Source organism: Somniosus microcephalus, chromosome 8 (assembly GCF_052327205.1).
Source record: "Somniosus microcephalus isolate GS21.2 chromosome 8, FLI_Smic_1.0, whole genome shotgun sequence".
Classification (NCBI taxonomy): Eukaryota; Metazoa; Chordata; class Chondrichthyes; order Squaliformes; family Somniosidae; genus Somniosus; species Somniosus microcephalus.
Genome location: NC_140994.1, coordinates 210,950,039 through 211,022,127, shown reverse-complemented (window position 1 = coordinate 211,022,127; position 72,089 = coordinate 210,950,039). Strand labels below are relative to the sequence as shown.

Genomic DNA, 72,089 nt, shown 5'->3' with positions numbered 1-72,089 from the left:
ACTGGATGGAGGGGATTCCCAGGCAGTAATCTAATTGAGAGGCACAGATGACATCAGCACTATGACATTATTAGTTGATTCCTTAGATTGAATTACTGCTGGTAATTCTCTGACAAATATATAGCATTGTTCATATATTTATTATATACATTTTTTAAATGTTTCATAAATAAAAAAGGGAAAGTCAGGATGGGAATAGGGCCACTAAGGAATGGACAGATAGAGATGGCAGAAGTATTAAATAATTACTTTGCTTCAGTATTTACCAGGGAGACAGAACAGATGGACATGGCATTGGATGATGAGATTAGAAATGAAATAACTGCAATTAAAATAAAAAGAGAAATATTAAATAAACTAATCAAACTCAAAGGAGGATAAAACCCCGGTCCAGATGGATTACATCCGCGCATTTTAAAAGAATCTAGGAAAGAGATAGCAGAGGCATTACAACACATATTTAATAATTCGTTAGAACAAGGTGTAGTGCCAGAGGATTGGTGGATAGCTAACGTAACACCTATATTTAAGAAGGGAGATAGAACATGTCCAGGGAACTATAGACCAGTCGGCTTAACATCGGTGGTAGGAAAAATAATGGAATCCCTACTAAGGGAGAAAATAGAAGAACATCTAGAAACCAAAAATTAATAATAAATAGTCAGCATGGACTTCAAAAGGGAAAGTCTTGCTTGGCCAACCTCATTGAATTTTAACAGAGAGAGTAGACAAGGGTTATGCAGTAGATGTAATTTATCTAGATTTTCAGAAGGTCTTTGACAAGGTACCACATAATCGACTAATGAATAAGGTCAGAGCATGCAGAGTCAGGGGACAAGTAGCAGAATGAAATACTAGCTAGCTTCAAGACAAAAAGCAGAGAGTAGGGTTAAAGGGTAGCTATTCACAGTGGCAGCTGGTGAGAAGTGGTGTTCCACAAGGATCAGTGCTGGGACCACTGTTGTTCACAATTTACATTAACGATTTAGACTTTGGAATCAAAAACACAATTTCTAAATTTGCAGATGACACCAAATTGGGGGGGAAGCCAATACTGAGGAGGACTGCAACAAATTACAAGAAGACATTAATAAACTTGCAGAATGGGCATATAATTGGCAAATGAAATTCAACACAGATAAATGTGAGGTATTTCATTTTGGTAAGAAAAATAGGGAGGTCACTTATTACTTGGAAAATACAAATCTAAGTGGGGTAGAAGAGCAAAGGGATCTCAGAGTACAAATACACAAATCACTAAAAATATAGCGGCACAGGTTAACAAGGCCATAAAAGAAGCAAACCAAGTACTGGGGGTTTTTTCTAGAGGGATTGAATTGAAAAGTAGAGAAGTTATACTAAACTTGTATCAAACGTTAGTTAGACCACATTTGGAGTATTTCATATAATTCTGGTCACCATATTATAAAAAGGATATAGAGGCACTGGAGAGGGTGCAGAGAATATTTACAAGGATGATACCAGAAATGCGAGGGTATACCTATCTGGAAGGGATGAACAAGCTGGGTCTCTTTTCTCTTGAAAAAAGAGAAGGCTGAGCTGAGGGGTGACTAATAGAGGTCTTTAAAATTATGAAAGGTTTTGATAGAGTAGAGAGAGAGAGTGTTTCCACTTGTGGGGAAGGGCAAAACTAGAGGTCATCAATATAAGATAGTCACCAAGAAATCAAACAGGGAATTCAGAAGAAACTTTTTTACCCAAAGAGTGGTGAGAATGTGGAACTTGCTACCATATGGAGTGGTTGAAGTGAATAGTATCGATGCATTTAAGGGGAGGCTAGATAAGCATATGAAGGAGAAGGGAATAGAGGGTTATGCTGATAGAGTTAGATGAGGAAAGATGGGAGGGGGTTCGAGTGGAGCATAAATGCCGGCATGGACTGGTTGGGCCGAATGGCCTCTTTCTGTGCCGTATATTCTATGTAATCCTATGTAGTTTGGCCCACATCACATTGGATTCCTCGGTCTGCTCTTTCTACCGCTTTCACTACACCCGTGTGTGATGTGACTGAATCATTAAAACATTACGCTCGGATAGCATCTCTGGACGGGTACTCAAGGAATGTGCTGATCAGCTGGCTGATGTCTTCACCGCCATCTTCAATCTGTCATTGGCCCAGGCAGTAGTCCCTACATGCTTCAAGACCGCTACCATTATTCCTGTGCCAAAACAAACGGCTGTGACGTGCCTGAACGACTATCGACCTGTCGCACTCACACCCATCATAATGAAGTGTTTTGAGAGACTGGTCCTGGCTCACATCAAAGCCAGTGTTCCCACCTCTCTTGACCAACACCAGTTTGCCTATCGTGCAAACAGATCAACGGAGGATGCAATCACAACTGCTCTACACTCGGCACTGAATCACTTAGATGGTAAAGAGACCTACATCAGAATGCTGTTCATAGACTACAGCTCAGCATTCAACACTATCGTCCCCAGCAAGCTGGCCACCAAACTCCAAACTCTTGGCCTGAACACTTCCCTCTGCAACTGGACCCTGGACTTCCTAACAAACAGACCCCAGTCTGTCAAATTAGGTAACCACACCTCCGCCCCCCTGACCCTGAACACGGGGGCCCCACAAGGATGTGTGCTGAGCCCCCTCCTCTACTCCCTCTTCACCCACGACTGTGTGGCTGTTCATGGTTCCAACACCATCATCAAGTTTGCGGATGATACCATGGTAGTAGGCCAGATCACCAACAACGATGAGTCAGCCTACAGGGAGGAGGTCCAGCATCTCGGGAAGTGGTGCGCCGATAACAACCTGGCCCTTAACATCAAGAAAACCAAAGAAATCATTGTGGACTTCAGGAAGTCTAAAGGCGGAAGTCACGCCCCCATCCACATCAATGGGGCTGTGGTGGAAAGGGTGGACAGCTTTAAGTTCCTCGGAGTCCACATCACGGAAGACCTCTCCTGGTCCCTCAATACCTCCTCTCTGGTGAAGAAGGCCCAGCAGCGCCTATATTTCCTAAGGAGGCTGAAGGGATGTAACCTGTCACCCCTGATCCTCTCTAACTTTTACCGCTGCACAATAGAGAGCATCCTGACAAACTGTATCACAGTATGGTATGGCAGCTGTAGCTACTATGACCGAAAGCCCTGCAGCGGGTAGTCAAAACTGCCCAACGCATTACCGGCACCCGGCTACCGACCATAGAGCACATATACCAGAAACGCTGTTTACGGAGGTCACGGTCCATCATCAAAGACCCTACCCACCCCAGCCACAGTCTGTTCGCCCTCCTGCCATCTGGGAGACGCTACAGATGCATTCGCACCCGTACGACCAGATTTAGGAACAGCTTCTTTCCCAGGGCTGTCATCCTACTGAACTCCACAAATAAACTCTAAAGCCTGCACATCTGCCAATGCACTTTATTATGGTTATGTTTATGTTAATGAATTACAAGCCAAATGTATGTTGAATGTTTAAATGTCTTAATCTAAATGTACACTCTCGGGAGCCGCAAGCCTACATTTCGTTGTACTGCACTGTGCACTAACAATGACAATAAAAGTTGATTTGATTTGATTTGATTTGATTTTTGCTTGGGCATCAGATAAGTATACTGTTTTGTGCCATTTCTGTGGATAACTAGAGTTGGTAATTGGTTGGGACGCCATATTCTGATTGGTGGAATGTGGCAAATGGTGGTCCCCAGGATTCTGCACTGGAGTCTCTGCTTTTCACCATATGTATCAATGACTTGGACGAAGGAATAGAGAGTAGTATACTCAAGTTGGGAGGCACAGTAAGTTGTTTAGATGGGAGCAGGAAATTACAAAAGGACATAGACAGACTAAGTGAGTGGGCAAAAGAGTGGCATATGAAGTTTAATGTGAGGAATTGTGAGATCATCCACCTTGATCCAAGAAGGACAAATCGGAATATTTCCTTAATGGTGAGAGACTAGGGCCTAGAAATTCAGTATAGCCACTTTTGTGGCGGTAAAGTCGGGCGGCCGCTAAAGTTTGCGCCCGCCGGAAAGTGGAGGCCACTTCGCCGATATTCAGTAGCTTTGGCCAAGGAGTTTGCTCGAGCGCTAAAACTGGCGTTGCACGGCTATCTTTAGGCGCTAAGCCGGCGGTGCAGACTGATACCGCCGAGGCCGGGCGCAGCGCAGGTGCGGTCATGTTTTGATTGACAGCAGACACCCTGGCACCGGCCAGCTCTTAAAGGGGGAAGGGTCGACTTGGTCTGCTGCCACGCCCTGGATACTGCAGCCCTCCAGCTAGGCCTAAACGCTGCTGCTGGAGAGAAATAGCGCCAGGAAGGATGCAGAGGGCCCGTGAGCGAGCGCAGCGCTTCTCTGCCCATGATTTAAAGGTGCTGGTTAGGGCTTTGGAGAAGAGAAGCCATATCTTGTTCCCGGACAGTGGCAAGAAGCCTCCCAAGAGGGTGTACAGGAGAGCCTGGAGGGATATCGCCCAGAGGGTCACAGCCACCTGCGATGTCCCCAGGACTGGTGTCCAATGCCGGAAAAAGTTTAACGACCTCACTCGGATTGTCAGGGTGAGTACCCTTTCCAGTGTCCTCCTCATCCTTGCATGTGCACCTCACATTATGGGCAAAGGGGCCTCAAAGGCCTAATGGCCAGCCCTCATCCAGCAGCTATGGCACTGGCATGAACATCAATTGCACTTTCTGCACTTTACACACTGGCCAAGCTATTCGACCATGGGAGGCAGTGCACACAACAACAGGGCACCACACTGGCCAAGCTATTCGACCATGGGAGGCAGTGCACACAACAACAGGGCACCACACTGTACTTAGAGGCCGTCCTTTCTCTTGCAGGCCAAGCTGGCCCAGAATCTGAAGAGCCGGACTGTCACCGGGGGAGGCCGTGCCCAGTTCCAGCAGCTCAGTGACCTGGAGGAGCGCATGGGTCGACTCATGGGTGCCCGGGTGATTGGCCCCGTTGCAATTGGAGATGCCGACCCTGTGCTGGGCCCCAATGGTAAGGACATGACCGTTTGGACCTCTCTCGTTCCCCTTGCGCTTCAGATCTACATCCTTTGCCACTGTCCGACCAATGCGCAGAATGCCACCACTCATGCCTCCCTCGCTGACACCCTGTCCTCACTCTCAAGCTACTCTTGTGCCTTCCTGCTTTCAGCTGGTGAGGAGGAGGTCCCTGAAGCTGCGAGTGTCAGTCCCTCGGAAGAGGAGGACGAGGAGGAGCAAGAGGAAGGCGGCACATCGGGGGATGGCAATGGAGGGGACACGTCTTCCCTGGAGGAGAGCCAGGGGGAAGTGTTGCAGGGGGGTGTAGCTCCTGTGCCCAGTGGCGTCCAGCCACGCGGGAAGGGTCGGGCAGCACGGCTGCCTTCTCCCCAGAGGGGGGAAGTGTTGCAGGGGAGTGTAGCTCCTGGGCCCAGTGGCGTCCAGCCACGCGGGAAGGGTCGGGCAGCATGGCTGCCTTCTCCCCAGAGGGGGGAAGTGTTGCAGGGGAGTGTAGCTCCTGGGCCCAGTGGCGTCCAGCCACGCGGGAAGGGTCGGGCAGCACGGCTGCCTTCTCCCCAGAGGGGGGAAGTGTTGCAGGGGAGTGTAGTTGCTGGGCCCAGTGGCGTCCAGCCACGCGGGAAGGGTCGGCCAGCTCGGCGGCCTTCTCCCCAGAGGGAGAGTCCGGCCTCCAGTCCGGAGACGGTCCTCGCCCAGGAGGTGCGCCTCCTTGATCAAATGTCCGCGGACTCGGATCGTCGGCACACCGAGTTCATGGGGGTTGTGGCACGGTTGCCTGAGGCCATCGAGTCCCTGGCTCATAGTGTGTCCGATTTCGGGGCCTCACAGGCCAGGGGTTTCGAACAACTCGCGGCAGCACAGGCCAGGGGTCTCGAACAATTCGGGGCATCACAGGACGCGAGTCGGGCCGAATTGAGGGCAGCACAGGTCGCGAGTCGGGACGAATTCAGGGCAGCACAGGACGCGAGTCGGGACGAATTCAGGGCAGCACAGGCAGCGAGTGGACAGTTGATCAGTGGTGCCGTGCAGTCACTGGCTGGTCTGATGCGGGCACAGACCAGGGCAGTACGGGCACTCACTGCTGCCACACTCGCTGTGTCAGGCAGGCATCGCCAGGGCACCCGCCGCGCTGCAGCAGCACAGCGGTCTGGCCTTCACCAGATTGCTGCGCTTGCTGCAGTGCCAGCCCGTCCGAGTGCCAGTGTCTCAGGCGAGCAGCGAGCGCCTGGCATCAGCCAGCTTGCCCCCATTGCTGCAGCCGCCACTGCCACTCCCCCAGCGAAGCTGCGACGAGCTGCTGGAGGGACTGATGCTGCCCAGCCACAGCTGCAGCAGTCAGCAGCCGGCCCCTCGAGGGCCAGAGCTCGTCTAGGCCGACCCCCAAGGGCATCTGCCGTCACGCAATGTGCCCCTCAGGAGCCTTCCCCCAGCCTTGCAGCACCCACAGGGCCCAGGTTGAGGCGGAGCAGCAGGTCGGCCAGGGGCCGGAAAAGCCTGGACAAGGACTCGCCCTCTCGGCACACAAAGTAGAGTGTGTTGGCAAATGTTTTTTTATATGGGGATGGTTGTCTTGTCTATGGGGGGGGTTCTTTTGGTAAGGCCGAGGATGAAGGCCATTTGGATGGACAAGTTTTGTTATTCCTCCCCAGGTTGTGGGAGTGAGATTTGTATTTGAGTGTTTTTTGGGGTGTTGTCTGTTTTTCGGTTTCATGTGGGAAGGGCCCTGAGTTTGTTCAATAAAGCTTTTTCTTTATTCAGCTTGTCCATGTGTGATGTTTCAAGTGGTTGTTGCGTTAACCGGCTGAGGGCTTGCGGAGCGGCTGCATTCATGTGCGTTCATTGCCGCAAGCCATTCCCTGACAGGGGGCCTAGAAGTGTCGTTCAATAAACCGCCGACGGACGGCCCTTGGACCTTGTGGCTCCCTCCTGGGCTGGTACTCCTCCTCCTCCTCCTCCTCCTCCTCATGGTCCTCCTGCTCGTCCTCCTGAGGTGGTGGTCCAACGTGAGGCGGCAGTGCCTGAGTCCTGCGGATAGCCAGGTTGTGCAGCATGCAGCAAACGACGACGAACTGGGAGACTCTATCCGGCGAATACTGCAGAGATCCGCCGGAGCGATCCAGGCAGCGGAACCGTTGCTTGAGGACGCCAATCGTTTGCTCTATGATGTTCCTTGTGGCTTGATGGCTTTCGTTGTATGCCTCCTCAGCAGGGGTCCTGGGCGCGCGGAGCGGGGTCATGAGCCATGTACACAAAGGATAGCCTTTGTCCCCGATAAGCCATCCTCTTGGGGGAGGCTGTGCCTGGAACATGTCAGCCACAGTAGTCTGTCGCAGGATAAATGCATCGTGGCTGCTGCCTGGAAAGCGGGCATTGACAGCTAGGATGCGCTGCCTGTGGTCACACACCAGCTGTACATTGAGGGAATGGTAGCCCTTCCGGTTGCGGTAATCCTCGGCATTGTCGATAGGTGCCCGCAAAGCCACATGCGTGCAGTCAATGGCGCCCTGCACCATGGGGATGTCGGCGATCCTCGCAAATCTGACTGCACGCTGCTCCTGCCTCTCTAGGGTCATGGGGAAGGAGATGAATTGGTGTCTCCTTGTGAAAAGGGCATCGGTGACCTGCCGGATGCAGCGATGCACGGCGAACTGGGAGATGTTAGCTATGTCCCCAGCAGCGGCTTGGAAGGAGCCGCTTGCATAAAAGTTCAGAGCCACCGTGACTTTCACTTCCACCGATAGAGACGTCCTGCACATCAGCTGTGGACGCAGATCTCTGTGAAGCAGCTGGCAGATCTCTGCAACCACCTCCCTTCTGAAGCGCAGCCTCTTAACACACTGCGCGGCAGTCATGGTGAGATAGGACACCTGCTGGCGGTATTCCCTGAGTGGGTATGGCCTATGTTGCCGACGCCTGATGCCCCCTCTGCGTCTAGGCATGGCTGCCCCTCTCACACAGCATCTGCGAGCCCTTCGCACATAATGCTGGAACTGAGGGTTGGAACCCCATGCAGCCCCCATAATATACTTGCAAACAGTGAAATCACAATGAGTCAAATTTCCAAGTTCTGGCCAGAAGCCAAAAATACCTCTCCTATGTTGGGCCAAATCGGTAAGGTGTCTTCCTTGGTCTCTGTCCAGAAATCCGTTGCACTAAAGTCATTGCAGCAAAATGGCTGGCCTTTATAGTTCAGTCTAAGTGCCCTTTAATTAGCGCTCCCCGAGGCCCGCAGGGCCTCTGCTGCGTTCCACTTCACAGTTCTTAACACCGCCACGCCCACATTGGGCGGGCGCGACTGAAGTTCCGGTTTGGGGCGCACAAAGGGCGTTGCATGACGAAATGACGTCATAAGTTGCGCGCGCAGCTGAGCACGCGCAAACACTTTGCGCCGGCGCTAAATGTCTACTGAAGTTGGGCGTAGGCGCAAATCGTTCTGCGCCCGGCTGCTAAGTGCCTAGCGCTCGAGATCTACTCCTCCTAAGGCGCTAACGGCTGGCGAACGCAACTGAATTTCTAGGCCTAGGAGCTGTGGCGTAGCAAAGAGATTTGGGTGTTCATGTACATAAATCACTAAAAGCTAGTGCACAGCTTAAAAAAAAGTAATCAAAAAGGTTGAGGGGTGATCTTATCGAGGCGTTTAAAATGATAAAGGGATTCAGTAGGGTAGATACAGAGAAACTATTTCCTCTGGTGGGAATCCAGTAAAATGGGGCTTAATCTTAAAATTTGTGCTAGGCTAGTTCGGAGCAAAATCAGGATGTACTTTTTCACACAAAAGGTAGTGGAAATCTGGAACTCTTTCCCCCAAAAACCTGAGGATGCCGGGTCAATTGAAATTCTCAACACTGAGATTGATAGATATTAGTTAGGTAAGGGTATCAAGGGATTTGGAACAAAGGCAGGTAAATGGAGTTGTGGTACAAATCAATCATGATCCAATAGGATGACAGAGCAGGCTCGAGGGGCTGAATGGCCCATTCGTATTCCTGTGTTCCATAATGCTTTCTTACTTGCCTTCTCAATTGTGCTATTCTCACAAAGTTTGCACTGTGACTATAGCTCAGAATTTTCTGAGAACATAACGGCGAGTTTAATGTGCACACTGTTATTAGTGTGTAAATAACCCAAGAATTTGTGGCGAGGATGAGATACCCCGTGAGTTGCGAATCGCCACAAATTGCTGGACAATTTGCACCATTTAGCTACGTAGAAACGCGAGCTTGCCATCAACCTCCACAAGAGCTTCAAGAAATTGCTGCATTTACGCAATAAGTACTAATTAAACACTCTTTATTTCTCTTTCTGCACCTAATTTGACTAATTCACCTTATTTCCTTCTCTGTGGTTCCTCTGTTTATTTTGCTATCCTTAAATCTCATTGGTTAAGGACTGTTGGTCCTGTCGTTCACCAAGGTCCCAGATGGCCCCTAAACCTCATCATGCCATTATCAGCTCACACTTCCAGTAACTTGTGGTGCAAAACAATTTTGCGCTGAAGGGCAAAGAAAAAAATCTAACTAACAGCAAATTCTGGGCCATTATATCTGCGTATCTTTACCTTATATTTGACCTGTGCTATCGTTGATCAGGAATTACCTAGTAACGATAGCACAGAGGCAATGTTACTCTACACCTAACCTATGCTACATCTCTTCTGGGAGTGCTTGCTGCTGGCACTCAGTGTCCAAAGCAGAAAAGCACCTTGAATCCAACCCAGAGTGATGAAATGCTTCTCTCTCAGCTAACTGTATAAGGCTTCTGTGCGAAATGTGTTTAGACAGTCTCAATCCAGTTCTTAGACAGCATGGGCACACAGATCAAAACAGCCCCCAATTTAGATTTAACTCAAATTCAATTTGGCAATTTCATTCAGTGTTGTGGGGAACAGAAAAATGCTGCAGTGATGCGTTTTACACCCAGCTGCTAAGTCGAGCTGAGTGGCAGATCTTCAGTTTTCAGCCCCTTCATGGAAAGAAAGGTTGAACTTACATTTGTATAGCACCTTTCACGATCTCAGGGCGTTTCAAAGCACTTTACAGCCATTTAAGTACTTTTGAAATGTAATCACTGTTGTAATGTTGGAAAAAGTGGCAGCCAATTTGCACACATCAAGGCCTCACAAAAAACAGTGAGATAATAAACAGATAATCTGTCTTAGTGATAGTCTTTGGGGGATAAATGTTGGCCAAGTTACTGGGAGGACTCCCCTGCCCTTCTTCGAAAAGTGCCATGGGCTCTTTTACACCACACAAGTTGGCAGGCAGGGCCTCAGTTTAAAAAGAACAAAGAACTTACATTTATATAGCGCCCTTTACAACTGCAGGTTCCCCAAAGTGCATTGCAGCCAATGAATTACTTTGGAAGTATAGTCACTGTTGTAATGTAGGAAAATTTGCACACAGCAAAGTCCCACAAAGAGCTCACACTTCCGATGATCTGTTTTTAGTGATGTTGGTGAGGGATAAATACTGGCCAGGACACTGGGAGAACTCCCCTGCTGTTCTTCGAATAGTGCCCTGGGGTCTTTTACATGTGCTTGAGAGGGCAGACGGGGCCTCGGTTTAACATCTCATCTGAAAGATGGTACCTCCGACAGTGTAGCAAATCTCAGTACTGCACTTATGTGCTCAAATCTCTGGAGTGGGATTTGAACCCACATCCTTCTGACTCAGGCGAGAGTGCAGAAAACAAGGTGAACACAGAGAGACTTCTAAGAATGGAGAAAGTAAATAAAATAACTTTAAGGGAACAAAGTGCATTTTAAAATGAACATCGGCCCTTTAATAGGCGCATTGTTGGGCAGACCCAGTGGAGCTGTGTAAAATTAGTTGCACAATAACATTAGCAACACAAGCACAACATTGCACAGCTTATTTGTACCATCATTATGGCATGCCAAAACCAAAACCAGTATCTCTTTAAGCAATTCAGATGGATGCCACTCCCCTTTAATAAGGAAATCAGAATTGCATTGTGCAGTGTGGAGGTTACTGTTTTTAAAAAAAGATTCTGACCCTTGTTACTAGTATTTACACAAAAAGGTTTAATTCAGTCTGAAATCAATAGTTAAAGTGCATTCCAAATTACTGCTTGCTCCTTTAAAGCCCTTGGCTGACTTTATTTAAAGTACTCTTTTTTTTGTGGTTGATGTCATTTTATGTGCTTTTCTCCCTTGCTGCTTTTGACAAGCCACAGAAAACATAAACAGAGTATGCAGTAAATCAATTATCATCCATCATGGTATTTGCTTTCTCAATCATATTGCTAGAGGATTTAGCTGAGACTGACCCATGATATCATGATTGACGTGGCTGGTTACAACCCACCCACAAGTACAGTCAACCTTGTCTGTCATCTGTGTTTTGCAGCCATTCTGAAGGAGGGAGAGCACCACCTAGTGCATTTTACATTGCCTGTTAATGACTCATGTTTCTTGGCCTCGGTGAAAAAGCCTCTACGCTACCAACGAGACAGTAACAGTAAAAGTCAACTGTGTGTAAGGCTCTTGCTTTTCTTTAATGGAGAAACCTAAGTGAAAGTGCTAAGTCTATGGTACAAGACACCACCAAGATTCAAAACAGTAAGAGAGATGAAGTAAATCAGGAAGTACTGATTAGGAAGGAAATGGTGATTGCTGCAAATGTATCAGTCTGATTTGTAACAGTTGAGGCTTCATCAACCTTGTAAATACAGATGTGCATAATTCTGCAATGGATGACACAATGGGATCAGTCATTATATCATTTTCTAATTCTAATATGACATATGAACAAAATGAAGTGCTGCAAAGGTTTATAAAACAACACACAAGGAAAGTGTGTATTCACAGCTGTTTATAAGGGTATATGTTATGAATAGTTATGAATATGCACTCTTGACGCAAAGTCTCACATGGCCATTCGGGTAGAAAATTGTAGGGACTGTTCCTGTGATATGTGCTCCTAGTAGGTGATACTCCGCACCAGAAGCATATATTCAGAAAATGGACAGTATCTATATATAAAAATGGGATGATTATGTGCACTACCTGTTGGTAACATCATATTTCCTATGTCAGACATTGGCATCACATTCAGTCACACTTGGCCATCATACTTTTTGACTCACTTCCACCTTGGTAACACACTTTTAGATTCATTCAATTTTCATCTTCAACAAATCACATTCAGTAACTAAGAAATGTAACCAGAATCTACCAATAAAGCAAAACAGAGCTGAAACAAATTAAATCACTCAAACATGTTTTACAAATCGTTTTGGCCACATCCAATCATAATTGGGTGAAACTAGAACTAGGGGGCATAATCTTAAAATAAGGGGCTGCTCTTTCAAAACTGAGATGAGGAGAAACTTCTTCACTCAGAGGGTGGTAGGTTTGTGGAATTTGCTGCCCCAGAAAGCTGTGGAAGCTACATCATTAAATAAATTTAAAACAGAAATAGATAGTTTCCTAGAAGTAAAGGGAATTAAGGGTTACAGGGAGCGGGCAGGAAATTGGACGCGAGTCTAGGTTCGGAATGGTCATGGCCCTGTGGGTAGTGGAGTGGGCCCAGGGGCCGTGTAGCCTGGTTCTGCTCCTACTGTGTTCTAATTCTGTGTTAGATTTCAGGAGATGGTTTTATTCCTGTTCCTGGCTGGGGTGGAGATCGCCTTTACAGAAGGTAAGTACTGTAGAAAATATAGGGACAGAGTGATCGCCTGGAAGAATTTCGATCGCCTAGATGGGTCGGAAAGGAATTTCCCAGATTTTTTTCTCCCAAATTGGCCATTGGGTCTTTATCTGGTTTTTCGCTTCTCCCGGGAGATCACATGGGTTCGGGTGGATGCACAGTGATAGAAGATTTGAGGTTAGGATCAGATCAGCCATGATCTTATTGAATGGTGGAGCAGGCTTGAGGGGCCGATTGGCCTACTCCTGCTCCTATTTCTTATGTTCTTATGTAATTCTACAACTACAAATCTGGCCAAAAATCAACCAATAAATAACAGAAACTGAATAAAAATCGCTCAAAATACTTGTTGAAAATCTTTTCATGGCATTTTTTCCCTTCATAATATAATGGAGTGTAAAAATTTGCAAAAAATATAACTTGCAAATAAAATTGTCAATGCTGCCATAAATTAATACATTTTTGCCCCATCAGGTCTAACCTTTATCAGGGCCTAGTGGCTCAAGTTGGTTCAGGCCTGCACAGACCCCAGTGTATTCTTGGGCCATCAGGCAACTTCCAACCTATATTCCTGCCCTCTCCTATATTTCTGTCTTTTCTGTGTCAGTCATAGTACTACTAGCTCATGTCAGAAGGCCACAGATTCAAAGCCCACTGCAGAGATTTGAGCATATAATCTAGGCTGACACTTCAGTGCAGTGAGGGAGCACTGCACTGGAAGTCCTGTCTTTCGGATGAGACGCTGAACTGCCCTCTCAGATGGATGCAGAAGATCCCAAGGTACAATTCAAAGAAGAATAGGGGAATTCTTTGTGTGTCTTGGCCAACAAGTATCCTTCAACCAACACCACCAAAAGTAGATTATCTTGTCATTTATCCCATCGCTGTTTGTGGGACCTTGCTGTGTGCAAGTTGGTTCCCATTTTTCCCTGCATTACAATGCCAGAACTTCAAAAGTACTTAATTAGCTGTGAAGTGCTTTGGGTATCCTAAGGGTGTGAAAGATGCTTTATAAATAAAAGGTCCTTTCTTTTCCTCCTGCAGTGGTTCCTGGTCCATCGTTGCCAGTTTAAAGCTTGGTTGCTGCACAGCGGCTCTGAGCCTTCCTACCTCAATGCTGCCAGACCTGCTGTAGTGCTCCCAAACCCCACCCCTCAGTACTGCAGGTGCAGCAACCCCACCTCTGTGCTGCTAGATGCCACGCCGGTTTGCAGTACTCCAATGTCCCCAGCCAGTGTTGCTGGCCCCTGTGCTGTCAGACTCTGTGACCTGTCCCCACTGTCATCAGACCCCATGGCATCAGATCTGATCCCCACCACTGCCCTGTTCTGCCAGACCTAGGATGTTCCCAGTGTTGCTGTTCCCCAACTACAGAACACCCCACCTCAGTGCTGCCATAACAGGGAATCTTCTCCAGTGCTGTCATAGCCTGGGTCCCCTTCCCTGACAGATCCTGAAACCCAGGACCACTCCTTCAGTACTGCCAAACACCAGCACTTTTCCATCTGCTACTCCCAGGTCCCCTCCCTACACTGCAAAACCTCAGGACCCCCAAGAAGTCCAGAACCAATTCTACCAAAGTCGGGGATCCGCCAGTGCTGATAGATCCCACAACCACGCCCCTTCCTCCGTAATGTGAAATGATAGCTACCTTCCTTGAACCTAGTACATCTTACCTACCTGTGCTGTAAGAACGGCAAAAGATGAAAATTGACCACTTACCTTTGTGCCGAGAACCCAGTGATTCCAGGCAGGTTCGGGCGGGAGACTGATGGAAAGCATGCAGATGAGGGTCGTGAGTTAAAATCTGCGGAGGGCAGGAGGGTTTCCCCTCCATGTCGCCGCCAATGTACTGATCCCGCTCTGATAAAATTGACTCCTAAGTATGAATTTTTTAGCCACTCTGTAGAAGCTGGGCAGAACACAGCTGCAATGATCTTTATTTTTTTTCAGCTGTGAAGCACCTAACAAGCTGCTCAATTGTTTTAAAGCCTGAAAAACTCAGTACTCCAGTTGTGCATTAGGTAGATTAACTTGTAAATCTTGGGTTGGAACAGCGCGAGACACTGCTTTGCAAATGAACAAACAGTGTAATTACAGCGTTATGTCGGTGCAATGTACCAATTTCAATGAGTCAAGAACAGATTCAAACTTCACACAAAAGATCTTGTCAATTTATACTGCAGAAATGTATTTATATCATAGAATTAAAGACATTCTCCTAAATTCTTTAGTTGATTTGTTAGTGGTTCTCCTGTTTATGCCCCCTTGTTCTGGACTTATCCAGAAATGGTAAATTTCTCCATGTCCACCCTATCAAACCCCTTTGCAATTTTAAAGACTTCGATTAGTTCACCCATCTTTTTTCCAAAAGAGCCCCAGCTTGCTCAATCTTTCCTGATAGTTGCAACCTCTCAATTCTAGTAACATCCTTGTAAATCTTCTCTGCATTTTCTCCAGTGCTTCAATATCCTTTCTGTAGTATGAAGACCAGAACTGCACACAATACACCAAGTGTGGCCTATCTCTCTAATCTCTTTCAGCCCCACAACCACCAACCCCAGATATCTGCGCTCCTCTAATTCTGCCCTCTTGAGCATCCCTGATTATAATCGCTCAACCATTGGTGGCTGTGCCTTCAGTTGCCGAGGTCCTAAGCTCTGGAATTCCCTGCCTTAACCTCTTCCCCTCCTCTCTTTCCTCCTTTAAGACACTCCTTAAAACCTACATCTTTGACCAAGCTTTTGTTCACCTGCCCTAATATCTCATGTGGCTGTGTCAAGTTTTTTGTCTTTTAATACTCCTGTGAAGTACCTTGTGACGTTTTACTACGTTAAAGGTGCTATACCAGTACAAGTTATTGTTGTAACCAAGATTCTACTTAAATTTAACATTACCTCTGCTTTTTGTATTCTATTCCTCTAGAAATGAACTCCATTACTTTGTTTGCACTATTTATGGCCTTCTTAACTTGCTTTGCTACCTTTAATGATTCATATATCTGTATTCCCAGATCTCTTTTCTTCTCTACCCCTATTCGTTTCTTAACTTCCACCAAAATGAACAATCTCACACTTAGCAATATTGAATTTAATTTTCCATTTATCTGCCCACTCTCTTGATTTACATTTAGTTATAGGATTACTCTTGGTTGTAATCTAATCTCGTCTGAAATACACATCAAGCTCTGGCAGTTTTCCTGGAGACAGACTATTAATGGAACATATTTCCATAAAACAAAACATCCTGCAGCTCACCTGCAAAAACGTAAATATTACATACACCAAACTAAGGGACTGCCAGATAAAGCTCCCCCTGGTGGAGGTGGTTGTTAGCTTCTTCTTACATTAACCTGTTTGTAACTGAAAATTCCTAAGAGCGGTTGCATGATTATAACGTGGTTCCACATTAAGTAAAGACCAAGGTCGCAGGTTCAATATCTGTATTACACTGATTTAACTGATCTCAGCTGGAGTGTCAATAGGATGACTGCAAATGGCCTCGGCCTTCCTGGGTTGGAGAGGTGAATAAAATCCCCAACTCCTGGTTGCTATCCAATAAACACTGCTGGAAAGTGTGTGCCTGTTGATGTCAGGCGAGAACAGAATCAAATTTGGCTGTGATGGCTTCCACAACTGAATAGCTTTGCAACAGTTACTGTCTAAGCTCACGCATTATAAAGGGTTACTTGTGTGAGATACAAATGCTCTGCAGTCCCATCATTAGGTTGTGTGTCTGTATCTACACCAACCGCACACCAATTTTTAAATTTGAAGTTATACTACACAAAGTTGTAGCATTTTCTTCGTTGTCACCTTGTCCGATTAAACCTGTTGTGAAAATATATATATATTTAAAAAAACTGTTATTACATTTATGTAGCATGCAGTGATGCAATGCCATGTATTACTGCCACTCAGTAGGAGACTTGCTTCTTCAATATTGTTTTGAGGTTGCCACCAATACAACTTGGAATGTTTCCACATTGATCTCTGCCTTATCTCTACTTGCCACCTTCCAGCTGAAACTTCAAGAAAATGCAAGCGCCAACATTTTGGAATGCAGCACACGAATCCCTCGCATACTGTGCCACTTGAGAATGCATTTTACTTCTACCAGTTCTTGAGCCCTCCCACTCCTCCAGGTGGTGACTCAATAACTGCACCTAGTAGCCATTCTTCAAGTGTGTTTTGGTCAGTGTTGGCAGGCTATTCAACCATGAAGAGGCATTAGAAAGTGCATTTTAAACAAGGTTTAATTACACTAGGCAGAGATGAGAGTCATTCATTTTTTGTTCGTGTTACTATCAAGCACTGTTTTGTGTTAGCTGTCGGAGGGCTAGTTGGTGTTGTCATACTGAATAACTTCTACTGTAAAACAGGACAATGATGCCTTTATAAGTTAATTTCCAAACTGCTATTAGGGCAAGGAGAGTTGATCATATCTTACATTTCTAGTTTGGTCTCTCTTGGCAAACTGAAAAAACCCCATTAACAGCAGTAGGCTTTCAAAAGATTCTTCCAACACTACAGACTTTTTAAGTGACATTCTTACACCACAGAAAGAACTCAGAACATAGGAAATAACCACAACTAGAAATCAATTCCATAATTAAACAAATCCTGACAAGTTTCTTAAGGAAAATGCTAGTGGGATTATTTCATGCATGTATAATTTATTGGTGTATTCCATATTATTCTATGAGGAGGATATAATTTAAAGCTTTAAATAAAAATTAGCTGTGCTTACATTCTGCACAGTACTCATTAGAAGAATAACACAGAAATAGATAAGGAATGAGCATTTGTTTCTTCTATTTCTCAAGCAAGGAACAAATTGGTTACAGTCTAATTTAATACAGGGTGCTCAGGGATACTCCTGAAAATGTTAAGGCATCATGCAGTAAGTATCAATAAATTGAGATTTTTCTAAAAATATTTGTCTTCTTCAGATACTAAAAGGATAGGTGGTTACATGTTCTAAATTTATTGAACCGAACAATTTCAAAAATAGTACATAAAAATTTTTACATGATCATTAAATACCGCTCACATGTACGTTGCTTTCCTGTTAAAAAGTGCATTCAGATGCTATTTTTGTCTAAGTACACTCTCTGTCCAAAACTGTACAGATTGATGGTTTGGTTAATGTTATAAATCAAAATAAGGAAACAAGTATCTTATCCACTGAAATTAGAGTGTTACCATATTGTAGCTTCAAACATACAAATTGTTTAAGAACTTTTTTTTGAGGCCTCATACATACAGATGATTTTTTTCTTTTTAGCACAGCCAATGCTATTGTTATTCTTCTAGAAAAACATCAAACTTTTATAACCAAACATATACCCAGAAAATGTCTATTAGGTTCAAGTTGTTGTATGTTGGTAGATGAGTCTTCAGCCTTTGACAGATCTCCTTCCCAAAGTCAGCTTCAGTCTATGTACTGAGCTAGCCAGCGGAAACCTTCTCCATAACCTTGTCTCTTTAGGACACTGCACATGAAGACTTCTAGTGGTCGTGCATTAAGCTCTTTCATGGAAATATTTCCCTGTTTTGGCCAGGTGGGTAGTGAGAGAAAGAAGAAAATAAGTTTAATTGATTCGAATATCATTCACAGACTTTCATTAATGTAGATTTAAATGCAGTGAGGATAAATCATGGAAGCTGTAACACAAATTCATCTGTATACAAAAATGACCAATGGTCCCTTAGAGGCTGAGACAGAAGAAATTATTATGGGGAATAAGGAAGTGGCAGAAACGTTAAACAAATATTTTGTAACTGTCTTCACAGTAGAAGACCACAAAAAGCATACCAAAAATGGTGGGGATCCAAGGGTCTAATGAGGGTGAGGAACTTAACGTAATTAATATAAGTTGAGAAAAAGTACTGGAGAAACTAATGGGACTAAAAGCCGACAAATCTCTTGGACCTGACGGCCTACATCCTAGGGTTCTACAAGAGGTGGCTGCAGAGATAGTGGATGCAAAATTCACTAGATTCTAGAACAGTCCCAGCAGATTGGAAGGTAGCAAATGTAATACCGCTATTCAGGAAAGGAGGGAAGAGAGAAAACAAGGAACTACAGGCCAGTTAGCCTGACATCAGTCGTCAGGAAAATGTTGGACTCCATCGTTAAGGAAGTGGTATCAGGGCACTTAGAAAATCATAACATGATTAGGCAGAGTCAACATGGTTTTATGAAAGGGAAATCGTGTTTGATAAATTTCTTGAGTTTTTTGAGGATGTAACTAGCAGGGCAGATATAACAGGGAACCAGTCGATGTAGTATATTTGGATTTCCAAAAGGCATTCGATAAGGTGCCACATAAAAGGTTATTACACAAGATAAGGGCTCATGGGGTGGGGGTAATATAGTAGCATGGATATAAGATTGGTTAACGGACAGAAAACAGAGTAGGGATAAAGGGTCTTTTTCAGGTAGTGGGGGTGCTGCAAGGATCAGTGTTGGGGCCTCAGCTATTTACAATCTATATTAATGACCTAGATGAAGGGACCGAGTCTAATGTATCCAAGTTTGCTGACAATACAAAGCTAGGTGGGACAGTAAGCTGTGAGGAGAACAGAGTCTGCAAAGGGATATAGATAGACTAAGTGAGTGGGGAGTAAGGTGGCAGATGGAGTATAATGTAGGGAAATGTGAGGTTATTCACTTTGGTAGGAAGAATAGAAAAACAGAATATTTTTTAAATGGTGAGAAACTTTTAAATGTTGGTGTTCAGAGAGATTTGGGTGTCCTCATGCAAGAAACACAGAAAGCTAGCATGCGAGGACAGCAAGCAATAAGGAAAGCAAATAGCATGTTGGCCTTTATTGCAAGGGGGTTGGAGTATAAGAGTAAGGAAGTCTTGCTACAACTGTACAGGGCCTTGGTGAAACCACACCTGGAGTACTGTGCACAGTTTTGGTCACCTTATCTGAAGAAGGATAAGTGCAAAGATTCACTAGATTGATTCTTGGATGAGAGAGCTGTCCTATGATGAGAGATTGTGTCGAAAGGGCCTATACTCTCTGGAGTTTAGAAGAATGAGAGGTAATCTCATTGAAATATACAAGATTCTGAAGGGGACTGACAGGGTAGGTGCCGAGAGGTTGTTTCCCCCTGGCTGGAGTGTCTAGAGCTAGGGGGCAGGATAAGGAGTAAGCCATTTAAGACTCAGATGAGGAGGACTTTCTTCACTCAGAGGGTTGTGAATCTTTGGAACTCTCTGCCCCAGAGGGCTGTGGATGCTGAGTCGGAGTATATTCAAGGCTGAGATAGATAGATTTTTGGATTCCAGAGGAATCAAGGGATATGGAGATCAGGCAGGAAAGTGGAGTTGAGGTCGATGACCAGCCATGATCTTATTGAATAGCGGAGCTGGTTCGAGGGGCCGTATGACCTACTCCTGCTCCTATTTCTTATGTTCTTATAAAGTTACTTTGTTTCCCCGCCCCCCCCACGAAGTTGATATCTACCCAAACATGAAACGTCTTGAACAACTACTTGCATTTATATAGCACCTTTATCATGGTAAAACATCCTAATGCACTTCATATAAAATAAAACTTGACAGAGCTACACAAGGAGATATTAGGACAGATGACTAAAAGTATGGTCAAAGAGGTAGGTTTTACAGAGTATCTTAAAGGAGAGGGGTGGAGCGGTTTATAGAGGGAATTTCCAGCGCTTAGAGTCTAGACAGCTTAAGGCATGGTTGCCAATGATGAGGCAAACAAAATCAGAGATACACAAGAGGCTAGAATTGAATGAACGCAGGGTTCTCGGAGGGTTGTAGGGCTGGAGGAGGTTACAGAGATAGGGAGAGGCAAGGCCCTGGAAGGATTTGAACACAAGGATGAGAATTTTAAATTTGTGGCGTTGCTGGAACGGGAGTGGTTGCTGATGCGGAACCTGAATAGAATATCTAGCACAAAACCTCATTCAGATGATGTGTCAAAATTGCTAGAGTATTGAAGAATGACTTTAAAAAGGCATTAAATGAAATGCTGCAAAGGAAGAGATGGACTGAGATAGCAGACAGTAACTGTCCACAGAGAAAATACTCTTCCTTTATGGAGTGCTAATCAAATGGCCGACTGACAAGGGCAAATAACAATGAACATACAATGCAAGAGATATACTTTATTACAACACATGGACCATCAAGGTATAGTAGAAGCTTCTCTTCCTCCAATCTGCCATGTTCCCAATTTTATCCGAGTTGTGACAGGGAGCCACTCAGCAGAGGACTGGTGCTTACCCCACAGAGAGGTAGTGACTAAAAAAAGTAGGAGTTTTGGGTCAATCTGCTCTTGCACTGGCAGAATCCTCAGACCAGGTAGAGTCAGGAAGAATAATTAGAGGATAAACATTTAAAAATAAAACAAAACACAAAAGCACCTCCTACCCCATTTGCTTTGCAGGCTTCACTCCAATGGCAAAAGAACTGGAGACAACCTGTAAACGAAGTGGCACTAGTGCCATCAGACGCATTAATACCCTTTTTAGGAGTGTTTTTGATGAGTCTCAGATGCTTGAGTACCAGTGGCGTCTGCCATCTTAGGTCTGGCTGCAGGCGAGCCCATATGCATCTTCCCTCGACATTGGAATCAACAAAGTCTTGAATGTGACTGTCTCGAGTAAACGGACCTTCGACCCCAATATCCTAACTGACTATCGCCCCATCTCCAGCCTCCCTTTCTTTTCTAAGGTTCTTGGTTTTGTTGTCACCTCCCAGATACATGTCCATCTCTCCCACTACTCCCTGTTTAAATCCTTGAAATCAGGTTTCCACACTTCCCATAGCACGAAAACAGCCCTAACCAAAGTCACAATCAACATTCTCTAACTGGTGCATTATCCCTTTGTTCTCTTTGCAGCCTTCATCGTGGTTAATTACACTATCCTCCTCCATTGCCTCTCCTTTGTTGTCCAGATCAGTGGGACTACCCTCACATGGTTCCACTCTTGCCTATCCAATTGTAGCCAGAGCATCTCTAGCATCTCTCTTCCTACCCAGTCACCTTGATAATCCCGCAACAATCATCCTTCACCTGCTCCTCCTCTTCATCTATATGCTGCCCCTTATTGACATCACCTGAAGACGTGGGGTTAGCTTTCATATGTACACTGAAGACACCCAGCATTAACTCTCTCAACCCATCAATTACCTTTGTGCTATCAGACTGTTTGTCCAACATCCAGTCTTGGATGAGGGGTAATTTCTCCAGCTAAGTAACTTGAAGAGCATCACAACCTCCTTATCCTCACCACTGACACCACGCCGCCACCCCCCCCTCCCAGGCCACAGTCTCATGGTGAATCAATCTGTTCGCAATCTTGAAGCTCTGTTCAAATCCAAACTGAGCTTGTGATCCCGTATCATCTCCACCACAAAAACTGCCTACTTCCATCTCTGCCCATTTTAGCCCACCTGTTGCTGGAACCCTTGTTCATATCTTGGTCACCTCCAAACTGAACTATTCCAATTCTCTCTTGGCTGGCCTCCCTTCTTCCACCCTCTTCAATTCATTCAAAATTCTTCCGCCTGCATCTTATCCCGCACCGTCCCACTCACCCACGACCTCTGTCCTCGCTGATCTACACTGGCTCCTGGTTGTTGGTAAAAAGACGGGTGTTTTCTTTTTACTGGAGTAGTATCAAAATAAGTCAATGCTGTGAGGTTTAATACCTTTATTTCTTCCCCTTTATTTCTTCCTTCAGCAGAGCAAGCAATTTACAAGCAGACAGGTTTACAATAGAGTACAATGCTGGTCCACCAACATCTCAAATTTAAAATTCTCATCCTTCTGCTTAAATCCCTTCATGGTCTCGCTCCCCCCTATCTCCTCCAGCACTATAATCCCTTCTGAACTCTCCATTCTTCTTATTCCAGTTTTTTATGCATTATCGGTTACTCCATCCCACCCTCTTCAACCGTCTAGACCCCATGCTCTAGAATTGCCTCTGCTTCCCCATCTTCCTTTCCTCTCAAGACCCTCCTTAAAATCCACCATACCTAATCCTTCATTATTTGGCTTGATATCCATTGTCTTTTTTGTCTTGCGCCTCTGTAAGCACCTTGTGATGTTTTTCTTATTTAAAGGTTCAACATAAATGCAAGCTGTTGTCATTGCATACGCAAACATTTCTGTTATTACTGACTCTGCCATGTAGCATAAACAGGAAGGGAACTGCTTCCATAATATTAATGGGCATAACTGTTTGAGTGGATTTTGTTCAGAAAATCAGAGCTGTATCACTCCAAATGTTCACTTAACCAGTTGTAAGAATGAGTCTTACCTTTCCTGTTGTTTGCCCGTACAGCCCGAACAACTCTCTGAACTTCTCTTCACTGATTGCTTCAGGTCGGTCAATTTTGTTACCAAGGATGAGAATAGGCACATTTCCAACAGTTTCATCTGTCATTAGTGCCTGCAGGACAGAGAATGACAAATTATTGACTAGATCCATCCACGCCCCCCCCCCCCCCCAAACATTTACCGTGACACAATTATTTCCCCCATTTTTCTTCTTGAAATTTACTTCACCCATTTTAATCGCTTCAGTTAGGAAGTGAAATCTTCTTTAAAGACATTTAAATGAATGCCATTAGTCTAGCTCCTTAATGTATCTATCTCTAGGAATTTTAGCTGAGGCTGGAATTTCATCTTACATCTTCAAGTCAGAACCTAATCACTAATGTCTGGTAAGTAGATTCCATTACACGTGCAACTTCTTTCACTGTACGTTATACATTGGTGTTTACACTATAAATGCGGGAGAAAGATTTTACAGCTGCTTATTTATTCAAATATGTGACTAATTATATTTTACTACTGAACAGTTCTCATTTTCTGAACTTAGATATTTAAGGATCTGTGATGGGTTGAAATCTATATATCAAAAATCTTGTGTGCAAGCAGTTCTGGTTGCCACAATTTTTGGTAATGTACCGGCCATCAACACTGAAACTGCCTATGTAAACAGTTATAATTGATCACTCAATAGAACCCTGAAATACAAGGGCCTCAGTTATTTCTTCTCTCATTTAACTCAAGATCTTTGGATGTACCCAGTCAGCAATGTGGTTGACTCTTAACTGCCCTCTGAAATGGCCTAGCAAGTCACTCAGTTGTAACAAACCGCTACGAAACACAATAATAAGAATGAAACCAGACGGACCACCCAACATCGACCTCGGCTACGGACATGGCAACGGCACACCCAGCCCAGTCGACCCTGTCCCACCGGCAGGACAGACCCACCAGGAGTGGTGGCACAGTGGTATTCAGTTGGGAAGGAGTGGCCCTGGGAGTCCTCAACATTGACTCTGTACCCCATGAAGTCTCATGGCTTCAGGTCAAGTAGGTGGTAATCCTGCTGATTACCACCTACCGCCCTCCTTCAGCTGATGTATCAGTACTCCGTCATGTTGAACACCACTTGGAAGAAGCACTGAGTAGCAGCAATGGCACAGAATGGGGGACTTCAATGTCCATCACCAAGAGTGGCTCGGTAGCACCACTACTGACTGAGCTGGCCGAGTCCTGAAGGACATAACTGCCAGTCTAGGCCTGCGACAGGTGGCGAGAGAACCAACACGAGGGGAAAAACCTACTTGACCTCATCCTCACCAATCTACTTGTTGCAGATGCATCTGTCCATGACAGTATTGGTAGCAGTGACCACCACACAGTCATTGTGGAGACGAAATCCCATCTTCACACTGAGGACACCCTCCATCGTGTTGTGCAGCACTACCACCGTGCTAAATGGGATAGATTCAGAACAGATCCTGTCTTAGAAGTATATCGCCGATCCTTCATCATCGCTGGGTCAAAATCCTGGAACTCCCTACCTAACAGCACTGTGGGAGTACCTTCACCACATGGACTGCAGCGGTTCAAGAAGGCAGCTCACCATCACCTTCTCAAGGGCAATTAATGCTGGCCTTGCCAGCGATGCCCATATCACAAAACAAATTTTTAAAAAAATCTTGGCACTTTGTCTTATTTTAACTTAACTAATTTCTCTAATAATTTTCTTTTATTTATTATATCCCTCATCTTGCTTTTAACCAATTCAGGATTAATCTCGTCGAATATCCTTGTTTTATAAACACCGATATGAAGTATTTACTAAGTATCCCTGCCAATCTCTGTTTATCGCTACAAAATCACTATCTTCTCCTCTCGGGCTCCCACCTCACATTTAATAATTCTCGTTTTACTGATATATTTATAGGATACTTTTCTGTTCTTCATAAAAAAGGGTCGAGATTCTCCCCTTGCTTTCCTCATCTCTCTCTTTACCTCATTTGTTAATTTTGCTGATCATTTTGATTATTCTATACAAATTGGACATGCCCTCTTCAACTTTAGTTTCCTTATTCATCCTGAAACTTGAACGTCGCATTTTTAATGGAATATAAAAATGCCATTCTGCACCATTGCAATTTCCATTTAAAAAAATCCCTTTGTTAATTTAGTCCTATGTATTAATTTTAGTCTTTCAATCTCACCTCAGCTGGCTCACACCTCATCTTTCTACAATTTGCTCTATTCCAATCTTGTACCCTTGTTTTTGAACTAATTTGTATCCTTTCTATTTGTACTTTGTTGTCATTGCTCCCAAGGTGCTCACCCACATATAACTTAGCCACATGATCAATTTTGTTACTTAGATCTAGTAACACTGTTCCCCTTCTAAGCATATGAATATACTGCCTGAGAAAGGAGTCCTGCACAGATTTTAGAAATTCCATTCCCTTTTCTCGGTTTACTCTCTGCTTGTTCCAATCAATGAGTGGTTAATTAAAATCTCCTAGAACAATCATTTTGTTATTCCGACTCATCACCCGCACAGAATCATAGAATGGCTACAGCACGGGAGGCTGCCATTCGGCCCATCGAGCCCGTGCCGGCTCTCTGCAAGAGCACTTCAGCTAGTCCCACACCCCTGCCCTTTCCCCGTAGCCCTGAAATTTTTTCCTTCAGGTACTTATCCAATTCCCCTTTGAAAGTCACGATTGAATCTGCCTCCACCACCCTTTCAGGCAGTGCATTCCAGATCCTAACCAACTCACTGTGTAAAAAGGTTTTTCCTCATGTCGCCTTTGGTTCTTTTGCCAATCACCTTAAATCTGTGTCCTCTGGTTCTCGACCCTTCTGCCAATGGGAACAGTTTCTCTCTATCTACTCTGTCCAGACCCCTCATGATTTTGAACACCTCGATCAAATCTCCTCTCAACCTTCTCTGCTCTAAGGAGAACAATCCCAGCTTCTCCAGTCTATCCACGTAACTGAAGTCCTTCATCCCGGGAATTATTCTTGTAAATCTTTTCTGCACCCTCTAAGGCCTTCACATCCTTCCTAAAGTGCAGTGCCCAGAATTGGATACAATACTCCAGTTGAGGCCGAACCAGTGTTTTATAAAGGTTCATCATAACTTCCTTGCTTTTGTACTCTGCCTTTATTTATAAAGCCCAGGGTCCCGCATGCTTTTTTAACCGCTTTCTCAACCTGCCCTGTCACCTTCAATGATTTGTGCACATATACCCCCAGGTCTCTCTGTTCATGCACCCCCTTTAGAATTGTACCCTTCAGTTTATATTGCCTCTCCTCGTTCTTCGTACCAAAATGTATCACTTTGCACTTTTCTGCATTAAATGTCATCTGCCACGTGTCCGCCCATTCCACCAGCCTGTCTATGTCTTCTTGAAGTCCATCACTATCACAGAAACCCCACAGTGCAGATAGAGGCCATTTCGGCCACTGTGCACCTTCCGCCAGTCTGATAAACAACCGTTCACCACTACTCTCTGTTTCGCCACTTAGCCAATTTCATATCCATGTTGTCCCTTTTATTCCATGGGCTTCAACTTTGCTGGCAAACCTATTACGTGGCACTTTATCAAACACCTTTTGGAAGTCCATGCACACAACATCAACCCTCTCTGTTACCTCATCAAAAAACTCAATCAAGTTAGCTAAACACCATTTGCCTTTAACAAATCCATGTTGGCTTTCCTTAATTAATCCACGCTTGTCCAAGTGACTGTTAATTTTGTCCTGGATTATCATTTCTAAAAGCTTCCTCACTACTGAGGTTAAACTGACTGGCCTATAGTTGCTGGGCTTATCCTTACACCCTTTTTTGAACAAGGATTTAATATTTGCAGTTCTCCAGTCCTCTGGCACCACCCCCGTATCTGAGGATTGGAAGATTATGGCCAGTACCTCCACAATTTCCATTTTTACTTCCCTCAGCATCCTAGGATGCATCCCATCCGGATGGTCCTGGTAACTTATCTACTTTAAGTACACCCAGCCTTTCTAGTACCTCCTCTGTCAATTTTTATCCCATCCAGTATCTCAACTACCTCCTCTTTCACTATGACTTCGGCAGCCCGGGCGTTGGGCTGAAGATTGTCGGACAGGAGGAATGGTGGAAATGGAATGGCGGCGCGCACAGACGCAGCGGCTTTGCTTCTCCCAGGACGGTGCTATTTACGTTTAATGTTAATGTTATTTGTACTGGACTCATGGGAGCTTGCAAGATCACATTTCGTTGTTCATGTACTTGTGCATTGTACAATGACAATAAAGTTGAATTATTATTATTAATTATTATTATAAGAAGTCGGAGCAGGAGTAGGCCATACGGCCCCTCGGGCCTGCTCCGCCATTCAATAGGATCATGGCTGATCCGAACTTAGACTCGCGTCCACTTCCCTGCCCGCTCCCCGTAACCCCTAATTCCCTTATGAGCTAGGAAACTGTCCATCTCTGTTTTAAATTTATTTAATGTCGCAGCTTCCACAGCTCCCTGAGGTAGCAAATTCCATAGATTTACTACCCTCTGAGTGAAGAAGTTTCTCCTCATCTCATTCCTTGGTAAAGACAGATGCAAAATACTCACTTAGTACCTCAACCATGCCTTCTGCCTCCATGTGTAGGTCTCCATTTTGGTCCCTAATCAGCCCCACCCCACCTCTTACTACCCATTTCTTAACTTAATTTATATGCCTATAGAAAACTTTTGGATTCCCTTTTATGTTAGGATTGGTCTATAGATTTCCTACTCCAATTCCCTCCCACAATTAGGAGGTATGTGGTACTACTTTGCAAATATAACAATCTCTATTTTTGATCTCTAACCATACGGACTTTCATATATTGTTGGCTCTATGTGGACCACAATAACTGGGCTGCTCTCCTTCCCCTTCTATCATAATCAGGTTTTCCTTACTCCAGTAACTGGCAGGCAAAAAAGCATCCAGGACACATGGTCTGGACTGCAATTATTGGGTCTTCTATTATTTCTGCATTTTTAATCGAATTGCTAATCTCCCATGCCCTTGAGCCACCTTGTGCTTTTTGGTGTCATTTCACAGCCCTGCCCCAGAGTACTCATCCTATCAATAGGAAGCTAGTAATTCAAATTTATTGGAGGATAATTTACTCTTGGCATTCCTGTTCCAGTCTATCTCTGACCTGTGGATAATCACTACTATTTCCTACCCCTCACTAGGATGACTACTCTCGCACCAAAAACCTCTCTCCTTCTGTGTCAGCTGTGGCTCAGTGCGTAGTGCTCTTGCCTCCAGCGAAGATTCACCAGGCTGATACCTGGGATGGCAGGAATGATGTATGAGGAGAGATTGTGTCGATTGGGCTTATACTCACTAGAGTTTAGAAGATTGAGAGGGGATCTCATCGAAACCTATAAAGTTCTGTCAGGTCTGGACAGACTAGATGCAGGAAGGATGTTTCTGATGGCGGGGGAGTCCAGAACCAGGGGTCATAGTCTAAGGATAAGGGGTAAGCCATTTAGGACTGAAATGAGGAATTTCTTCACCCAGAGAGTGGTGAACCTGTGGAATTCTCTGCCACAGAGGGCGGTGGAGGCCAGTTCATTAAATATATTCAAGAAAGAGTTGGATATATTTCTTAAGGCTAAAGGGATCAAGGGATATGGGGAGAAGGCAGGGACAGGGTACTGAATTTGGATGATCAGCCATGATCTCATTGAATGGCAAAGCAGGCTCGAAGGGCTGAATGGCCTACTCCTACTCCCATCTTCTATGTTGGGGTTCAAGGCCCGAGCACAAAAATCTAGGCTGACACTTCAGTGCAGTGCTGCAGTGTCAGAGCTGCCATTTTTTGGATGAGATGTTGAACCGAGGTTCCGTCTGCTCTCTCAGGTGGACGTAAAAGATCCCATCGAACTATTTGGAAGAGGAGCTGGGGAATTATCCCAGATGTCCTGGACATTATTTATCCTTCAATCAACATAACAAAAACAGATTATCTGGTCATTATCACATTGCTGTTTGTGGGAGCTTGCTGTGCACAAATTGGCTGCCACGTTTCCTACATTACAACAGTAACACTTCAAAAGTACTTAAATTGGCTGTAAAGCACTTTGGGACGTCTGGTGGTTGTGAACGATGCAATATAAATGCAAGTCTTTCTTTCTTTGATGTGTCAGATTGTTTCCAACTCTGCCTGAAGTTTCGAGATCGTGAGCTCAAGTGATTTCAGTTGGAGGCACGTCAATTGGACGTCTGCTACTCAAAACTCCCAAATCCTAAAAAACCTTCCTGCGTTGCCACTCTTACTATAAATGTCGTTAGTTAAGTTTGTAGTTTATATTCTTTACCTACTTATATTTAAATAAACTACTCTGTTCCTCCTTCCCATCCTGCTCCATATTCCTACTCTTATTTTAGAAATACTGTCTTCACTCTTATCAGCTCACCCTGTGGTGTGCTCTCTGATTTATCCTTGGTTTGGGCAGAGTTACTTGATCCGAGCAGGAGAGGCAAGGGAGAACCACATTGGGTTTCACTGTTCCCACGCTGGGTGGAAATCACCCAAAGTTTCCCACTCCTGGTCTATTTCTACTGAAAGGTGCGCATACTTGGATGTTGGATGAGGATCGGATCAGGCCTGGCTATGCCTCAACAGTCAAACTCCTCACCTAAACTCACTATTCAGTATCAGAGAAAGAAAGATCACTTGGGTGAGGTAGTGGAGTGCATTACTGCCCATGGAAAAAATAGTCCCAACCTGATTTCCACCTTCAGGATGGGAGGGGTAATGGAGTAAAGGAAAAAGTGCTGATGTAATTATGAGATAGAAATTATATTCACACTATGTACAGTTACCAAATATACCTTGTGCTGAAAGATTTAAATCCATTTTAACATGTTCTAATTCTGTAAAGAATCTTGTATACAGACAGGTATGCTAACTAAAAGTTTGCTTACGTCAAGCTCTGCTTTAGATTCTGCCAGACGCTCACAGTCTGCACAGTCAACCAGGAAGACAATAGCATTGATAGCAGGGAGGTAGTTTTTCCAGACTCTGCGGGCTTTGAGAAAGCAAAAAGAGAAAAAAATTGAAGACACCATAAAAGTTGCAATGATTGTTTCTTTAAAAAAAAAATCTTTTAAGAAAGCATTAAAAACAGATCTATACCTTGTGCATGGCCACCCAGGTCAAAAGTAGTAAAGGTCATCCCAGCAATCGTCAGCTCTTCGGAGGCTATGGTAGAAACAAAGTGCTGGTTATTTATCTGCAAATTTTCCAGTACTCGAACATAGGAATTACATTTAGCAATAGTTGTACAATATGTTTAAAACTTCAGTAACGATCTGTACACTGAGGCACATATAAAAAAAGAGTAAATTACAATTTGAAGTAGCCATTAGTAATTTTGAGAATGATTTTTGATCTCCCATATCATTGTGTGCAGAATTGTTTTAATAAAGTATACTGGCAGATCTCCTGTGGTATTGCTCATGTTAAGTCAAACGTTATGCTGTTTTAGAAGAACAGGGGTGTTATACATGTAACACACAATGACGGATCTGTGTTTAATCTAGCCTGTCTTCCGTTAAGATCACTGGCAAATTGGATTTTTCCTGGATTGCCAGAGTTGATTTTTTTTTAAACTTATTTCTGTAATGGTAGATTCAGCGTTTGTTTTCAACAATAAGCTAGCAGCTTGAAAGCAGGCTGCTTACTATGTTGATTTGAATTGTTAATTAACTATACAGAAGTAGGGTTGTTATGCACAATCCCAAATACTTCAGGCCATATATGAGAAGATCACTCATTACCATATCCCGAGGGTCCAGGTGTTGCTTCATTCCATTCGTAGGGAGGGGCAGCTTAGTTAATGCAGAGACACTGGGGAGCCTTGCTCACACATCAAAGGGTAGGAATTCAGCTCAGTGTAGTGACTGTGATTCAAATCCCTACATGGCTTCGCCCCTCCCCATCTCTAATCTCCTCCAGCCTCACAACTCTCCGAGATATCTCTGCTCCTCTAATTCTGACCTCTTGAGCATCCCTGATTGCAATCACTCCACCATTGATGGCCGTGCCTTCAGCTGCCAAGGCCCTAAGCTCTGGAATTCCCTTGCACCTCTTTACCCCTCTTTTCTTCTTTAAGACGCTCCTTAAAAACGACCTCATCTGCCCTAATATCTCATGTGGCTTGGTGTCAAACTTTGTTTTATAATGCTCCTGTGAAGCGCCTTGGTACATTAAAGGCACTATATAAATCGAAGTTGTTGTTGTGATTGACAGCTTGGTGGACTGAGACCACATCTCATTCTAAGTTGCCAGTGAGCTTTCTATTCTATCCCTAAGACAGAGGATGCTTTCATAGCTGTACCAAGAAGCTGCGTTTTAAAAAATCTGGACCAGTTTAGCTACAGAAGGTGAACCAATGTTCAAAGTTGTGTCTTTGTTTTCCATAACCAAGGAGCGCAGGGAAATTGATTGTACTGACTTTGAAAAACAGTGCACGGTCCATTCATGTATTTTTTGTACAGTAGTTTTCAACATGCCTTCCATAATGACAGGTGGTGGCATGTCATATTTTAGTAGGAGTATGGATTCTCTGTTATGATACATTAGCCATGATGTTATTTAACTAGATACTAGTCAGAAAATGGTGCACTTCAGAGACTTGGTACTGAACCAGAGAATATATTACAACAATGCCTACACTTCAAAACTACTTCAGTGCTGTAAAGCACTTTGGAACGTCCCAAGGTTGTGAAAGGCACTATATCAATGCAAGTCTTTTTTTCTTTAACCATTGTAAGTAAGCACAAGACTGGAGTCACAGTGGTTAGTTGCTACGGAAGATGGAAGTTTGCAGATTGCGCGGCACTTGTAAATATCTGGCTTCAGGTCAGTCTACATCCCTCACTAACAGCAAATAATGTACAATTGATCTCAGCATGAAATGACTGCCTTTGTGACACTTTGCAGTATGACAACATTCTCAAAACTTTTATATACCACTAAATATACTATTCAGGCTGGAGATCAGACCCTGGGTAAGTTTGTGGGTATGCCAGTTAAGATAGAACAGCTCAAGGACAGTGAAACCTAAAGAGGGGGGGAAAGAAAAACAAAGGTTCCTAGTTCCAATTGCTATCCAGCGACCTCTGCTGGAAATGCATACTTGGACTTTGGGCATGAACAGGAATGAATTCAGTTTTAATGTTCTTGTAATTACTGTCCAGGTTCACAATAAAGCAAGGTGCTGGAGGGCCACCAGTGTCCATAGAACCATATCCCAACAGCAGTCACTACCTTTAAGAAATGATTGTTTTTCTGCCCTTTTTCTATCCAAAGCAAAAACTAAAATTTTACATGGATGAGTTAAGGTACCAAAAATGAGTGTTGCTTATGAAAAAAATGTTTTTTGCATTGGTGATAGAGAAAAACCATTCAAGATTTGTGATGCATTCTCCAGGGGTATTACTCTCAACATTTGCTTAGTGGAATGAAGCACTAGCCAGAATTCACATAATTAGCACATTGAGGCATTGCAGGAAGCAATGTGTCAACACCCATGGAAATAGACAAAAGTGAAGTTCAGTTGGCCCTTTATGTAAAAATCCCTCTGCAAATACATCAAACACTTCTAGTCCACTGAGGTACTGAATAAGTGCCATTGGCAGCTAAAGTCAGGGAATTCCACTCCCCTGTCATGAAGTTACTGCAGAACTACAGGGGAACTCTGCAGAAAGTATTTCACTTTAGGTGTTTCTGACTAGCAGTAGGAAAAGCAGACAATAAAATACAGGAATGAGAGGACTGAGACCAAGGACAGATTGATGTATGTAAATACCTCCCTAAGGAAGAAAACCCAGGAAATTCACTGAGTGCGGAATTAGCCTAAGGGAGGCATGCCAAGAGACCTCAGTAAATTGATATTTATAACATTTAGGTTTATACGGCAATACAGATAAATCCAGTTTCCCTTTGAATGTGACCTTGCTGGAAGGTCACACTGTCTGTCAAAGTTATGCAGAGTTTTAAATTAAAAACAATGCTTGGAGAGGAGAGTGTTATTCTCGACTTGTTCTATTATTAATCAATCTCAAGGGGATTTCTGTACATTTTAGTCACCACTTGCAATCTTGTTGAACTGCTGAAAGCTGGGAGTGAATACAGGTAGACTATCCCTTATCTGCAATTCCGAAATTCGAAAACCTCAAGTTTTTTCGTGGAGCATAACTAGAGTATTTATGGTCTATATTTATCCCACTATTTAATTTACCAAATTATTACTGTACAAATAAACTGTAATACTATTTATAGTCTTTAGTTATCCCACTCAGTGTGAATATTCATAAGGTTCGCTGCAGAAATATTAATGTGTTTGCTTACGGGGTGCTGCCCAGACCCCCGCTAGGGTGTTACATACTGATTCTGAATACCATTCTGAAACTTTTGGGGGGGGGGGGGGCGGGAAACAAAAGCCTAGAAATTCAGTTGGGCGCCGTTTGGGGCGCCAAGCTCGCCTGGGCGCCGGAATTACCGCTGCGAGCGGAGCCACTTGCGCCATCCCGATATTCAGTTTCTGCGCCCCAAACGGAAGCGGGCCGCTACTCGAGGCTCCCCGCTTGGGGCGCTCACCCTGAATATCGCCGCGCTAAGGGCCACAGCGCCACACGTTGCGGCACGGCACGGTACTGCAGGCCTTCCTCCCACTGTTAAGGGGGAGGTGCCTGCAACAGCGCCATCCCCGCTCGCGAGTGCCGGCAAATGAGCCCGGCACCAAGGAGAAGTGCCGGGCTCTCGGGAAACAGCCGGCAATGCCGCGGGGCGGGGGGGGGGGGTTTAGGAGGCCGGGGACGGAGGTGCTGGCAGGCAGCCGCCGAAAAAGCGGCCGCCCCGCACCTCCACCTTAACTTGCGCCACTACCGCCACAGGTAGGCCCTGTGAACTGGTCGCGATTTGCGACCGGCGTTAAAGAGGCGGGCGCGACCAAATATGGTGATTGGGGCAGGAGCGGGGCACTGCGCACACCGATGACGTCATCGGTGGCGGCGCAGCGCTACAGGCTAACGCCGCCATTAGCGCCCCGCTAAATATCGCGGGAGGTGTGGCCAGTGGCGCTAAAGCCACTGAGTGCCCTCTTTGGGCGCTAACTGGTGGCGCAGCCCACTGAATTTCTAGGCCAAAGTGTCTGCTGTCACTAAGCAGCAATTGTAAAGTAGAACGCAACAGCGTATCAAGAGATTACTGAGTGCCACCAGTAGCAGTACAAATATCCCCTGTAATATATAGGACTAAAGGAGCAATCAGTAGAATATAATTCTCCTTAGTGAGCAAACTACATCCTAAGTTTAAATTGCCCAGGCCATCCAGCAATCCTGTTTCAAAAGTGGCCCTTTCCTAGTCTTCAGCTGCTTTTCAACCATCCACAGAGCCATCTGGGATGACCTGAAGTTACACCGAGGCCCCAACTACTTTTTCCAGGGGAAGTTAAAGATCCATGGTACTACTGAAAGAAGAGCAAGGAGTTCACATAGTATCCTGGCCTCAACACCACCAACAAATAAATTGGTCTTTCATCTCATTTCACAGATCTTGCTGTATGTAAATTGTCTACCACGTTTGCCTACATAACAGTGACTGCTCTTTCAAGTAATTTATTACATCTGAAGTGCTTCGGGATTTTCTGGGCAACGTAATAAGACGCTACAAGTTCTTTCTTTCATATAAAAACAACAGATGCTGTAGAGGAAATTCAATGTAATCATGAATTGTTATGCTAGTGGGGGTTACGACAGAGTCATAACAGCACAGGAGGTCATTCGGCCCATCAAGTCCGTGCCAGCTCTGTAGAGCAATCCAGTCAGTCCCATTCCCCTGCTCTATCCCTGTAGCCCTGCAAGTTTATTTCCCTCAAGTGCCTATCCAGTCTCCTTGAAAACACTGAGTGTCTCTGCTTCCACCACTTCCGTCAGCAGCAAATTCCAGGTCATCACCACACGCTGTGTAAAAAAGTTTTTCCTCACATCTCCTCTGTATCTCTTGCCCAAAACCTTAAATTTGTGTCCCCTAGTCCTTGTACCATCAACTAGTGGGAACAGCCTTTCCCCGTCTAGCCTATCCAAACCCGTCATAATCTTGTACACCTCAATCAAATCACCCATCAACCGCCTTTGCTCTAAATGAAAACAAATCCAGCTTCTCCAACCTGTCCTTGTAGCTAAGATCCCCCAACCCCGGAACCATTCTGATAAATTGCCTCTGCACCCCTTCACATCCTTCCTAAAAGTGTGGTGACCAGAACTGGACGCAATATTCCAGTTGTGGCCCAACCAACGCTTTATAAAAGGTACAGCATAACTTCTCTACTTTTGTACTCAATACCTCTATTTATGAAGCCCAAGATCCCATATGCTTTGCTAACCACTCTCTCAATATGTCCTGCCATCTTCAGGAACTTATGCACATTAACTCCCAGGTCCCTCTGTCCCTGCACACTCTTTAAAAACTGTGCCATTAAGTGTATATTGCCCCTCCCTGTTCCTTCTGCCAAAATGCATCACCTCACACTTCTCTATTAAATTCCATCTGCCACTTGTCTGCCCATTCTGCTAGCCTTTTTATGTCCTGTTGCAGTCAATTGGTGGTATCCTCACCGTTTGCCACACCCCCAAGTTTGGCGTCATCGGCAAATTTAGAAATTCTACTCTGTATGCCAATATCCAAGTCATTTATATATATCAAAAAAAGCAGTGGCCCCAGCACTGACCCTTGGGGAACACCACTGTACCATCCTTCAGTCTGAAAAACAGCCATTTATCACAACTTGCTGTTTTTTATCCTTAAGCCAATTCCTTATCCAAGCAGCTACTGACCCACCTATTCCATGAGCCTCAATTTTGTTAACCAGCCTTCTATGTGGTACTTTGTCAAACACCTTCCTTGGAAACCAATGATTTAATTATTACTTTTTAACTTCCCCTCAATATTCCAGATACATTTTCATGAAAATATACTATAATCAAGATACAATTTTCCATAGACCGTCTGGTGCAGTGGGTCAGCACACCATCCTTTCACTCCACAAACCAGTTGGATTCGAGCCTAGACTGATGGCCTCCTCTTTCAAAAGTCTGTATGAGCCCCAAGGGAAACAAAACTAGGTAGACTCAATTCAGCTACTAATAAGCATGGATCCACAGCTGAAAACTGCCCATAATATAACAGAAATTGGCAATTGCACGCATACTTTTATAGTTGATTGGTATGGGAATGGGAAAACTGACAATTTCATTTGAATTAACCTTCTGAGGCTAGTGTTAAAGCATATTGCTAGAACAATGCAATGGGAACTTTAATCTGCATCTAACTGTGGTATACTTTACCTGGGAATGCTCAATATTGACACGGATTACCCATTCCATTCTTGGATATCACTCAACTTGAAGAGCATAAAAAATTCAAAGAAAAAAACTTATAAATTGATGGTTTCTTGCAATCATAATCCTAAGAAGAATGAATCTTTGATGAATACGCAACTTACTTGGATGTAGCGTTGGCACATGTTGTGCCAGTCTATCATCTTTGAGCATGTGCAACAGTGTAGTCTTTCCAGCATTGTCCAGTCCTAGAAATACTAATTTTCCTGATTTCTTGTACAGTCCTAGAACAAACAAGTATTTCAACATTACAAAAATCACAGTAAAAACTGTAGCAACAGACATCTCATCGATTCCAAAAATGTGCAAATCAAATACAGTACTTGGCTGCATATTTACCAGAACAGAATGGTTCAAGATGACATAGGGCCTATAGTACAAATTAATGGGTAATTGATTGTTTTGTCACACTACAATGGCCCAGAAATTTGGGTTCCCACGGGCGAGTACGCGCTGGGTACTCACGCGTAGGCCCAACGAAAGTGCCGGTTTTGTGCATGCGCAGGAAACCGGAACTTCCGTTCCCTTAAAAGGGCTTCACAGGTCGAACACGTGAGCCGGAGAGGCAGCTCGTGCGCCTGGAACTTGTGTTTTTTTTGCAGCTTTCTCCGGGAGGGTAAGTCTCCAGGAGTTACACTTTTAAAAAGCAGTTGCAAGGCCTGCTTTTAACAAGGTAAGTGGTGAATTAAGTAAAATTAAAACATTTTTTTTCCCCACAGGTTTATTATTTTTAAATACTTAAAAGGTAAGTTTTTTTAGTCCCGTTAGAAACTGTAATTAATTTTCTCAATTTTAAATTGTTTAATAGTTATTTTATGTAATTTATAGTTATTTTAAAAATGTGATTTTTAAAAATTTATTTGACGTTTTAGTTAGGTTTTGGGGCTGATTTGTATTTATGTTTTTGACAGCTCTTCCTGTCAAATTTATGAATGGGCATTCCCTGCTACCATTGGCTCGCCATGGCCCACGTGATCCCAGGGGACGCTTCGAACTAACCGCACCCCTGGGATATGCAAGCACTGCGCACCGGCAGTTGGAGGAGGCCCAGGATCGGAATCCCACGCGGGCCCACAGCACAACAGCTGGCGCGCTCGGTAAGTGCAGGTCGGGGGCTTGCACCCGCAGGAAGCCTCCAACCCAAATTTCTGGGCCAATATTCTGCTTCAGGATGTGAAGCTGCCACAAAAACTCTTACACCCTTCACCCAACACCCTGCCCCCAAGAAATTGTACAACTGGAGGAGGGGGGGCTGCATCCATTTTGCATTTTGTCTGCCAAGGCTCCTTTTTAGTGAGAAGTTCCTACCTTCCACTTTGCTCCTCACATGTGACTTCTTTGGAGACCAGAGTTTCTTGTTTGGAAGAAATCACAGGCATACTCAGGATAGTGCACTAATGTGTAGAGATGGCAGGGCATTTCAAATTGTAATTTTAGGTAGCAGTATTGGCATCAGATAAACAGATTCTCCAGTGACATGGTGTTAGTGTTCTTTTTTTAAATATGTAGGGGCTCCGAATCAAGAGTATTGCAAACTGCAAATTCCCTGACATCACAGGTTTCCTTTGGGCTTCACTCACACACGTTTGCTGCTTGAATGACAAAATTCTGCCTTACAGCAGTCTGATTAATTGCCATTGGACTGTACAAGGTAAAGTAAATTTGACCTTGTCCCTAATCCTGTACAGCCATGGTAGGTTTCCAAGTCACCCTCATGACAAGTACATTTACAATTCAGGTGCTAGATACTAGAGGCAGGAGCTGCAATGGGCCAAATGGCCTTTTCTCATACTTGGCTTCAGTTTCCCACTTTCCCATACTAGTGGCGCACAGCTCCTGTACAAATGGCAAAAGGAAAAGAAAGAATTGCATTTATATAGCACTTTTCACTACCTCAGGACGTCCCAAAGCACTTTACAGTCAATTAAGTACTTTTGAAGTGTAGTCATTGTTGTAATGTAGGAAACATGGCAGCCAATTTGCATACAGCAAGCTCCCACAAACAGCAAGGACACCGGGGATAACTCCCCTGCTCTTCTTCGAAATAGCGCCATGGGGTCTTTTACGTCGACCTGAGTGCAGACGGGGCCTCGGTTTAACATCTCATCTGAAAGATGGCATCTCTGACAGTGCAGCACAGCACTCCCTCAGTACTGCACTGGAGTATCAGCCTAGATTTTTGCGCTAATTCTCTGAAGTGGGACTTGAACCCTTCTGACTCAGAGGCACAGCTCCAAGGGTTTGTGACTGGGAGTACACGCACTGCACTTCGAAATTTAAAGCCAAAGGTTTTGCTGCATGCTTGGTCAGATCAACTTTCACAATAAACAGACTTAAAAGAAATTCTGAATTGCTCAGCAGGACATTTCAAACGCAATCTATGCAAGTGATTGCTTTTCCATAGAGCTTTAAAGCCAGGGAAATCTGCCAACAATACATAAACACAGGTAAAAGTCAGTGCATATACGTGGAAAATAATTAAACACTATAGTGATGCACTTAAATTAGTCACATACACCAAATAGAAAACCACCGAATCAGTTTCTATAAAGCTTGTTGCTCCCGGGATCATTAGCATTTGGCAGTAATCACCATAACACTCGCTGAGTTAATACCCGACACACCCAATCTGTCGTATATATCGACCGTGTCAGTTCTATCTCCCGCACCTCTGCCCTCACCCCTGCCCCTCCCTCCTGGAACCACGATAGGGTTCCCCTTGTCCTCACCTTTCACCCCACCAGCCTCCACATTCAACGGATCATCCTCCGGCATTTCCGCTACCTCCAAAGTGATCCCACCACCAAACGTATCTTCCCCTCCCCTCCCCTTTCAGCATTCCGCAGGGACCGCTCTCTCCGAGACACCCTAGTCCACTCCTCTATCACCCCAAACAGCCCTTCCCCTTCGCCTGGCACCTTCCCGTGCAAGCGGAGGAGATGTAACACCTGCCCCTATACCTCCCCCCTCCCCACCGTCCAGGGCCCCAAACACCCCTTCCAGGTGAAACAGCGATTTACTTGTACTTCTCGCAATCTAGTATACTGTATTCGCTGCTCACGATGCGGTCTCCTCTACATTGGGGAGACCAAACGCAGATTGGGTGACCGCTTTGCGGAACACCTCCGTTCAGTCCGTAAGGGTGACCCCGAGCTTCCGGTCGCCTGTCATTTCAATTCACCGCTCCATTCCCACTCGGACCTCACCGTCCTTGGCCTCTTGTACTGTTCCACGGAAGCTCAACGTAAACTCGAGGAACAGCACCTCATCTTCCGATTAGGCAGTCTGCAGCCTTCCGGTCTCAATATCGAGTTCAACAATTTCAGATCATAACCTCGGCCCCTATTTCATTTTCACTTATATTTTTCCACTCCTTTCCTTTCCCCCCCCCCACCCTTTCCTTTTGTTTCTCTCTCACCCCTGGCAGCTATCTTTTGCCCTGCCAGTACACTTTACACCTAATCACAGCCTATTACCATCTCGTCTAGCTTCTAATCTCTTTTACTTCTTTTGGTTCTTTTATTCTTTTGTCCGATCGCAGCCCTGCCTTCGATCTAGTTCCTTTTCTCTCCAGTTTTGAAGAAGGGTCAAACCCGAAACGTCAACTCAAATTTCTCTCCACGGATGTTGCCTGACTTGCTGAGTTTTTCCAGCATTTTCTGTTGTTCTGTCGTATATAAAGTTGTTCAACAAGTTTGGCTACAACATGATGACGTAACGAAACCCTCTATTTGCCCTCACCACTCCAATGACTACAAAATGAATCAGGTTTCAGTGAATGAAATAACCTGGAAAAAGTGAGTATCAAAGTTTAAGGGAACACCCAGAAAAAAAACTAACAAGGCTGTAGCGTCAAATAAATCTACTGGGAGCAGAAATTTGATAAAATCACTAATGAATTCATTGCTTTGTTGGAAAAAAATACAATCAAGGGAAAATGGAAGCCATTTCCCTGCTGATGGAAAATGTATTAGCTTTTGAAATTCAGTGCCGTTCTACTAGAGTGCAAACATGTGCATAGATTATAAAATGCACTGTGTGTTTTTTAAATACACTGTACACTATTACTGGGTATAATAATCTTGTATAAATGTTTTATAAATAGCTAATCTTCCATGATGTTGCTCCAGCAATAGTCAGTGCCAATGTAACTGTTTTATTGAGGTTATTAACAATGGTTTATAATCTCTTTAAAAATATAACAAAAATTTAGGACTATTAATCTGCAGAACTGCCAAATTATCTAAATAATATACTGATCTAATAGGTTTCAAATACAGCCCAAGAGACCATTTTGTCCCCTCTTATAGGAAACAGCTGAACAACTTGTATATCACCGAGTTTTTTTTATTTAAAAAAATTCCCAAAAGCAAGAAGCCTTTTCCTCTACTTCAATGCAATAGTATAAATCATGCAGGATACACCATCACAGTAGAAAGTTCCAAAGCTTCCACCTACATGCTGATGGTCCTCTACATTGGGGAGACCAAACATAGAATGGGTGATTCTCCAATGTTCCTTTAAATTTTTTTTGGAGTGATTATTTGCAACGCATTTTTGAATCTCTCTGCGCATAAGCGCCCGTCTGGTACTGCGCATGCACAGTACCAAACGGTGCGGTGGCTGCGGCCTACACCACCATGCTTCCCTCAGCTTTGCGCAGAGGTGGTCAGGGAATCGGGGTGGGGGGGGGGGGGGGAAAAGAGGAGAGAATATCGAAAGGGGGTGGGGTGGGGGAGAAACATACAAGATAGGAGCAGGAGTAGGCCATTCGGCTTCTCGAGCCTGTTCCGCCATTTAATGAGATCATGGCTGATCATCCAAATTCAGTACCATCCCTGCTTTCTCCCCATATCCATTTAGCCTCAAGAAATATATCTAACTCCTTCTTGAATATATTTAATGAATTGGCCTCAATTGCCTTCTGTGGTAGAGAATTCCACAGGTTCACCACACTCTGGGTGAAGAAATTCCTCCTCATCTCTGTCCTAAATGGCTTACCACTTATCTTTAGACTGTGACCCCTGGTTCTGGACTCCCCCGCCATTGGGAACATCCTGCTTGCATCTAGTCTGTCTAGTTCTGTTAGAATTTTATAAGTTTCAATGAGATCCCCTCTCATTCTTCGAAACTCCAGCGAATATAAGCCCAATCGACCCAATCTCTCCTCACATGTCATTCCTGCCATCCCAGGTATCAGTCTGGTGAATCTTTGCTGCACTCCCTCCATGGCAAGAACATCTTTCCTCAGATAAGGTGACCAAAACTGCACACAATACTCAAGGTGTGGTCTCACCAAGGCCCTGTACAACTGCAGCAAGACATCCTTGCTCCTGCACTCGAATCCTCTCGCTACGAAGGCCATCATACCATTTGCCTTCTTAACCGCCTGCTGCACCTGCATGCTTACCTTCAGCGACTGGTGCACAAGGACACCCAGGTCTCGTTGCACTTCCCCTTCTCCCAATCTATTGCCGTTCAGATAATAATCTGCCTTCCTGTTTTTGCCACCAAAGTGGGTAACCTTGCATTTATCCACATTATACTGCATCTGCCCAATCACCCAACCTGTCCAAATCGTACTGGAGAGGGGAGAGGAATCAAAGGGGGGGGGGGGGGGGGGAGAAACGATGAGAGGGGATCGAAGGGGGTAGGGTCGAAGGGGTAGCCTTGGGGAATGTGGTAAACCACGTTCACTATCGTATCACTGTTAGTAGTTAGCACTGTTCACCACTGTTCGTTATAACTGTATCACTGACCACTATTGTATCACGGTACGAGGTCGCCTCTTGCCACACGGCTATACCTGGGATGACCACTGCCGATTCCGCCTTGGCTCCACCCACCAGGCCAGGTATAAAGGTGAGCGACTGGCTGGTATTCCTCCTGCTTGGATCGGATCACCCACGAGAGTGGGCTCTGTTATTTAGTCAATAAAAACCTTTAGTCACCTTCGTAACTCTTCGCCTTTTATTGGAGGAATTGATAGGTATATCAATTTTATTGACTAAATTTAATGATGTCCGACAACGAGTCACAACCGGCGGAGGAGCCACCAGCGCAGCTCCCAGGAGCACAGCCACACCAGCCAGCTTGGCTGCGAGCCCTCAGACCGCCGTACCTGGACCTGAACCCACGAGCAGCAAACTCAGCCGCAGACTTTAAACACTGGCTGGTCTGCTTCAAATCATACCTGAGAGAATCCAGCGTCCCTCAGGCATCCAAACTAAGTGTCCTGCAGGCACAACTGAGCCCGAGAGTATACACTCTCATCGAGGACATGACTACCTACGAGACCGCCATCAACCTGCTGAAACAGAAGTACCGGACCCCGGTAAACTACATGTACGCTAGGCACCTCCTAAGATCACGGCCGCAACAGCCAGGAGAATCAGTAGCCGAATTCTCACAGGCGCTATATGCACTCGCCAGGAACTGTGACTTTAAATCGGTGTCGGCAGCCGAAAATACTGAAGATAATATCCGCGACGCATTCCTGAAAGGCCTACGGTCCGAGTACTCACGGCAAAGACTGTTGGAAGCTAAAGACCTCAGCATGGAAAAAGCTGAAGCCCTCGCTATCTCCCTGGAAGTGGCCCACCAAGATCAGGAAGCATTCACCAGGTACTGCTCGCGACCCTGGGACTCGGGCCCGACCCCTACCACAGCACCCTTCCCAGCGCCGCACCCGGGACCTACCTCTGCGTCGGCGTCCCGGACCCGACCGGCCCCGCCACCGGCCCCGACATCGGGCATCCGCGATCGGGCCGCCGGCTGTTTTTTTTGTGGCCAGGAGAAGCACCCGAGGTCGCGCTGCCCAGCCAAGAACTCCATATGCAAAACCTGCCTGAAGAAAGGCCACTTCTCCAAGGCCTGCAGGAGCGGATCCTCAGAGGCCAGCAGTGCCGCATGCGAACTATGGGGGCGGCCATCTTCGTTTAGGGCAACTGAGGCCAGCATCCCCACACATGAGTCATGGGGCGGCCATCTTTGTTTAGGGCAACTGAGGCCAGCATCCCCACACATGAGTCATGGGGCGGCCATCTTTGATTAAGGCAACCGACCCCAATAGTGCCTCATGTGAGCTACGGGGGCAGCCATCTTCTCCGTCATTTTGCCCTACCTCGTGGGAGACGCCATTTTACTCACCACGCCCGACCGACTCGCCCGCAGATGACAACGACTCGCTCAGCTACACACTAGCTTCCGTCACCCTGGACCAAGCCCGCCCGCACCATCTGTCCAAGTCAATGATGGACATCAAAGTGAACGGCCACGCCACGACCTGCCTGTTCGACAGCGGAAGCACGGAGAGCTTCATCCACCCAGACACGGTGAGCCACTACTCCCTCTCTGTCCTACCAACGCGCAGCCGAATCTCGATGGCATCGAGGTCCCACGCCACGGACATCGGCGGCTACTGTGTCGTGACCCTGTCGGTTAAGGGCACGGAGTATAAAAACTTTAAACTCCTCGTCCTCCCCCATCTCTGCGCTGCCGTCCTACTAGGGCTGGACTTCCAATCCCACCTCCAAAGCGTAACCCTAGCATACGGTGGACCCCTCCCCCCACTCACAGTCAACAACCAGCAAACGTTAAACCGCCCACCGCGTAACACCTGCAGCCTCTCCACCCTCAAGGTCCCGCCACCCTCTCTGTTTGCTAACCTTACCCCTGACTGCAAACCCGTCGCTACCAAGAGCAGGCGGTATAGCGCCGGGGACAGAGCCTTCATTAGCTCTGAGGTGCGGCGCCTCCTGAAAGAGGGCATTATCGAGGGGAGCAGCAGCCCCTGGCGTGCCCAGGTCGTAGTCGTAAAGACCGGCGATAAAAACCGCCTGGTCATCGACTACAGCCAGACCATAAACAGATATACCCAGCTGGACGCATACCCCCTCCCCCGCATATCTGACATGGTCAATCAGATTGCACAGTATAAAGTATTCTCGACCATCGACCTGAAGTCGGCCTACCACCAACTCCCTATCCACCCTGAGGACCGCCAGTATACCGCCTTCGAGGCGAATGGGCGCCTATACCACTTCCTTAGGGTCCCCTTCGGTGTCACTAATGGGGTCTCGGTCTTCCAAAGGGAGATGGACCAGATGGTTGACCAGAACGAACTGCAGGCTACATTCCCCTACCTAGATAACGTCACTATCTGCGGCCGCGACCGGCAGGAACATGACGCGAATCTGGAGAAATTCCTCCGTACGGCCCGACGGCTGAACCTCACCTACAATAAGGAGAAATGCGTGTTTAACACCACGCGCCTTGCCATCCTCGGCTGCGTAGTGGAGAACGGAATCATCGGCCCCGACCCAGAAAGAATGCGCCCCCTCATGGAGCTACCCCTCCCCCACTGCCCTAAAGCACTTAGGAGAACCCTGGGGCTTTTCGCCTACTATGCCCAATGGGTACCCAATTACGCGGACAAAGCCAGACCCCTCCTGAAAGCCACTTCCTTCCCCCTCACGGAGGAGGCGTGCGCGGCCTTCTCCCTCATTAAGGGAGACATAGCCAAGGCCACGATGCACGCAGTGGACGAGTCCATCCCCTTCCAGGTGGAGAGCGACGCATCCGACTTCGCCTTAGCCGCCACCCTAAACCAGGAGGGGAGGCCAGTGGCCTTCTTCTCAAGGACCCTACAGGGCCCCGAGATCCGACATTCGTCGGTCGAGAAAGAGGCCCAGGCGATCGTGGAGGCGGTACGGCGCTGGAGGCACTACCTGGCAGGCAAACGATTTACCCTCCTCACCGACCAGCGTTCGGTGGCTTTCATGTTTAATAACAAGCTGAAGGGCAAAATCAAGAATGACAAGATTTTGAGATGGAGAATCGAGCTCTCCACCTACGATTATGAGATCTTGTACCGGCCAGGCAAGCTGAACGAATCCCCTGATGCCCTTTCACGAATGACATGCGCCAGCGCGCATATCGATAGGCTTCAGACCCTCCACGACCAGCTCTGCCACCCCGGAGTCACCAGACTCTACCATTTCATTAAGGCCCGCAACCTGACCTACTCCATCGAGGAGGTCAGGACCATGACCAGGAACTGCCAGACCTGTGCGGAGTGCAAACCGCACTTCTATAGGCCGGACCGAGCAAGCCTGATCAAGGCCACCCGCCCCTTCGAGCGCCTGAGCATCGACTTTAAGGGGCCCCTCCCGTCCTCTGACCGTAATGTGTACTTCCTCAACATCGTTGATGAGTACTCCCGTTTCCCCTTTGCCTTCCCCTGCCCCGACATGACCAGTAGCACGGTCATTAAGTGCCTGAATGCCCTCTTCGCCTTGTTCGGGTTCCCAAACTATATACACAGCGACCGGGGCTCCTCCTTCATGAGCGAGGAACTCCGGCAATTCCTCCTAGAGAGAGGTATTGCAGCAAGCAGGACCACCAGCTACAACCCCAGAGGTAACGGTCAGGTGGAAAGAGAGAACGCGACGGTATGGAAGGCCGTCCTCTTAGCCTTAAAGTCTAAGGGCCTCTCAACCTCCCGCTGGCAAGAAGTCCTCCCGACAGCGCTGCACTCCATCCGGTCATTACTTTGCACGGCCACTAACACCACCCCCCATGAACGAATGTTCGTTTTCCCCAGGAAGTCGACTACGGGAACCACTCTACCAACCTGGCTGACCGCCCCGGGGCCGGTCTGGCTGCGGAAACACGTGAGGGCCCATAAAACGGACCCCCTGGTCGAGAGGGTGAACCTCCTGCACGCCAACCCCCAGTACGCCTACGTGGCGTACCCAGACGGGCGGGAGGACACTGTCTCCCTACGAGACCTCGCACCCTCAGCCGATCCGGAAACACCGCCACCACCCCCCCCAACCTCAGCCCAGGCAGACGGCATGCCGGAACCCCACGAGCCCTCGCCGACCACGCAAACACCAGCATCAACACCGGATAAGGCACCAGCACCGGATAAGGCAACACCACCGCTGCGGCGATCGGAGAGGCTTACGAAGCCTCCGGACAGACTGACCTACCAGAATTGGTAGTACACTTCACCCCGCCGGACTTAATTCTAAACAAGGGGTGAATGTGGTAAACCACGTTCACTATCGTATCACTGTTAGTAGTTAGCACTGTTCACCACTGTTCGTTATAACTGTATCACTGACCACTATTGTATCACGGTACGAGGTCGCCTCTTGCCACACTGCTATACCTGGGATGACCACTGCCGACTCCGCCTTGGCTCCACCCACCAGGCCAGGTATAAAGGTGAGCGACTGGCTGGTATTCCTCCTGCTTGGATCGGATCACCCACGAGAGTGGGCTCTGTTATTTAGTCAATAAAAACCTTTAGTCACCTTCGTAACTCTTCGCCTTTTATTGGAGGAATTGATAGGTATATCAGGGAACACTTGAATTTGGTTCTAATTGTCGATGGCGCAACGAGCAGGAGGGAGTTCCGAGCTAGGGGTTGCAGAGGAAAATGATATTAGGAGGCGAAAACTTTGACTGCCATCTTTGGTTGAATGGTGGGCATCAGTGCGTTTACCCCAATTATTGTAGCTCTGTAGCCAGGGCTCGAAGGAACAAGAGAATAATGAATCAAAGCGGCCCTTCGGCGGTGCTGTTTTTCCAGCCTCACTATCTTATGCAGCCATAACTGAAACCCATCAGGAAGTTGTAATCCAATCAGAGCCACAATATTAGAGAGGGTAGGGGATCAAAGAGGGGAGGGGAGCTTGGAGAAGGTCAGGGGCTCAGGGCAGGGTGGGGGGTGTCAGAAACTCGAGGAAGAGAACGGGAACGGGATCCAGATGGGAAGGTAGATCGCCCTCTCCCAACTTCTGTTAGGCCTGGATCACGTTCTTCCCCCCCCCACCCTTTACACCTGCACCATGTTCTCCCTCTTCTCCCCAGCCACATCCACCGCCACCCCAAGGCTGCAGCGGTTTAAGGCGGCAGCTCACGACCACCCTCTCAAGGGCAACTAGAGATGGGCAATAAATAAATGAATTTTTAAAAATATGAGCATATTCTGTGTTGGTCCTACAACATGCATAACATTACATGTGTGTGTTATTTGCCAGACTTGACTGTTCCAATGTTCTCTGGCCAGCCTCCCATCTTCCACCCTCAATGAACTGGAGCTCATCCAAAACTCTGCTGCACATTTCCTAACGCACATCAAATCCCATTCACCCGTGCTCGCTAAGCTGCGCGGCCACGTAGCTGTCTGGAGGTCCCGCGCACCCCCCAAAAAATGAGGGGAATATTGCCCAACACCTTGATTTTAAAATTCTCATCCTCATGTTAAAATCCCTCCATGGCCTCATCCCTTCCTATCTGAACTCGGCAGTGTGAGTGCTCCTAACCCAGGAGGGTGAGCCCTGTTTGTTCTCTGAAAGCAGTAGTGAGCGCTCTGGATCAGGCTGTCAATGAACGGATCGAATTACTCATTGCAAAGATCTTGATTACTCAGGCAGGCAGGATCTAATTACACATTCCAGACAAACTGCTGGGTGTGTCTTGTCCTCCAAGGTAACCAATCAGAACTTTGGTGTTATAAATAGTTAGTCATTATTTTAGGGTGCGCAGCCCCATTCAAAATACGTTAATGCGTGGTTTTTCCTATTTAAAAGCTGGTGAGCCAGTTGCACGGGAGCTGCAAAGCGCTGCACGGCTGCGCAGCTTAAAGGGAACATTGGTTATCTCTTTGCTGTAAACCTCCATTCAGTCCACAAGCGTGATTCTGATCTTCCAGTTGTTTGCCACTTTAATTCTCCATCCAATTCCCACTCTTGACCTCCTATACTGTTCCAACGAAGCTCAACGCAAGCTCAAGAAACAGCACCTCCTCTTTCAATGAGGCACTTTCCAGACTCAACATGGAGTAAAACAACTTTAGATCATAACCACTGCTCTCATTTTCTCGGACAGCAGGTTCTGGAAATGTTTTTATAGTAACCATTCACACCTCCTCCGGACCCACCTTCTGTTTCTTTACTTGTACAGTTCGGCTTTCTCACCCTCTTGACTTCAATGGAGAGTAAAATCAGGCCGGGTGTATTAGTTTCCCCAATGAGCAGGTTAGATTAAAATTGCCCCCATTAACTCGGTTTTTCTCTCCACAGATGCTGCCTGACTTGCTGTGTTACCAGCATTTTATTTTTTTATTTCAGATTTCCAACATCCGCTGTATTTTGTTTTTGTTGCAGTTGCGACAGACTCACTGCTTTGACCATATTCCATTACCATTTACCTTGTAAAAAGTGATTTCTGATCAGTCACAGTAATTAGGGGTGGATACTGGTAATTGTGTTTACTGTAATCTGTAGCAATGTCTAAAACAGAACTGGAACATACAGGTATCTTACTTCCGGAGGAATCCTCAAAGGAGACATGGGAATTTTCTGATTTTTGGTTCTGGAAATATTTTTGCAGCGACCATTTACACCTCCCCTGGGTCCATCTTTTGTTTCTTTACTCGTCTCATTACCACCCCCGTTTGTCAGTTAATCACTACTATCATAACTATTACACTATTAAATAATTGGCTAGTCTCCATAGAACAGGAAGCAAACACATGTACTTCTTGACCCCTAAATATATATCCTAGAATAATATGGCACCATCGTTTCCCCTGTTACATCATTACAGGATGATCTTGTCTCCATACTCCTCAGCAAGTCAGTTTCGTGGCTGTTTTAATAATGTGTTGTTAAGGGAACTTTGTTATGTGGGATGGCACAATTATGCAACACTTTAGGCTAATCTAGATGTTATGATGTGGAGATGCCGGTGTTGGACTGGGGTGGACAAATGTGAGAAGTCACACAACACCAGGTTATAGTCCAACAGCTTTATTTGAAATCACAAGCTTTCGGAGCGCTGCTCCTTCGTTAGGTGAAGTGAAGAGATGCATATAGGCACAGCATATATAGTCAGAGAACACTGCCAGATGATTACAGGTAATCTTTCTAACTGCCCTTTATCACACCTCGGCAGAGAGATAATCACAGCAAGGGTTCGACCCCTTGTGACCCCACCTCATTGTTCTTTGATGTAATGTTTTCCTGACTGACCTGTTTGGACACCATTCACACCTTTGATTGCTGTGATTATCTCTCTGCCGAGGTGTGATAAAGGGCAGTTAGAAAGATTACTTGTAATCATCTGGCAGTGTTCTCGGACTATATATGCTGTGCTATATGCATCTCTTCACTTCACCTGGCGAAGGAGCAGCGCTCCGAAAGCTTGCGATTTCAAATAAAGCTGTTGGACTATAACCTGGTGTTGTGTGACTTCTCACAATCTAGATGTTCACCTTGGAATCCTCCCTGACAACAGGCATCAGATGCAGATCAGAGATACTCAGCTGACAGAAGAAATAAAAATGCAAACAAAAAAAAGTTAAGAAATAGCAGGGAGGGATTCTGTCTTCAGATTACTTTTGGGTCACATTTCTGGCTATCCCTAGAGCGGCATTAGTGTGGAGATGCTATGGAGCTGCTGGAGCACTAAGTGTCCAGGTGCCTACATGCGAAGAGGTTGGGGTCACAAAGAAATGATCTGTTACACATTAAAAACAATGACAGGTACAAAAAGCAATCAAAAAGGCTAATGGAATGTCGGCCTTTACTTCAAGCAGCTTATTTTTATACATGCATTTGAATTATGCTTTCAGACAATACACAGAGAACATTTTTCTGGAAGGGATGGGGGGGGGGGGGAAGGAAGGAGAATAAAAAATAATCCGAGTGAGGGTGCATGACCACACGACAAGTATTGCATCTATAATCGTAAATCATATATAATAACCCCGTTATATTTTATCTGTGAACTTACCTGAAGGTTAGAGTTTATATTAACAGGAAATCTTACCTAAAAACTGAAGTGCACTACAGAAACTACTAGTGAAACCATTATAAATCCATTCAAAAAAGGAGGTCATATCCGGGTCTTACGGAATCTGAAAAGCAAAAAGAAATGAATTTATATTTTAGAGCTGAATATGTACAGTACACTGGAGTTTCAGCAGCAACCTCTCAGTTACAGCTGAGCAATACACAAAATTCGAGGAGATATTTTGAAAAATAATCTAGAGAATTTATGTTTGAGTTCTGAGGCTTGTTCAAAACAAACAAAAAAAATACTTCTTTATTTTCCAACAGTTTTTTTTTGAGAAGCAAATCTTCATTTTCACCCATCTCAGCATAGACTCCTGGAACCAGAGACTCCTGGAACCATCCCTGTTCCTATTTAATGGCAACCCCTGGCTGCATCTGTACTTTTAAAGCTTACGCTAGTTCTCTATTTTTAAAAAAAGTTTCAACTTTTTCTTAATGTCGTCAGGGCAGCTGGAGTCTGAGCCTCAGACACTGCGACACATCAGGGAGGGGGAGAAGTACCTGGACTCTGTATCAGGAGGTGGTCACACCTATGAAGTTAAGTAATTCAGATGTAGCCCATGGTCAGGGACAGGACGGTGTGACTACGAGTGAGGCAGGTACGGGGATCCAGGAGGTAGAGCTGGAGGAGCCGCAGCCCTTGCTCTTGACCAACAGGTTCGAGGTTCTTACTCCCTGTGGGGACAGGAGCAGGGACTGCAGGGAGGATGAGCAACCTGGCCACAGCACCGTGGAATGGGGGGCCATTCAAGAGGGGGGAGTAAATAGAAATGTTGTAGTGGTAGGGGATAGTATTATTAGGGGGATAGATAGAGTTCTCTGCAGCCGAGAGCGAGAGTCCCGAAGGCTGCGTTGCCTACCCGGTGCCAGGGTTAAGGACATCTCCTCTGGGCTGGAAAGAAACTTGCAGTGGGAGGGGGTGGATCCAGTTGTCGTGGTCCATGTTGGTACAAACGATGTAGATAGGACTAGGAAGCCGGTTCTGTTAAAGGAGTATGAGCAGCTAGGGTTCAAATTAAAAAACAGAACCTCAAGGGTAATAATCTCTGGATTATTCCCTGAGCCACGAGCAAATTTGGCTAGGACCAATAAAATTAGAGAGTTAAATGCGTGGCTCAAAGACTGGTGTGGGAGAAATGGGTTTTGCTTCCTGGGACACTGGCACCAGTACTGGGGCAGGAGGGAGCTGTTCCGTTGGGACAGGCTTCACTTGGCCAGTGCTGGGGCTAGAGTCCTGGCGGATCATATAACTAGGGCTGTAAACTAACTAGTGGGGGGGAGGTTCCTAGAGAGCAAATAATAAAAATGACAACAGAGAAGGTCATAGACTTAGGTAGCAGTGGGGAAATTAAAAACCAGAGCGTGTCAGGAAGGTATGGAGTAAAAGGTAAAGTAATAAAAAGGGCAAAAGCAGGAACTAAGTGTCACAAAACATATCTGAAAGTTCTCTATCCGAATGCACGTAGCATTCGTAACAAAATAGACGAGTTAATGGCACAAATAACTACATATGGGTATGATCTTGTGGCCATTACAGAAACATGGCTGCAGGGTGACAATGCCTGGGAATTAAACATACCAGGTTATTTAACGATCAGGAAGGACAGGCAGGAAGGAAGGGGAGGTGGGGTGGCTAGGTTAATAAAAGGAAGGAATCACTAATACAGAGAAATGATATTGGGTCAAAAGATCAGGATAAAGAAACAGTTTGGGTGGAGGTAAGGAATAATAAGGGGAAAAAAACACTAGTGGGCGTAGTCTATAGGCCTCCGAACAGTTGCAACTCTGTTGGACGGAGTATCAATCAGGAAATAGTTGAGGCTTGGAATAGGGAGCATCTATAATTATGGGGGATTTTAACTATCATATTAATAGGACAAATCAAATTGGGCAGGGCTGCCTTGAGGATGAGTTCATTGAGTGTATTAGGGATGGGTTTCTTGAGCAGTATGTAACTGAACCGACCAGGGGGGCAAGCAACCTTAGATCTGGTCCTGTGTAACGAGACAGGATTAATTAAAAATGTCCTAGTAAAGGATCCCCTTGGAATGAGTGACCATAACATGGTTGAATTCCATATTCAATTAGAGGGTGAGAAGGTTGGATCTCAAACAAGCGTGCTAAGCTTGAATAAAGGAGACTATGAAGGTATGAGAGCGGAATTGAGTAGAGTGGATTGGGAAAATAGGTTAAAGGGTAAGACAATACATGATCAGTGGTGTACATTTAAGGAGTTATTTTACAACTTCCAAAAAATATATATTCCACTGAGAAGAAAAGGGTGTAAAAGAAAAGACAGCCATCCGTGGCTAAGTAAAGAAATTAAGGATAGTATTCGACTAAAAACAAGGGCATATAAGGTAGCCAAATCTAGTGGGAGGATAGAGGATTGGGAAAACTTTAAAAGACAGCAAAAAATAACAAAAAGATTGATTAAGAAAGGGAAGATAGATTATGAAAGTAAATTAGCAAAAAATATAAAAACAGATAGTAAGAGTTTTTATAGTTATATAAAAAGAAAAAGGGTGGCTAAAGTAAATGTTGGTCCCTTAGAGGATGAGACCGGGAAATTAATGGTGGGAAATATGGAGATGGCAAAAAACACTGAATGAATATTTTGCATCAGTCTTTACAGTAGAGGACACTAAGAATATCCCAACACTGGACAAACAGGGGGAGGAGCTAAACACGATCAAAATCACGAAGGAAGTGGTACTCGGTAAAATAATGGGACTCAAGGTGGATAAATCACCTGGAACTGATGGCTTACATCCTAGGGTCTTGAGGGAAGTGGCGGTAGGGATTGTGGATGCATTGGTAATAATTTTCCAAAACTCCCTGGACTCAGCAAAGGTCCCGGCAGACTGGAAAACTGCTAATGTAACGCCCTTATTTAAAGAGGGCAGTAGACAGAAGGCTGGAAACTATAGACAGGTTAGCCTAACATCTGTGGTAGGTAAAATATTGGAGTCCATTATTAAGGAGACAGTAACAGGACATTTGGATAATCATAATTTAATAGGACAAAGTCAGCATGGTTTTATGAAGGGGAAGTCACGTTTGACAAATTTGCTGGAGTTCTTTGAGGAAGTAATATATAGGGTGGATAAAGGGGAACCAGTGGACGTAGTGTATTTAGACTTCCAAAAGGCATTTGACAAGGTGCCACACAAAAGATTATTGCTGAAGATAAAAAATCACAGGATTGGGGGTAATATTCTGGCATGGATAGAGGATTGGCTATCTAACAGAAGGCAGAGAGTTGGGATAAATGGTTCATTCTCGGACTGGCAATCAGTAACTAGTGGTGTTCCACAGGGGTCAGTGCTGGGTCCCCAACTCTTTACAATCTATATTAACGATTTGGAGGAGGGGACAGAGTGTAACATATCAAAGTTTGCAGATGATACTAAGATGGGAGGGAAAGTAGTGAGTGAGGAGGACATAAAAAACCTGCAAGGGGACATAGACAGGCTAATTAAGTGGGCAGAGATTTGGCAGATGGAATACAATACTGGAAAGTGTGAGGTTATGCACTTTGGCAGGAAAAATCGTAGAGCAAGTTATTATCTTAATGGCAAGAAACTGGAAAGTACTGAAGTACAAAGGGATCTGGGGGTCCTGGTGCACGAAGCTCAAAAGGTTAGTATGCAGGTGTAGCAAGTGATTAAGGCGGCCAATGGAATGTTGGCTTTCATTGCTAGGGGGATAGAATATAAAAATATAGGGAGGTATTGCTTCAGTTGTACAAGGTATTGGTGAGACCGCACCTGGAATGCTGCATACAGTTTTGGTGTCCATACTTAAGAAAAGACATACTTGCTCTCGAGTCAGTACAAAGAAGGTTCACTCGGTTAATCCCGGGGATGAGGGGATGGACATATGAGGAGAGGTTGAGTAGATTGGGACTCTACTCATTGGAGTTCAGAAGAATGAGAGGCGATCTTATTGAAACATATAAGATTGTGAAGGGGTTGGATCGGGTGGATGCGGGGAGGATGTTCCCGATGATGGGTGAAACTAGAACTAGGGGGCATAGTCTTAGAATAAGGGGCTGCTCTTTCAAAACTGAGATGAGGAGGAACTACTTCACACAGAGGGTGGTAGGTCCATGGAATATGCTGCCCCAAAAAGCTGTAGAAGCTACATCATTACATAAATTTAAAACAGAAATAGACAGTTTCCTAGAAGTAAAGGGAATTAAGGGTTACGGGCAACGGGCAGGAATTTGGACATGAGTCTAGGTTCGGATCAGTCATGGCCCTGTGGGTAGCGGAGCGGGCCCAGGGGCCGTGTAGCCTGATCCTGCTCCTATTTCATGTGTCTAATTCTGTTAGATTCAGGAGATGGTTCTGTGATAGTAGATTGGCAGTTAGGATCAGATCAGCCATGATCTTATTGAATGGCGGAGCAGGCTCGAGGGGCCGATTGGCCTACTCCTGCTCCTATTTCTTATGTTCTAAACAGCCAGGATCATGCATCATTCCTTTAGTGTAGCACACAAACCCTAATCAGTATTTTTTTTAAATTAAAATCACACACATAGATCCTGCTGCTAGGAAAATGCCAAGTCAGAGTCATAACAGCACAGGAGGCCATTCGGCCCATCGAGACCGTGCCAGCTCTCTGCAGAGTAATCCAGTCAGTCCCATTCCCCCGCTCTATCCGTGTAGCCCTGCAAGTGCCTATCCAGTCTCCCCTTAAAAACATTAAGTGTCTCTGCTTCCACCACTTCCGTCAGCAGCGAGTTCCAGGTCCTCACCACTCGCTGCGTAAAATTGTTTTCCCTCACGTCCCCCCTGTATCTCTTGCTCAAAACCGTAAATCTGTGTCCCCTAGTCCTTGTACCATCAACCAGTGGGAATAGCCTTTCCCCGTTTAGCCTATTCAAACCCGTCATAATCTTGTGCACCTCTATCAAATCACCCCTCAACCTCCTTTGCTCGAATGAAACAAATCCAGCTTCTCCAACCTGTCCTTGTAGCTAAGATCCCCCATCCCCAGAACCATTCTGGTAAATCTCCTCTGCACCCTCTCAAGGGCCTTCACATCCTTCCTAAAGTGTGGTGACCAGAACTGGATGCAATACTCCAGTTGTGGCCGAACCAGTGCTTTATAAAAAGGTTCAGCATAACTTCTCTACTTTTGTCCTCAATACCTCTATGAAGCCCAAGATCCCATATGCTTTGCTAACCACTCTCAATATGTTCTGCCACTTTCAGGGACCTATGCACATTAACTCCCAGGTCCCTCTGTCCCTGCACACTCTTTAAAACTGTGCCATTAAGTGTATATTGCCCCTCCCTGTTCCTTCTGCCAAAATGCATCACCTCACACTTCTCTGTATTAAATTCCATCTGCCACTTGTCTGCCCATTCTGCTGCCTTTCTATGTCCTGTTGCAGTCAATTGGTATCATCCTCACCGTTTGCCACACCCCCAAGTTTGGTGTCATCGGCAAATTTAGAAATTCTACTCTGTATTCCAATATCCAGGCCATTTATATATATCAAAAAAAGCAGTGGCCCCAGCACTGACCCTTGGGGAACACCACTGTCTACCATCCTCCAGTCTGAAAAACAGCCATTTACCACAACTTGCTGTTCTCTATCCTTAAGCCAATTCCTTAATCAAGCAGCTACTGACCCACCTATTCCATGAGCCTCAATTTTGTTAACTAGCCTTCTATGTGGTACTTTGTCAAACACCTTCTGAAAATCCATGTAGACAACATCCATGGCATTCCCTTCATCAATCCTCCTTGTTACTTCATCAAAAAATTCAATTAGGTTAGTCAAACACAATCTGCCTTTTACAAATTAGTGTTGGTTCTCCTTAATTAGCTTAAATCTCTCCAAGTGCCTGTTAATTTTTTCCTACAGTATCTAACAGTACAGTATCAATACTGTAATGACTGCTTTAACATTGTTTCCTTAAAAAACCAAGTAGAAGAAATACCATTTGGCCTATCAAACCCACTTCTTCCAACAGACCATATAAAATCTGCACTGCCATTTATGCTCCTCGACTGTACTCAATCTCCTGAAGGACGTATATAACCTCAAGCTACAACTTCAAAAATGGAATTCCAAAATTTCTCCCCAACTCCCAAGGCAACCGAGTGAAAACAGGATATTAGTACTAAATAAATTCTAATACAGGAAACTCTTTGGTATCTGGCACCGACGAGACCGGGATGGTGCCGGTTGATCAAAAATTCCGGATGACGGAGAGGGTTATCTACCGAGGCTATTTTTAACAAACAAAAATTAAAAAATCAAGAAATGTGCAGTATACAGTAATTGGGTACTCACCTACAGAATGTTGTGTTAAATGGATGGTGGAAGATGCTTGATTAAAGTACAGTACTGCCAGTTGAGGGTAATCCATAACTCTAATTACTTAACAGTAAAACAAAACTTATACAGTAAACGACTGTATACAGTGCAGGAGAGTCAGAATCCTGTTATTGAGGTGTTCGGACTTCCGACAGCGCCAAGAAGCCGAGTAGTGGCAGGCTGACTAACTCGGCCACCGCGGGAGACTCGGACTCGGCAACATTTCCAGTTATTGAGTTGTTGTTTTCGGAGTATGAATTTTGCCGGTTAATAGAGGATTCCGGATATTTAGGTGCCGTTTAAACAAGAGTTTCCTGTATATTTATTTTTCATTATTGTAGCCAACAAGCAAATGCAGCTCCTTAATTTGTACTTCAATAATAGCAAGAAGCATTCCAGCTTTTACAGGAAAAAAAAGTGTTGTTCACACTACAAAGCTGAAGGTGACAGAAGCCACTACTAGTCTGCAGCTAAAAACTGCTGCTTACTACAAATATTTGACAATTTTATGGTAACATTGAAGCACAATTAGCAAAGATACAGGGCTTCATCCATCACCAATAATATACAGATGATTAAAAAAATTAAAAAAAACTGAATGCTGGAAACCTAGAACAAAAACAGAAAATGCTGGAAATACACAACAGGTGCAACGGCATTTTCTGCAGTTGTTTAAGATGTAGGCAGTGCACAGTCCGTACCAAAGACACTGGTAGGATTGTCCAAACTAGGAACCAAGAACCCGAGAGAGGTGTTTAAGATTTTTATCAAACCATGAGACAAACTTCTGATGATGAGAGAGCCACGATTCTGCTATAAAGTGGAACTGCAATAAAAGCCTGATGGGATATGGAAAAGATGACAATTCTCTTCAGCCACCAAATCTAGCAAATTAGTGAACAGACAATACAAGTGTGGGCAGCATCAGTCACCCTTACACCAAGTTTTGTGGTGTAAATATTATGCATTCTAGGGCATGCATGACAACTTGCAATATATGTATACTAGCTGGGGGGGGCCCGGCGTTGCCTAGGCTTTTTTGTGGAATGGCAGTTTACATGACCGCGCGGTTGACGGCCGGCCGCTGCTGCTCCCCCGCTCTGTGTCTCAGGCCGAGCGGTTGTCAGGGCCGGCCCGAGTGAGCCCAACTCACCTCCCGCTCCGGCGGGCTGGGAGCAGGATACTGTGCTGGAGCCGCAATGTGGGGGTTTGTTGTGCTGGTGCTGTCGGTATGAAAAAAATGGCGGCGACGTTTCGGGAGGCTGCAGGATTAGGCCCGCCCACACACTGAATGAAACGCCCCCCGTGACGCACCAATTGGTCAACCATCAGGTCACTGAACTGTAGGATTGGTCAACCATCACGTCACTCAACGCTAATGAGCGGTAGGATTGGTCAACTGCTAACGAGCAGATTTTTGTATACTGTCCGAACAATTTTTGTCTGACCAAAAAGTAAAAATGCCTATGACACTCCCCTGATCATAACCTTTCTTTTGATATAACATATGTGTAGGTACGCTCTATAACGTTAGAGAGACACAGAGAGAGACAGATTTAGTGCCTTTAATGTAAAGAAAAAACCCAGGGGGCTTCATACACCAAAATAAAGTGGGAAGCAGATACTAAGCCATGGAAAGAGATCAGGAGTGCTGGGGTGGAATGATAAAAAGCCTAGTTGAAATGAAGTCTGAGACATTACGACACAAGAGTCATGGGCGCTCTCTCAGTATAACTGGACTCACATCCTAATGTAGCACCATCTCCATTACACTTTTAACATAATTAGAAAAAAAAAGTACTGTAGTGAGAATCCCAACTCCCCCACCCCCTTGTGAAATGACGATAGGAATTGCACTTCCTGTTGTGGTATGCTTAAATTATTCTGGCACAGTATTATTTATGATGCAGCTGTTTAGTTACAATTGTCATTAGCAATTACATACTGTAGACTCAATGGGTTACTCGATCTCTTTTTAAATTTGAATAATCGAGGGCAAGTAAGCAGTTGGCACAGTAGCTAGACCAGGAAAATAAAGTTGAAGGTCATCCATCATCTTTTATTTTAAGAGGTTTAAAATGGTGGCATTAGTCTAGGCTGTTTTCCCACACTAACCATTTCCAACAACAGGATCCAGAATGAATTCAGTCACCAACTTAACATCCACGTTCAGAGCAACATTAGTTAAACCTCTCGCCTAGCCCAACACTAGAACAAAAGTTGATCTGATAATTTTGGGGGGGGGGGGGGGGGGTTTAGGGCTGGAAGAGGTTTCAGGTATAGGGAGGTGTAAAGCCATGCAGAGATTTAAATATGAGGATAAGAATCTTCAATGTGAGGTATTGGGGGGACTGGGAACCAATGTAGGTCAGTGAGGACTGGGTGATAGGTGAGCAGGACTTGGTGTGGGAGTGGATACAGGCAACGGAGTTGTAGATGAACTGAAGCTTACAGAGGGTGGAGCATGGGAGTCCAGCCAGGAAAGCACTGAAATAGTAAGTCTGGAAAAGACAAAGGCATGGGTGTCAGTGCCAAATGGACTGAGGTAGAAGCGGAGGTGGTCAACATTACATAGGTGGAAGTAGGTAGTCTTTGTGATGGGGAGCATACAAGTTTGGATATTCAGCTCAAGGTCAAATTGGAAGCCGAGGTTGCAAACAGGTTAGTTTAGCTCGAGACAGAGGCTGTGGAGGGGATGGAGCCAGTAGCAAGGGTACGGAATTATGTGTGGGGTGGGCAGTGAAAACAGTGGCTTCAGTCTTCCCAATGTTTAGCTGGAGGAGTTTTTGGTTCATCCAAGACTAACGTCAGACGAGCAGAACAACAATAGAGAGGTAGTGCCGGGTGTCATCAGTGTACACGTAGAAGCTGACCCCATATTTGCAGATTATGTCACCAAGGGGCAGCACGTAGATGAAGACGACAAGGGGGTTAAGAATGGATCCTTGGAGAACTGCAGAGGTGATGGTGTGGGCAGGAAGAGAAGTCGTTGCAAGATATAGTATGGCTACACTCGGAGTGGAACCAAGCAAGGGCTGTCCCACTGAGCTGGAGGAGATGTATTAGAAGAGAATGGCAAGTGCCGCTTGATAGCACTGTTAATGACACCTTCCATCACTTTGCTGATGATCGAGAATAGACTGATGGGGCAGTAATTGGCCGGATTGGATTTGTCCTGCTTTTTGTGGACAGGACACAACCGGGCAGTTTTCCATATTGTCGGATAGATGCCAGTGTTGTAGCTGTACTGGAACAGCTTGGCTAGAGGTGCGGCTAGTTCTGGAGCACAAATCTTCAGCACGATAGCTGGGATGTTGTCGGAGCCCATAGCCTTTACTGTATCCAGTGTGCTCAGCCGTTTCTTGATATCATGTGGAGTGAATCGAATTGGCTGAAGACTGGCTTCAGTGATGGTGGGGACCGCAGGAGAGGGCCGATATGGATCATCCACTCTTTTAGAACCCTAGGATGTAGTCCCATTAGTTTCCCCCAAGTACTTTTTCTCTACTGATATTAATTACTTTAAGTTCCTCATTAGCCCCTTGGTTCCCCACTATTTTTGGTATACATTTTGTGTCTTCTACTGTGAAGACGGGTACAAAATATTTATTTAAGGTCACTGCCATTTCCTTGTTCCCCAATACAAGTTCTCCTGTCTCAGCCTCTAAGGGACAAATGCTTGCTTTTGCTACTCTCTTCCTTTTTACATACTTGTAGAAGCTCTCACAGTCTGTTCTTATATTTCTTGCTAATTTACTCTCATATTCCATTTTTGCCCTCATCAATTTTTTGGTCATCTTCTGCTGGTTTCTAAAGCTCCTCCAATCATCAGGCTTACTACTATTCTTCACAACATTTTAAGCCTCTTTTAATCTAATACTATCCTTAACTGCTTTAGTTAGCCACGGTTGGATCACTTTTCCCATGGAATTTTTCATTTCTCAATGGAATGCATATTCATTGAGAATATTTCTTTAAATGTTTTCCACTGCTTATCTACTGTCATACCTTTTAATCTAGTGTCCCAATCTACCATAGCCAACTCGCCCCTCATACCTACGTAATTGGCTTTATTTAAGTTTTAGACTTTAGTTTTGGACTTAGAATTTCACATTAAGTTTGAGTGACATTCTTATCATATTATGATCACTCTTCCCTCGAGGATCCTTTACTATGAGATTACTAATTAACCCTGTCTCATTACACAAAACTAGACCTAAAATAGACAGTTCCCTGGTTGGTTCCATGACATACAGCTCTAGGAAACTGTTTTGAATGCATTCATTGATCAAGGTTTCCACCCCTGATCACTATTCCATGGTCCTACTGGAGGTGTGGAGAGGTTAGGAAGTCCTGGATTGGGCTCAGTTGCGATGGCTGCCATGACCCCAGCCAAGGTGGCAGGGGAAGAGCGAGTCTAAACCTAGCATCCTCAAACTACTGGAAGGGAAAAGGAAAAATATGCATCGGCCAGAAAAACCTTGATCATTTTCCAGGGTCTCTTGGTGGAAGTAATACTGTGTGGAAGACAAGTGGCGATAGGCTCACCACCAGCTGTGAGGCTTCCAGTGATAAAATAGCCAATGAGCTTCACTCTTCAGTCCCCTACGTGAAGAATGGCAAATTGGGAGAGGTATCGGAGAGCCAACACCACTTGTGGGATTGTACCCTAGCATGAATCAGCATTTCACAAGAGAACTGTGTATTCAAAACAAGCATTCGACAGCATTTAAGTCACTTTAATTAAATGGTAATAAAAGTGACGGTGTCGTTCAGTCCTGCACATTCCACATATATAAAGCTTCATATAACAGCAATGTTACTCGCTTTTTTGCATTGCCATTAACAAATATCATCACGTCAGATCTGACCTGCTAAGTGATCATGAAGTCAGTCAAAACGGGTTGGTGTTTTTTCACCCCATTATGATAAACTCTCCAAGCCTGCAGAGTTAAAATCCTGCACGTGCATTAGTAGGTCAACCGGTTTTGTATTTAAATCTGGTATTCTTCATTTGATTAACTAAATAGCGCTGAGTGCAGAGCCATCCAACTGAGCAATAACTCTGGAGGACAACCTGCTTTGAAACACTGGCACAGTCACCAATACACCCCACCCCCCCTCCAACCAACCAACACAGTAGCAAATTTGTCACATGGTGAGATGGAGTCAGACACTAGGAAGATCTCAAACCTTGGGCTGAGTTAGATGATGTCAGCCAGGTTGCTGATGGGGCCATTTCAATTGGCCTTAATAGCAATTGGCCATGGAAGAGAGGGTGGGAAACATCAGCCAGGGCTTCTGCTCCTGATCATTATCTAGTATCTCCTGAGAAAGTGGAAGTTTGTGGATGCCACATGAGGTTAACATTAGTCTCAGCTATAACAACAACCCATGATCTAACAAAACATTGATGCTCCCTGTCTAGCCATATGGGAAGGATACCAGACAACTTCCAACATATGGGGAAACATATGGGGCCAGAACTTCGGGCCCCCACGGGTGAGTACGCGCTGGGTACTCACGCGTAGGCCCAACGAAAGTGCCGGTTTCGTGCATGCACTGTGCATGCGCGGGAAACCGGAACTTCCGTTCCCTTAAAGGAAGGGGTTCACAGGTCGAACGCGTGCGCCGGAAAGGCAGCGTGTACGCCTGGAACTTCCGTTTTTTTTGCAAGTTTCTCCGGGAGGGTAAGTCTCCAGGAGCTACGCTTCTAAAAAGCAGTCGCAAGGCCTGCTTTTAACAAGGTAAGTGGTGAATTAAGTTAAATTAAAACATTTTTTCCACAGGTTTATTATTTTTATAAATACTTTAAAGAAAGGTAAGTTTATTTTTAGCCCTATTAGAAACCGTAATTAATTTTTCAAAAATTTAAATTAGTTTAAAAGTTATTTTATGTAATTTATAGTTATTTTAAAAATGTGATTTAAAAAAAAAATTGAAGTTTTAGTGATGTTTTGGGGCTGAATTGTATTCATAGATTTGACAGCTCTTCCTGTCAAATCTATGAATACAGATTCCCTGCTACCATTGGCTCTCCGTGGCCCACTTCGAACTAACTGCGCCCCTGGGATACGCAAGCACTGCGCGCTGGCAGTTGGAGGAGGCCCAGGATCGGAATCCCACGCGGGCCCACAGCACAACGGCCGGCGCGCTAGGTAAGTGCAGGTCAGAGGCTTGCACGTGCGGGAAGCCTCCGACCCGAATTTCTGGGCCATTGCAGCACAAATCACTGTTTTGGAGAGAGAAAAAAGACAAGCTGGAAAATAATTAGATGTTGAGAAGTTGTTTCCCCTGGCTGGGGAGTCTAGAACTAGGGGTTATCATCTCAGGATAAGGGGTCATCGTCTCAGGATAAGGGGTCGGCCATTTAGGACTGAGATGAGGAGAAATTTCTTCACTCGGAGGGTTGTGAATCTTTGGAATTCACTACCCCAGACGACTGTGGCTGCTCAGTCGATGAGTATATTCAAGACTGAGATCGATAGATTTTTGGGCACTAAGGGAATCAAGGGATATGGGGATCGGGCAGGAAAGTGGAATTGATATAGAAGTTCAGCCATGATCTTATTGAATGGCGGAGCAGGCTCGAGGGGCCTACGCCTGCTCCTATTTCTTATGTTCTTAATGAATAGAAAAATTGAAGGATGGAAGGCAAACAACATGTCTGCAAGCAACAGTGCTTTACAATTCCGGTCAGGAGGTGGGGATACCCGAGGTTAATTTTCACTTTCATGTTTTAGTTTTGTAGAGCCTGGGTATCTGATTTGATTTTCAGAAGCTCACGCAACTCTTGTGGCCAAAGGGATCAAACCTGCCAGTGCCTCGAAACGCACAGGTTTGCTCAACACTCAGCTGCTGCAGGACTCCATACCATTAGAGGATGCTAGAAAGCTGGTGAAATACTGAAACTACTTCGGCAGTTGAGGCAGAAAGCAAGCTCACAAGTTACGGCTTACATTTCAGTGAACTTTAGATATGGATTTTCAGTGGTGGGGCACCCAGCTTTTCCTACACCTCTTCTGCGCACTCCAAAATTAAACGCCCAAGTGGGAGTGTGTTTACAAACATGTTATGTCCTTGTAAAAGACAGCTTGTGCCTGCAACACAGGCAATCAGGGCAAGGAAATGCTTTTTTCTTGAGAAACAGCAAAAAGTATCCCTTTTCAATTTGGCCTCTCTCCATGTACAGGAATTGGTCATCACAAAACTAAAATGACAGTAAATCTTTGTCCTTGTTTCGTGTTAGCTGGGTCACAGTCAATACCAGGCAGAGATGTTTTCACATCATTTTTGCTACTTCTACTGAATAATTACTGTACCAAGGACATAATCTAAAGATAGAGACCACATAGGGACATGAGTAGGCCATTCAGCCCCTCGAGCCTGTTCCGCCATTCAATGAGATCATGGCTGATCTGCGACCTAACTCCATATACCCGCCTTTGGCCCCTATCCCTTAATACCTTTGGTTAGCAAAAACCGATCAATCTCAGATTTAAAATTAACAATTGATCTAGCATCAATTGCAGTTCGCGGAAGAGAGTTCCAAACTTCTACCACTCTGTGTAGAAGTGTTTCCTAATTTCACTCCTGAAAGGTCTGGCTCTAATTTTTAGACTGTGCCCCCAGTCCTAGACTCCCCAACCAGCAGAAATAGTTTCCCTCTATCTACCCTAACTGTTCCCCTTAATATCTTGAAATCTTCGATCAGATCACCCCTTAACCTTCAAATTCTAGGGCATACAACCCTAATTTGTGTAATAAAGCAAAATACTGCGGCTGCTGGAAATCTGAAATAAAAACAGAAAATGGTGGAAATACTCAGCAGGTCAGGCAGCAACTGTGGAGAGAGAAACAGAGTTCTGACGAAAGGTCATCGACCCGAAATGTTAACTCTGTTTCTCTCTCTCCACAGATGCTGCCGGACTTGCTGAGTATTTACAGCATTTTCTGTTTTTATTCCTAATGTGTGTAATCTCTCCTCATAACTTAACCCTTGAAGTCTGGGTATCTTTCTGGTAAACCTACGCTGCACTCCCTCCATGGCCAATATATCCTTCCTAAGGTGTGGTGCCCAGAACTGCTCACAGTACTCCAGGTGTGGTCTAACCAGGGTTTTGTATAGCTGCAGCATAACTTCTACCCCCTTGTATTCTAGTCCTCTAGATATAAAGGCCAGCATCCCATTGGCCTTTTTGATTATTTTCTGTACCTGTTCATTTTAATGATCTATATACCTGGACCCCCAAGTCTCTTTGGGCCTCCACTGTTTCTAGCTTTTCACCATTTAGAAAGTACCCTGTTCTATCCTTTTTAGGTCCAAAGTGGATGACCTCGCATTTGCCTACATTGAAATCCATTTGCCACAGTTTTGCCCATTCACTTAATCTATCAATATCCCTTTGTAATTTTATGCTTTCATCTACACTGCCTACATGCCGCCACAACCCCATAATTGTTCTGTTTGTCAAAAATCATATGTACAGTACATGTTGCATTTACATTAATTCAACTAATTTTCAATGATGTTACTATACTATCCCACCCCAAAGATTGATATTTTCATTTGCCTCTTTTTTGCAACAAAGCCCCCATATTTTATCCTCAGCTACGCTCCAACTACAACCAAGAAGGTGAACAACCTTGTCTCAAGTTTCTGCCAGTCCGACTCCAACAGTGAAGTGCGAGGGTGCTCCCTCTCCCAATCCCCCTCTATTTCCTGATCAAAGTGCGCTTGGGCCTGGAGCCTTTACTGTAGCTGAGACTGGGAACTCAGCTGGGTGGGAAGGAGAACACCACACATTAAAACTGCGTTCTACTACTTCTTCACATTGTGTTCCCACACTGTAGATAGTATTTTATACGCACAATAGTATTTGATTTTTTAAAACTAGATGCCAGAGCTCATACTCAATAGTTTCAAACAATCCCTGATGGAAGGTGCATATCTGCGGATACTGAGCGAGGCCAGAATTAGGCTTGGTTGAGAGTGCTCCTCACTACTAAATAGCCAGCCACCAATCAATGTTCTTGCGAAGAATAACTGCTTGGGTAACATAATATAGGGCTGCTGGTGCCTATGAAAATGTACCTTAGCATTAGTCACTGACTTCAGAAAAGGTACAAGAAAATTGGAGGAAAAATAAAAACTACATAAATTCACATTCAAAAGAACATTTTGCAACAGATTAAAATTTCACAATGGAAGTGTGTTTGGATATTTATTCAAGGAAGAGAACCTGCATACAGTGCAGAAACTGCCTATCCACCAGGGACATTTACATTTTAAGAAACACTTTTTTTAATGCGTCAAGAATGGAAACATTACATTATCCTTACATAGCTGTCGGTGGGGGATTCACAAGTGGTTATTCCATTTTGAGCTGTTACAGATGAGCCCCTTCCTGACCTGATGATATAACACACACAGGACTTCCAGTGTAGAGCATCACTATATAGTAATCAGAAGCTGGAAAGCTGGCTAATTTTTCACTTCCCTAACCCAGGGTGCCGAGGCCTGGCTGAGATCAGATAACTCAGCACAGACTTGACCTGAATCACTCAGCGCAACAGAGATGCTGCATTTTTCTTCTCAACAATTGTCTCATTTGCTGAAGACGATGGCTCCTTGCTGCAGTATGGTTACACAGGCACAACTCCAGTACCTCGCCAAGCTGCCGTTATTCATGGGCGAGCCTTGACTGAGTGCTTGCATTACAGGAAACTCTCTTTTAACCGGCACCTAAATAATCGGAAATCTCTGTTAACCGGCAAAATGCAGGAGTAGGTTCAGGTAAGTTTTACTTCATATATTAGTGGCAGTTCCTGGATCTGTGGCTGTGTAACTGGGGTTTGTGCACTTGTTGCTAAGCAACAGGGACGCTTGGTCTGTGGCCAGAGTTCCTGCACATGTTGCTAAGCAACAGGGAAGCCTGGATTTGTTGCTGTGTACGGAGCTCTTGTACCTTCTAACTATACCTCTCTGTAATCCGGACTTTTTGATAAACCGGCACCACGCCGGTCCCATTGGTGCCGGATAATAAAGAGTTTCCTGTACAAGGGCATCACAGTCAAGCCTGAATTTTTTTCCTTGCCCCGTGGCCACACATCTGCACTTCCACCTGGGGTTGCGGGATAGCAATCAGGAGTGGGAACCTTGGTTACACTTTTCCCCCCCTAACCCAGGATTGTTGCGATCAACTGTAACTCAACACAGACCAGGGATTGAACCTGGAACCATCTTGACCTTCATGGCTCAGCTACTCGCTGGATAAATTCACTCCGCCATCGAAGGGACTAATTACAGAATAGTACAGAACAGGAGGGGGCCATTCGGCCCATCGAGCCCACGCAGTGCTTCATTTGTTTATCCAATACAATTGCTGTAAAAAGCATGTCCCCACTGTTAAATGACAAGGGTGCTAGAAACCGAGAGCAGGATGGCACTTCCACACACGGGAACGCTCATAGTATTTTAAAATGGGAGGAACGCATACACGGCAAGCTACAGTTCCCTCACTTGAAAAATAAAAATAAAAGCTCCAGTCCTAGAAACACACGCATAACATAACTTACTTGCACCAGATGGGTTAGCAAAATGTACTGACTGAAATCTTCACTTAGTACTTTGGTGAGGATGGAACTTGTGATTCTTCAGTCAACGGCCTGCGTTTTGGGGAGAGGTGCAAGAAAATGTTAAAACTCAATCCTTGTCCCATGCTTTTATATTAAAACCTGATAACTAGCTCCACCCCCCCCCCCCCTCACGACAGGCAGCCAAATTCCAAAATTAGAGTTAACCCTGTTAAAAGCTGGAATGGTCAGCATCATCGCACTGCAGTTCTGCTGTGATACACACAGCTTTCCTTGTTTGTGGGGGGAAAAAGGCACTGAACCTACTCAATGTACTGCTGGGCAACATTAATACATAGCACAGTCACATGTAGATACATGCAAACATTCCATGGGGAGTAGGCACTGAGGATTCAAATAATGAGGCACATCAACTCCTTTTAGAAATCTACTTAAAGTATTTCCGCGCCATTGCCCATTTAGAACCTGCACTCTGAAATTCCCAACCGAAACCTCTTCACCTCTCCAACTCCCTTTCCTTCTTAAAACCCACCTCTCATCATTCCTTTAGCCACCTCTCCGAATATCTCCTGCTTTCGCTTTATGCCCATTTTTGTCTGATTTACGCTTCTGTGAAACACCTTGGGACGTTTTCCTATGTTAAAGGCACTAAGTAATTGCAAGTTGTTGTTATTTACACGTATCTCATTTGTGCAAAGTTGTTTTACTGATTAAACCTGAAGTTTTCTAATTAAAAATGCTTTGTTTCCATTTTTGACCCACCAAAAATATGCTCACAACTGGCTTTTAGACCCAAATCCAGGAATAAAAAGTTGGAACTTGTCAATCAGAAGGCCTTAAAGAGTTAATTGAAATGACTGGGTAATAGACAGTTTTGTATTACACAACAGAGGACTAACAGCTGCCTATTGCATATGAGGAACCAAAGGTCAACAACATGCACACATAGCAGATCACACATGCTGGATGGGTCACTGACACCACTGATGTACCGGAAAAAAAATCCTTGGCCGGTCTACGTCAAGCTGAGTGAATCCGATACACTTCAACAGTCAAAAAAAAAAATCACTGTCACACAGTGATGTGCACTGTTTACAGTGTTACACCTTTTTAAGGAACAGCTAATCCTCAGAGAAGAATATAAGAATGACCTGTGAAGCATTTCAGAGCTTCAAGCTCTGTGACATATGAACTGGTTCCTGGTATAAGCACCGAGAGGATAATTTAACAAGATGCTACATAGAGCGCACATCAGCATCTCAGGGGTCTGCACCGTCTATCTACCCATCCCCTGTCATAAGGCACAGTTTAAAAATTGACATATTTCCCTCTTACACTTTTAACAAGCAAACTTGAGAGTTCATTCTTGATCAATGTGGAAAATGAGGAAGAAAAGCTGACCCTGGGGCAGGGGCATAAAATCATCCAGGTTTCCTGTTTGTAATTACTATCTAGTGAACAGTAATTTGCACAAGTACTGGTGGGCCTGCTCCACTGGAACCTTAGGCAATTAAAACTTGCAAAACAACCGAGGTAACTTGAGCTTGCATCAGAGTTTACTGAACGAACATAAATAGTACCTCTGGGTTACATAGTTCTGTTTTGGGCAGCAGAAGACCATTAGTCCAGTTAGCCTACCCATACAAATCTCCCATTAAGTTCCTCACTGTGATTGTAGAATTGATAACCCTGAACTCTGTTTGCTAAAGGGAATTTATTCAGAGTTGAAAGCACAAACAGCAATGAACAGACAGGAATGGTTTGCACTGCTGTTGTTATAGCAGATAGGCTTCCGTGAGGCACAGAAACAATTGACAAACCCAATACAATGACTGCTTGCCACCTTCAACATTGCTCACTTATTAAGTGACACCATGCATATAACTAAACACTGACCACAAATGGTAGGTTAAACTGGTCACCTACTACTCCCTTCCCCCAGCTGCACAGGTGATTAAGAAGGTTATAAAAGAGGGGGGGGGGGGGGGGAAGATACAAACAAAACTCTCCATAGCCTTGGCAGTTGTCCGATACATGGCCCATTTGGCCATTCTGCATATGTGAGCCTAAACAGCGAGTCTTGGTGGGCTATTCAACCTCAAAGGGCATCACAACTGACTCCAATCCTGCTCTCACCTGACATTAACACTTTCACAGGAGTCACTGAATAGCCATCAGAACAGGAACTCTCATTGATTTCCCCCTCCCTAACTCAAAAGGTATGGAAATTACAGCACCCTAACTGAACTAAGCCAAGCCAGCACAGACCAGCAATTAAACCTGGGACCAGCTGAGGACAAAATTCCTCCTTTAATAAAAAGCGGGATAATCCCCGTTTTTCCTTCGTAACTAACTGTCCATTACCAAAATCAGGTGGGCTTTTGTTAGCTGGTCATTAACTATGGAAAAATACAAACATTCCCCCATTTTTTAATTAAAAGAGAAATTTCACCCTCGTTTGTTTGGCTCAATGCTGTGCCAAGTGATGCTTTTTTTTCCCTGCTAGGCCATCAAGGGAGAAAACAATGCACAGTTCATTTAGTAGACTGGGTTTCAAAGATGGAGCCAAAACTAAATAACTTGTTTCTATTTCTGCTCAGTTCCATTCTCATCCAACTCTCAATCCACAACTATACCCCACCCCACCCTACAGTCCTGAAAATGCTATAAAGATTTCCCTTCCTGTACCCCATGTTCAAGACCAGCTACTGTATAAGAACATAAGAAATAGGAGCAAGAGTAGGCTATTTGGCCCCTTCGAGCCTGCTCCGCCATTCAATGAGATCACGGCTGATCTTCTAACTCAACTCCACTTTCCTGCACTATCTCCATATCCCTTGACAATCAAAAATCTATCAATCTCTGTCTTGTATATACTCAACAAACAGCCTCCACAGCCCTCTGGGGTAGATAATTCCAAAGATTCACCACCCTCTGAGTGAAGAAATTTCCCATCTCAGTCCTAGATGGCCAACCCCTTATTCCAAGACTGTGACCCCTGGTTCTAGACTCCCCAGCCAGGGGAAACATTCTCCCTGCATCTACCTTGTCAAGCCCTGTAAGAATCTTGGATGTTTCAATAAGATCACCTCTCATTCTTCTGGACTATAGGCCTATTCTCCCAGTATCCTCTCTTACTGCCATAGCAAGGCTCCTAATGCCCTTTTCCAGAGTTGGCAACACCAGCAGCCACATTGCACTCATCACCAGCAGCCCCCAAGTAAACCATTTATCACTTTTATATTGTGGTTTCACTGCCATCCCCAAATCGTCACTGCTACTGCCCTGCCTTGGCTGTACCCTATTCCAGAGCCCCTACCTCAGCAGCAAAGCCCAAGAGCTGAAGAACATGCCTTACACCCAGCCTAGTTTGAATACTCAAAGTCTGCAGCTCGCTACTCAGTCCTCATTACAGCCAAATGTCCGATTATAATTTAAATATAATTTTCTTCTGGGTTTTACTGCACCTGCACCAGAATTCGCAGGATTGACAGTGCATTAGTTAAATACCAACACAAATGAGTACGTGTTTTGTTGCCGTTTTAAATTTTGGATTTCTGTCAATACACAAAGCAAGCTGTAGGAAAAAGATTAACAACAAAGTGGTGAAACCAGCTCAGTGACAGAACCCGAGCGGCGACTTACTCAACCCCCGAAACAAACGATCTACATTTAAAATCTCTACCTCTTAAAACACCTGAAATCCAAGAGAAGCCGGGTCGGGAGGCGGGGCGGAAGGGAGGAGAAAGCACAACCGTCTGGTGTATATTTTTTTATTTATAGGAAGGCGATGAGACGTTACATTTTTAGCTAAAATGTGTAGCAGGAATAATCTGGGAGTCGGTTAAAATAACTGCGATTTCAGAGCTGCTGCGCTTCATCAGTAAAGCTGCAAGCGGGAGGGGGCCGTAGGGTGCTGAAGCCGCGGCTTCTTTCACTGATGACTCTTTTGTTTGACGCCGGCCCCCGGCGGGGTTCGCAATCGCAGCCGCACCAGCGCCGCGCGCTCCCAGGTCCCGGGGTCGCCACGGAGACGGGTCCCGGGGTCGCCAGGGTGACAGGAGCCCCGAGAGAAAACTTCCACCCACCCCGCGCCCCGCCCGCCTGCCTAACGCCAGGCGGGGATTAAACTCACCGGGAAAGTGTCAGCGGGAGGAGGCCGGGGCCGGGCGCGGGGACTTTATCCGAGGGATCGAGGTGCACTTGCCTTCTGCTGCTCACAATCACCTGAGCGCCGTCAGAGCCACGACACAACAATGGCGACCGCTTCACTTCCGCTCGGTGCAACCCGATAACAATTCCCACTCAGGCGCTGTGTGCCACGTCGGGGTGAAACCGGCCCACCTCCTTCAATCACAGGAGCTCAGCGTCAGGGGTGGGCGGGGAATGCCAAACTGACAACAGGCAGAATGAGATTCACAATCGGAAAGAGTGCAAATCCATTTAAAGATAAATAAATTATTACAAAATATTTTAAAGCGCCAGATACCTCAAAATAGGTCATATTTTAATCCGGAATCAGTGGTTGTCACTCATGTAATGACTGATGGTTAGGCAGGTATGAATGATCCTGTGATTTTTCAGTGAAATCCATGCTTTGTTTTGGTGAAAACGTAAATCTTTCTTAGCTACAATAAGTATTAGTGGGTTTACAATCTACATCACTGTTTTCCAATAAAACAAGCGCCTCATAATGTTTCTGATAGCATGACCTTGAAAATAGTGTACTTTGCAAATTATCTTCTTTGTTTTTGGCAGCGCAAAAATGCTTTATAAATTACATATCTAATTGTGGAAAGCATAGGCTGAAAATTACTAAGAAGTATTAAGTCATAGCGCACATGCAGATTTTACACAA

At 45.1% G+C, this 72,089-nt stretch overlaps 1 protein-coding gene across 5 annotated transcripts; it reads right to left on the bottom strand.

Annotated features, from left to right (window-relative positions):
- Nucleotides 1-17,631: 17,631 nt before the first annotated feature.
- On the bottom strand, nt 17,632-71,588 carry sar1b (secretion associated, Ras related GTPase 1B). 5 transcript variants are annotated; one of them, XM_085995666.1, is made up of 8 exons: nt 71,367-71,555; nt 67,214-67,303; nt 50,273-50,360; nt 36,532-36,651; nt 30,159-30,224; nt 29,948-30,051; nt 22,975-23,106; nt 17,632-18,216 (listed from the first exon to the last, which is right to left on the bottom strand). In XM_085995666.1, the coding sequence occupies exons 3-8, from the start codon at nt 50,340-50,342 to the stop codon at nt 18,100-18,102; spliced, it is 609 nt and encodes a 202-aa protein (XP_085851792.1). In that variant the 5' UTR covers nt 50,343-50,360; nt 67,214-67,303; nt 71,367-71,555; the 3' UTR covers nt 17,632-18,099. The 5 variants fall into 5 exon arrangements, with proteins under 5 accessions (XP_085851792.1, XP_085851794.1, XP_085851795.1 ...); XM_085995668.1 differs by having other exon boundaries at nt 71,439-71,555; XM_085995669.1 differs by lacking the exon at nt 71,367-71,555 and adding an exon at nt 70,917-71,141.
- Between the last annotated feature and the right edge of the window lie 501 nt (nt 71,589-72,089).

Bases quoted from the DNA above. Each gene is read 5' to 3' on its own strand.
- sar1b (XM_085995670.1), bottom strand. From the start codon at position 50,342: ATGACCTCCTTTTTTGAATGGATTTATAATGGTTTCACTAGTAGTTTC. The intron at 30,052-30,158 runs GTATAGATCTGT...GCTTTCTCAAAG, and splicing joins CCTGGGTGGCCATGCACAAG to CCCGCAGAGTCTGGAAAAAC. The intron at 23,107-29,947 runs GTAAGCAAACTT...TCTGTCCTGCAG, and splicing joins AATCTAAAGCAGAGCTTGAC to GCACTAATGACAGATGAAAC.